General features: G+C 40.3%; 2 protein-coding genes across 2 annotated transcripts in view; both read left to right on the top strand.

Moving 5' to 3' along the window:
* The window catches only part of dph6 (diphthamine biosynthesis 6), a 56,167-nt gene extending 45,318 nt beyond the window's left edge, over positions 1 to 10,849 (top strand). Inside the window, exons 13-15 of the mRNA XM_085342993.1 lie at positions 1,670 to 1,918; positions 6,429 to 6,816; positions 10,613 to 10,849. Coding sequence (XP_085199119.1) covers positions 1,670 to 1,918; positions 6,429 to 6,816; positions 10,613 to 10,731 — 756 coding nt within the window. The 3' untranslated portion in view covers positions 10,732 to 10,849. The remainder of the gene's footprint in view (positions 1 to 1,669; positions 1,919 to 6,428; positions 6,817 to 10,612) is intronic.
* Positions 10,850 to 17,602: 6,753 nt separating this feature from the next.
* On the top strand, positions 17,603 to 66,687 carry aqr (aquarius intron-binding spliceosomal factor). Its single transcript, XM_085379243.1, has 36 exons — positions 17,603 to 17,681; positions 18,066 to 18,162; positions 18,801 to 18,857; positions 19,264 to 19,304; positions 19,411 to 19,446; positions 19,564 to 19,684; positions 19,814 to 19,954; positions 21,736 to 21,804; positions 21,963 to 22,063; positions 22,153 to 22,229; positions 24,430 to 24,494; positions 26,191 to 26,307; positions 26,397 to 26,510; positions 27,299 to 27,402; positions 30,435 to 30,537; positions 31,933 to 32,053; positions 32,305 to 32,446; positions 32,926 to 33,104; positions 33,917 to 34,084; positions 35,582 to 35,751; positions 38,839 to 39,080; positions 39,227 to 39,376; positions 40,044 to 40,113; positions 41,082 to 41,192; positions 43,246 to 43,355; positions 46,322 to 46,457; positions 48,465 to 48,674; positions 50,492 to 50,629; positions 50,740 to 50,811; positions 51,453 to 51,640; positions 52,739 to 52,910; positions 56,255 to 56,425; positions 61,015 to 61,100; positions 64,049 to 64,223; positions 65,450 to 65,560; positions 66,394 to 66,687. Exons 2-36 carry the CDS (start codon positions 18,079 to 18,081, stop codon positions 66,658 to 66,660), a joined length of 4,419 nt encoding a protein of 1,472 aa, XP_085235369.1. The 5' UTR covers positions 17,603 to 17,681; positions 18,066 to 18,078; the 3' UTR covers positions 66,661 to 66,687.
* Positions 66,688 to 72,089: the final 5,402 nt, after the last annotated feature.

The raw sequence follows: 72,089 nt of genomic DNA, 5'->3' as shown, positions 1-72,089 counted from the left end.
TGAGATCATGAATCATAGTTGTGTTGTGGGTAGCACTAGCACCTCACAGCAATCGTGGGTTCAAATCCATCCCAGGGACCTCTATAGTCGTTGGGGCTCCGCTAGTCATGAATTCTTGTTAGGATGAACCCATACTGCTTCGATAATGTTTAGATTCGGGGTCTGGGGAGGTCAATCCATGACTGATGTTGTTCCATTCTGTGTTTTCCTATCCACGTTCTTTGCGTGGATAGAAAAACAAATGCTTAAAAAAGAAGCTGTTGCCAATTAGATGCTTTCCAGATGTTGTACCTCTTTACTGACCTCCTCCATACATGTTGATGATAATTTCATCCGTCCACCCATCCATCCATGCAGGGTACACCATGTGCAGATTACCATTCTCTCACAGAGCTAATACAGAGAGACAGACAACCATTTATACTCTCATTCACACCTATGGACATGTAGTTAAACCCATTAACTGCCTTAGGTTTCATCGAGCAGTGACCTCTGGGTTTGCCAAGTGGTTTGAATGAGAACTAACAGGGACATGGTTCTCATCTGAAAAGGGTAAAGTGCCTTGTTGAGTTTTGGGAAGAACCTCAAGTTGTGGAGTTCAATTGTCTTGGACACAAAGTGAATGGGGAGATGGATGATTTATCTCAATTTCTGCAATTGCTGTATCGTTTTGGAAAAAGAGAAGTGAGTCTGTATGTTAAGGCAGGGAATTTACTGGTCACTTTACATTCATTCTCTCTGCTAATAGTTAAAAAAAGGCTTCCTTAAAAGGGTGTCTATCACTGTTCTTCCATATGAAGGGGGTTCTGGCATCTAGGATGCCACCTGGACAGCATTTAGGTGAGGTGTTTTGGGCATGTTCAATCAAGAGGAGACTCAGACGATGGATCAAGGACACGCTGGATATTCTGAGATTATGTTTCTTGGCTGACTTAAGAACGCCACATTATCTCAGCAGAGGAGCTGGAGGCAGGGACCAGAGAAAAGTGAATTTCTACTTGGTTTGCTCCTCCATTACCTGGACCCAGATTAACTGTGCAAGATAGATGGATCCAGTGGATTGCTAGGTTAGACTATGGCAGGCATCGGCAACCTTCAGCTTCAAAAGAGCAGTTTTAGCTCCTCCTACCAAGCAGCAGGAGAAATTTTTAAATTTGTTTGTCTTTTATTACAATTTTGCTAATAAAATAGATATTGTTATCAGTTAATTTGAAGCAAACTCTGACACCATATATCCCCACTGTTTCTGGTGCTCAGCAGTGACTCCTGTCAGGTGGCTGGTGCTAGAAATGCTCTGCTCCTTCTTAGTTTTTATATGTGAGATCAAGATACTAAATCCACAGAAAGATAATATGCTACAATTATTAAAACATCTAAAAATGCAACTGTATCTATTGAACCAATCCCTTACGTGAAACATAATGAAAACTAAGATTTATTTTCTTTTTAATCCATGGATATCACATTTTGTGGCTAATGTTCCATCAGATTCTAGCATGCACCCTGCTGATTTCTCAGTATGCTTAAATTTATCTGCATCACTCCACCTATTGATAATATCTGTCCACACACAGCCTTCAATATGCCCAGCTAACATAGTGGGTTGTTAATGCTTAGTCTGGGTTTTTACCATACCATTGTAACATTTTTCCTTATATTTCTTCTCCAGATCAATGACGTGGTGTTCTGTTCTGGCCAAATTGCTTTGGTACCCTGTAAAATGGAGTTGGTAAAAGCTGCCACCTACACCCAGGCTCACTTGTCCTTCAGCCATATGAAGAAGGTTCTGGAAGCTGTGATTGGCAGCTTGACTCTGGCTCATGTTGTCCAGGCCCATTGCTACACTACAAGGCACCAAGACATCCAGATCATCCGTGCCGTCTGGGAGAGCATGCTGAGAGCCACAGAAGGAGAGAAGGTCAGTCACTCTGGAGTGAGATTTTTATTTGTAAAATTTATGCCAGAGCAATGTCTGACTGTTTTATCATGGATGCAGAGGAAATATTGATCATACTTATAAAATGTTACACCCACATAAGATGAACACATGTTTAATGGATTACAAGACAGTGGGATCCATGCATCAATGAATAAGTAAAAGAAGAGAAACTTGATTTGGTATCCAAGTTTTTCAGAGAGGCCTTTCAGAATTGTGGTTTATAGTTGTGAAATAAGGCAAGATTTCTCGCCCCTCTTTGCCCCCTTGAGACCCAAGCCGCTGCTACTGATATTTACCAGTGCACTCATGAAAAGTTGATGATGTGGGAAACGCTGGTGTCTTTGATAATGTGGAGCTTGGCACAGAAGCAGATGTCTTCCTCAGAGCCTCCCTAATCCTTTGCCCCCACACACCATTTTGGAGCTCCGTTCAACTCTCAGAGCAGCTTATCTCCCTCCTTACCCCTCTTTCCTGCCACCTCCCTCCATCCTTCCCTTCATTCTACCGCCAAGGCTTACAACGCCGCTCCATACATCTAATAGGGGCTCCAGTCTCCCTTGGCAGCCCTTCTCCTCCCACAGTAATCTCTCTAGCCATGGGAATAGGGCCTTAGGGAGAAATGCAGGAGCCCACCTCCAACATGTGGCTTGGTGGAGTGGCGAACACTGTTAAAGAGTGGATAGAGAATGTCAACATCATGTCAGTTAACAGTATTTAGTAGTATACCAGAATATAAAATTCCAAATATTATTTAAATCCTGCAGTCGTGTATATATAAAACTAGAAATTTCTGAATTCTAAAATATAAACATGTCATATAGATAAGTCTAGTATAGTGATTAGGTTAGTGTTGTTCTGCTTGTCCTTGTAACTCACATTGGAATAGAATTTTAAAGCATTGACAGTGTAGTGGAAATTTGAAGTACTGAGTGAGTCATTCACATAATAACAGGGCTAACTGAGGACAATGCTTTGGGGGGCAACCGGACTAGGTTCATATCAGAGGTCACTGAAGATGTACAACTCCATCCATCTGGTCTCCTTCCAAGCAATGTGTCAGAACAATGAAAATATTCATTCAACTGACCTGGGATTGCTACCAGGAGACCACATTTTAATTTCAACTGACTCCAAATTAAACAACAGTACTTGACAGATCAGGGTGCCTCACCTATAAGCAGGGTGCTGGGTTACTAGCCTAACTCTGTGCTCTATCACCTTTTGTCTTTGGTCTAGCTTTTGACATGTCATCTTCCCTTGACCCCTACACTTTGCTCTCTGTGCTGTAGATTTATAACACACAGCAGAAGAAATACAGGGAACACACGAAAGAACAAAGACAAGTGCTTAAATTATGAGTAGCTATAAGTTAGTGACTTATTAAACCAAATTTATAAAGCCTTTTCAAAACAAAGCTCAAAATAGTTTTAGGGGAAAAGGATACAGATGATATGTAAATATATGCATCTCACTAGCAAAAAAAATAATAACAACATGCTGTGTGAGGTTAAAAACTGTTAAGATATTACACTTAAAAAATAGTTAGAAAAACGTGTTGGATTATGTGGTCTTATTCTTTTATATGCAAAGATATAAAGGCCCAGCAGACCTGTGAAGTGCAATTTTATAATATTAAGAAACACCAGTGCCTAGTGTGTTTGTGAAGCTAAAGGGCCATGTTGTTGTTGTGCGTTGATAATTTCTCTAATCAGGTGGATGAAGAAGCTTGCAGGGTTAATTGGGAGCATACTGGAGTCGCTACAAGTGTGAAATTGTATTTACGGTGCATTAAACCACAAAGAGCCTGTTTGTCTGTGTGCATGTGTGTGCAGAAGGGTTGATGAACAGGGAGATGTTGATGTGATAAGTCAATAAATGTTAAACAGACATCCCTTTGTTTAGCAGCAATAGCTTCTGAAAGCATGGCAGCTTTCAATTGTTGTTGTTTTTCTCTTTTTTTGTCTATTAAGGTTTAAATGGAACTTTATTTGCACATGCACAAACGTCGAGTTATTTTGCAAAAGACGAGACGTTCTTAAAGAAATGTTTGGTTTTGAAATTTGGAAATAAAACGCTGAATTTGCAGTGTACAAAGTTTCTTTTTTGTACACCACAGTAAACATGCTTACTACGGGAGATTTAAGGAACTGTGGCCTCTGCTGTGATTTTGAAATACCCTCATATTCTTCCACTTTTCGCCTCACTGACATGGCCCTGTGTGTTTCATTTACAAAAACAGTCTGATGAGCTTCAGAGTGGAATCTTGAGAAAAGAAGAGTGAATGAGGGAGTGAATGGGAAGGGATATTATAGCAGACTGACAGCACTACAGTAAGTGCTGAGGCATAGAACCACATGCTGAAGGCATCCTGCTGGGCAGGAAATGTAGGGGAACTGGCTAAGCAGAGCAAGTCCCATCAGCTCCCTGCTGTTCCCCGCCTTTACACCACTTCCTTATTACCGTGTTTACCGTTCGGCTTTCACGCCTCTTGGCCCTTCAACCCTGCACACGCTCCAGGCACATGGACGTGAGTTAGAGGGAGGAAAGTGGGGAGAAAGAAAACAAACATAAGGAGAAGCAGGTCACACCCCATCAGTGTGGAGAGCTGAGCGCAGCAGATTCAGACTATATGCTTTTACCTGCTGCCTACAGAGAGAGCACAGGGGGAGTGTTTGCCTGCCCTGGAAATGAATTGGCATGAAGTAATGAGCGTGCTAAGTGGCTTGCATATAGCAGAATTGAACCATCTACACGCAGCCACCTGTCAGCCTGCCCCACTTGCCTCTCCAGCACTCAGCTCCACCATATATCAAATTAGATTTTTTATTAGTTTAATGTCATTAATAACCTCTCCCCAGGTAGACGTGAGTTCTTCCCCTCTCAGTCCACTGCAAGAGAAGCATGATCCGCATCCACAGATCATACACACAAATGCAGAAACATACACAATTTTGCGATTTAAACACATTTACAGAACCGCTGAATAAACATCCCATGAATTCTAACATTGTGGTACATCGATTACAAAAAGGCAAAATGAAGTAGATGTAACATTAACAGACAGCTCTAACAGAAAGTCAGCAACTCTGCTGCGACAATAATGTCCTGCCAGAGGCTAGAGCACTGCGCTGAAGTCCCTTGTAGACAGTCGGTGGGGTATAGCATCTTAGCATTCAAGGCCCCGCAGGGTGGCCTTTAAGCCTGGCTGAGCAAGACCCCTCTGTCCTGTCATTCTTCTCTTCAGTTTCAGCTCTCAGTCCTCTGTTCAATCACTATTGACAAGTGGAGAACCAGTTCCCTCTAGGAAAATACCTAGCCTGAGCCAGAAGTGCTAATATAACATTTATCAAAGCATAGGACACGTATGTGTGGTGTCACTTTGTCTGACATGCTAAGAGGCTTGAGATCACATGGTAATTGTTCTGCTTCTCCTTCTGAGATTGTTATTGTTGATCACTGCAAGCTAGCGCTCTTCAAAATCAGTAAAGAGCGAAATCTTAACCTAACCTCTTTACACACACTCATTGTGGACACCTGCATTTTTCATGTTTTTTTTCTTCTTTTTCTAACTCTCCAAGTCAAGAGGTTAGCTGTTGATACACAATTAAGCATTTGCTGAAGTTTAATCTGAAGGTAAGTGCTACTTCAGTGAATGTGGCGGTTTGGGTCATGACAGGTTTGTCTGCTGAAGGGACAAAGAGGCCGCCATGTGGCTTGTCAATGATTTCTTCTTTTTGTGAGTGAATATCAAAATAAAATGTAAGTAACCTGTTATTATTCTGCACTTACGAAGTGGGGTGTAAGTGGATGAAAATTGATCCAGCAAATTGAAAGGGGGGGGGGGGGGGGGGGTTAAGTGTTTTTGCCCTATCGACTCTGACTGAAATGACGGTTATATAAAACACTCATTTCTCTCCCATTAGCAGATGAAGCCACAGCCAAGTATTATTAGAGGGCCACATTGTAGCACTGCTCCAAGACATTTTGTTACTGCTAATGGCCCTCAGTCCAGAGGAGGGGAAAAAAAGGAGAAATTTTGGCCCTGCAGTTAAATTGGAGGCCATTTCTCTCTAAATGTGTGCGGTGAAACTGCCGTCACATGTTGTGGATGATCTTCCTAGAAAGGTGAGAAGTCATTTTGATAGGACCTGCCATGTCAGTGCATGAAGCTCAAATGAATGCATTTATGTGTTTTATTCATGGTGGCTGCAAGCACGATGGATTCTTTCTGAATTGTTTGTACACTATCATTACCAAGGGTCACCTCCCAGTCTCACATTAATTGATAGTCTGTCAGTCTTTCAAGTAAAAAGCCTGTCCTACTGCCGTGTGGTAGCATTTGGGATAATGCTGATGGAGTAGTGTTTTTGTTCCAAAGACGCAGCGTGAAACTCAGCAGGAGGGCCATACATTTGATTGTAGTGCGTAACACAACATAGTATATAATTTGCCACCCAATTCATTTCAGTACCATCTGTCTACATTGCAGGACTTGTTGTGGGACTCTGCGATCAGACGTGTGCCGTTATTGGTCGTTGTGGTACCTGCCTTGCCCAAGGGTGCAGCCGTTGAGCTTCATGCAACTGCAGTTCGTGACGATCCCACCCAAAGGACTTCCTGTCACGTGACTACAAAGATAGCCTGTGGATCTATAGAGTGTTACACTCTACTGTCTGCTGACAGCCATAGTGCTTCGCTTTCACTTTCCCTGGCTGTCCATGGTGATAACTTGGAGGCCACTGATGTAAAGCATGTAACAGAAGAAGTTGGCACTGCATTCAGGAAAGCCACAAAGAAGATGGATGCTAAGCTGGTGCCACAGTGTGCTAGGGTGTTCTTCAAGTGCAGCCACTCACTGGCACAGCAGATTGTTAAAGGTATGTCACGGGCTTCACTTGTAACATTACACACACACACATACGTGCATTTAAAGTGATCCAATATGTGCGCCCATTAAGAGGATTTATCCTAAATAGGCTGCTTTGTTAGAAGGAACACGTGTGAGATATACTGCTCTTCTGAGTTAAGCTGCACATCACTGTATTAATGAAAACAAAGTGACTCGCTGTCTCTCTCTGCGCTCTTGTTTCAAAGAAAGTTTGAGCTGACACTGGTTAAGTCAACATAAAGTATTGAAGGAAACCATCTCTCCTGAGGATCTCAACTCCTTCCTGTGTTTAATTATTATAACTCATTTGTTGTGTCTGCACTGTGTACAGTAACCCAAGCAGCTGGCAGTCTTTTGTCATCATTACACTTTCATACGCCGCCATATTGTCGTCCCAGGATTCTAGGTTCTTGTCAAGACAAACGTGGAGCGGTATTTGTTTTATCCTGAGAGATGTTCTCTCGGAGGGAAAAAGGGCGATGAGCACATCGATCACATAGGCTCAGTTGTCAAGTCATCTCTGAAGCAGTTAATTAACATTTTTGAGTTTGTGCCAAACCAGCCATCTTACTGTCACTTTTAGCTTTGACATAACTCATCACTTTGAGGATGTGAAATTACAGTTACCAGAAATGAATGAGAAAAAGGTTGCTCTGTTGAGAATACGTCTTGATATATGTGTGCCAGCCAAGCAGAGCTGTTTGTTTTTTTACCTAATTATATAATTGCTACTGAACATTGTTTCATGATATACAACTCTTTCCATTTGTTTCTTGTGTCATCCACAACAAAAGGAAAAGCTTGTTTTTCCAGATTTTGTTGTTTTAATAGAAACTGTTAGCCGTGTTACCGGGTCATTTGTGAACTGGAGCAAGCTCAACCTAGATATTTACCCTTGACATGTTTGTTTCTTTGATTATGGACCGCACACACTGCTTTCCTCAAACCATTTACTGACTCATCATTGAGGTAGAATTTGCTCCCGTACAGCACATGCACAACTAAGCCCTGGAAGCTTACCCGTGGGCTTTTTTATGGGTCACAGCCTGTGCTCATTGGGTGATGAATCCAAAAAGTCAAAGGAGGAAAAGTAACACCTCTGGCGCAAGCAGTCACAGTGCTGCAACTGCCGCTGACAGCGGGCAGACAGACACCACTGGAGCAAAATGTGACTGCACACCCCCTCCTTTCTTTGGTTGCGTTAGGATTCACAGTTGATAGACATGACATATGGTTCGAATGAAACCTTTAAACATCTTGTCTCAACTTGTTACTTACGATAGAAAGGTTCCTTCAAAGACAGAACCTCACAACTCAAGAAAATAAATCTTTTTTTTTGATGGACCTAAATAGTCTTATTTTACAACAAAAGAAAAAAATATATAATTAGAAACAAATCCGTTATTTTGCATAATGAGTAACAGAAATTGAATAAAATAAAATGTAGGTAATTTAACAATGTAAGCCTCAGCAGAACTGACAAGAGCTACAGCTGGGCGCGGTAATTCTCTGTGGGTTCATTTTTACAAGAAAACTTTCACATTACAAGAAGTCATGTGGTTTGGCGTTAGCATAGAAAGATTGCTAAAGAGAGGTGTGCAAGCCTTGTGCTCCTCCGGTTCCTCGCCTTCTCTCTTTATTCTCTTCGGACTAAATAAACAATTTTCATGAGCCAACACTTGCTAATTACCACCTCGTTTACCGGTTAATTTGACCAGTTTGGAAGTCAGTGTAGCACAGCTAAAAACCACTGGCTCTGGGCCTTAGCCACGGCTTAAAAGCCCCACAACCCCAGCAGGCATTATCCATTCCACACAGGAAGACCCCTTTTCTTTCCTCCCCACCACAGCCTTCACTGACACCCCTCCTTCTATTCACTTAGGCTTACAATATTTATGTATTAATCGCTTCAAACAAAATGGCTGTTAATGTTTAGCATAAAAGGGTGTTGTGGGCATTAGTAATGTTTTGGTTTTGAAAACAGCCTTTTCAGCTCCCTGTGTGTTTGCCGTGAAGCAGAATAATGACTGGTCCTCTTGGGTAGATGGTTTAGTCTCATCTTATGCTAATTTGATGGCTTTTTGAATCTTACAGCTTCTGTCCACCGAGCCTCACAATGAGGCTCCCCATGTAGCCCCCAAAAGGGGGGCGGGGGGCTAAGAGACCAGGGGAAGGGGATTGGGTATATGATGGGAAGTACTCATCGGACTTTGCGTGAATTTTACAGAAGCTTTTATAGGGACAGGAGGAAAGAGGCACTCTCTCTTTGCTCACTTTTTATCTAAAAAGACCAAAAAAAAAAATCCCCACAAATTGCGTGGTCATTCATGTCACCTTCACCCCCCTCCTGCCTTCCATCCATGCATGTCTGTGCACACAGACACTGAAAGTGACTCTCAAAGAGAGAGCACAATTATTTCCTATCCATTGGTACAAAGATTAAAACATCCTGACATAAAACAGGCTTAGCGCACAAGGTGTGATGAAGGGTATGTTTCTTCTCTTAATAAAACCATCCCCTGTCTGTGATCGCCATAGCTCATTCAGTTGTCAGCTTGCCATCTCTAGAGGATCCCGCTTCCCAGGGTGTGCCACATGCTCTGATAACACATATTTAGGCTTTTAATGCCCCCCCACACAAAAGGCCTATGTTCAGTGGGGGCATTTTAAGCTGTAGTGCATATTAGCTAATTAGGGTGTGTGGGCTCTTTGTAAGGATGTCTGACATGCTGTGTGTGTTTCAAATGAAAGAGAATGGGGATTATTAAATAGTGCAGAACTATTGTAACCTCTGTGTCCTGATTTCTCTTTTTAGAAGTTCATACAGATGTCACAGAGTACTATATAGTACTAGTAGATGTTATTAAAAGAGCACTAGTTTGTTTTTGACCACTCTGATTGAAGGTAAATTTTAAAAAATTTTTTATTTTTGCCAAATATAATTGCTAATGTAACATAAGTAAGGTCTGTGATGCTACACTTACGACAGCGTGGTTCCCAGATGTTTAATTCTACGACCTTGCTGGATTGTAGTGACCACACCCAAGACTCATCCGACGTGCTGCTAAATTAGAAGAAATAAGGCAGGACAGTCAACCATGAGACAGGAACACTTGTGATCAATTAGTGCACAGAGCAGATGAGGGAAGGACCAAAATCCCAGCTGGCTACTGCTACATAGACAGGCTGTCATCAAGAACAGCCTCTGAGACACTCAAAGAATTCTCACATGTCCACTGTTCATCTGTAGCCACACACAAACGCACGCGCACACACACATACACATGCTCTAACAACATGTCTCAGCTCCAGCGAAGCTGAGTGACAGCCCCAACACAGTTTCCTAATATCCCCACTCAACAAGAGTAAAGGATGCAGTCCACTAGATACCCCCAACAAGCTGCTCAATTGTCCAAAAGGGCAAATTGAGACCCCATTAGCCCCCTGTAGGCCGCATGTGTCTGTGTATGTGTTTGGTCATATGTGTCTCAAAATTTGGGAGGGGTAGCCTAGAGATCAGTCCTTGCTTGACCATATGCTTGCACTGCAGGAAGGTGAATGAAGTGGGGGTGGGCAGCTGCAATCTGCCAAGTATTTAAGAATGCCAATAATTTGTAAATGGGCCGTGTTCCCTGGTCGAAGGGTAAATGTAGCCTCTGTCCTGGGACACCCCCAGTGGGGCATCTACATGAGAACATAATGTTCAACTCCTGCGAAAGTTTTAATGAAACTAATGCTTTTCTTGTCCTCACCCTTTTACCCACCTCCCCAAATCTACTTTTCAGGACTTGAGGAAACTTTAAGAAGCTCAGTAGCAGAGTCCAGTCCATCCATAGCACTGGTTCCAGTCCTGGACATGCCTGACTCCCAGATCTTCCACCTGTCCTGCTGGCTCAGTTTATAGAATCTCAGCCAGAGTCAACAGCCAGACTGAAGCCATACACAGCTCTGGAATTTAGTGGAGCTTTTCTGGAGGAAGACACTGACAGACTAACACCTAATGACTTACAACAGGACATCAGTGAATGTGGAAAAAGAAAAACGGCGTAACTGCTCATTAATGTTTGACTGTTTTTTTTGTTTTACAGCTCGTTGTTGAAAAGCAAAGCCGTATGCGCCTGCAAGTGGTTTTAACAGTGTGTGGTTTTGAGGATGTTTTTAGTTCACTTCAGACCCCAGAATGAAGGCCGGTAATCCCCTTTGTCCTCCACTGGAGACATAGACTGCAACAGCTGTTATTCTACCTCTGAGACAAAGCGTATGGAACTTCCACAACCTTAAGCTGCGTGCCAAACAACAAGAGACTGGAGTTTGCAAAAGGAGACACTGGTAGTGTCTCATTCCATGTAGCGATAAACTGTATCCTCTGATATGTCATTGCTTCTGGTAGAATTTCTTTAAGCACACTAGCTAACAGCCCTCATAAAGGCCACAGCTGAAACCATCTGCTCCACTGCAAACCTATAGATTTACTGTGCGACTGACTTGTGGCTGTTTTAAGTGCATTAGAATGAGGTGAGAGTTTTTCTCTGTCTCTCGTGCTCTGTGAGATTCAAGGTGTGTTATTATTGTGTAATAGGCAATCAGCACCAAGCACCTGAAAAGATTAGGCCTCTTTATGTTTTCTATTGATTCTAAGGCTGCCTGGTTAATAGGAGAAAGACGCTACCACACACAGCTGCAGGGCATGTGTGTGTCCTGTGAACGTAAAAGTGTGTGTATATGGGGTGCAGGGGGTTGTCAGTGGACACAGTGTGACAATGCGCAAAGAAAATAACACCATTAACCATTGCTCCTGGAGCTTTTCTTTTCTCAAAGATCATGAACTGTATTGATAATTTGAGTTGGAATACATCTTCACTCCAGCTATTCTCTTCATCGCACATGTGATGGCGGTGGAGTTGAGTGGGCTTATCGATCTTCACCCAACCCATCACGGCGCTGTTTTGATTGTTGTTATCAAAAATTGAACAACAGAGGGGGCCAATAGAGCCTGAAGAATTTTATTGAAGGTTGAAAAAACACAAACAAGCAATTATTCATGAGAGCGAGCCAATCCCCCATAAATACAGAGCGTTTAACTTTCACCTGGTTTTTAAAGGGCCCAACGTCAGGGAATTTTTTTACCTGTCAAATGTGTATCAGTGTTGTTGTTTTTTTTTTGTACGCTGATTTTTGTGAGTCAAGTAAATAGCTGTAAATGTCATCCACAAATCTTTCGCTGTATTTTAATGTTGTCCATAAATCTTTAAATATACAAATCTGAATAAAACAGAGCCAAAGAAGTCTTTCCTATGTCATTTTCCTTTTTTTTTTAAATATGTGAATTCCAAGCAACATGCTACCAAATCTGTGCTAAACAAACTTGCATGCTCAGCAGTTTTCTGTTTATTGCTTTACAAAGGATATTGAGAAATGTAATTTTATTGTGCTTTGAATCCTCTTTTTGATTGTGAAACAGCGACAGTACAAGGAATTCCCATGAAACAAACTGTTAAAATTCAAGAGTCAGCTTCTCAGTAAATACAGAGGAGCAGAGCCACAAATTCTTTGCACGACTACAACTTGTCAATCACGCGCCAAGCATTACATTTCGTCTTTCAGTGGGAATGTTCTCACAGAGACACAGATGAAGCGGCAAGTATATCATCACAAGCCAATGCGATGGCCTATGGCAGACGCACTTCTTTGTGTCCTTACCACTGTGGTGCCTCACAAAATGAATACAGACAGGGTGACATTTATTTTTCAAGAGTGTTTTGTCAAATGTACATTTTCTACCAAGCTGACCTGCAACCACTCTACCAACAAACTGGCTGTTGTGGCTAATATTGTCCTTTGTGCGCAGTGTACCAGCCTCGGGCCCTTGTCATTGTGGCCTTGCACATGGACTTTAACTGTGTGTTTCTTCCTCTAGGCAAACCCCGCTGATGTGTTTGACTCTCTTTCCCCATAGCAGTGGGCTACAGAGCCCAGCTCGGGAGCGGCCTCTCTGCATGAGACGCCTCCTCGTATTGTGGTCTGCTTGCCTCAGTGACTGTGGTTTTGTTTGTTTTCATGTTTGAATCCTTTTCCTTTTGTAATGCATTGTTTTCGTCCCCTGACGCATTGTGAAAGGATGTCTTTATGGTCACAGCTCTGACTTCATGAAACTTTCCTCATGCTCCTGAACTGGGAAGCTGAGACTTGTTATTAAGTGGTGTTTGCTGCCCTCATGTGGTCAGCGTACAAACTGCAATTTAAACGAGTAAGAGCAACCAGTTTCACTCTTTTCCTATTATATCCTCAGTGAAATCATGTGTGAATTTAGCCAAGCAGGAATACAGACAGAATTTGTTTACATTTACATCTTATTTGCAAGATCACTGAAATATTTCTTTCTTTCCCCCCACATTCACATCATATGAAGGTACTGAAATGCTGAATCCATATCTAAACAGTACGGAATGGAGTATCGCTCTTTCCATACTTTTGTGTTTTCATTGACTAATTTATTTACGCTCATGCCCAGTCGACAGGTATTTCAATATACAATAGCAGAAAAAGCACTTGTGAAAGTAATGTGCTTACAACTGGTTCACTCTGGTCATTGTAATAATGAGCCAGCCTGAAAATATCAAACAATATACCAAAGCTGTAACACTAGAACCCCTGAACAGGATGCAGTTAATAACAATCTAGTTACGCCTGTCAGTAAGGCTATGCCTGTTGATTATATTCATTCGTGTCTTAAATATGTCATATTTATCAGTTCTTTGTTAGATAAACAAAATACTAGAAGACTGAAGATGAATGTTAGATCCATAATTTGTTTGAGACACTGTTTTCATAGTTGTACACCACCACAGTAGATTTTAAATGGAAGAATATGTCACTGAAGCACAGGATTCCAGCTTTAATTCAATATTTGTTTGTTTGCAAAGATTATATTAACTATTTAGGAATTTAAGAAATTGATTTTAGTGGCTCAGAAATAATTGGACAATTAACTGACAAGCAGTTTCATGGCTAGGCAAGGCCTGTTCTCTTGTTATTCCATGGTAAATCAAGCAGTTATAATATAAATAAAGCAGAAATATTGACTTTGTATTTCATAATTACCACTGTAATTTTAAATATGAGACCCAGAGAGATTCCAGTTCAAGTAAGGGAGGCCATAATTAGGCTGAAAAATTATTATTAACTAAACAAACTTTAGCCATGGCCAAATAAAATAAAGCAGCTGAGACATACCGAACAACCAGAAAGAATAAATTATTATTATTATTATTATTATTATTATTATTATTATTATTATTATTATTATTGACAACACTCAAGCCACGAGTTGTCCTCGCAATCTTCGGACTGACTGATAGGAACGAAAAACCTTTGTTTCCTACGGTATGTTTTAAGGAGTGAACATGCGTCCTTGCGCTTTTCAGATCTTTAGCAGGAAGGCTAAGACGCTAAAAAATAAATAAGTAAATGCTTTTGTCTTTGGGGCTTCAGACGTCTATATGGAGTACTGTTGATTTACGCTTTTACACAGCTCAGTTGTTAGTTTGTGTACATGTCCCTGCTGTTGGCGTCTTTTGCGAAATTTGACGTTGTTGGTATATTTTCAATTTCATACACACAGGAAAGTGTCACGCATTAGTCATGTCACATGTAAAACAGTGTTCCAGTTATTTGTAATTTTGATTCTTTTTAGTTTGAGTTTGCCACATGTATTGATTGACTGATCTAGTTTGAGTTTATTCATCATTCTCTATTTTAATCTTTAGGTACAGTGAGACCAATGCATTGGTGTGTCCTGTATGTTCAAAAGCTTTTTCATTGCCATACACACTGAAGCAACATCATCTCATCCAATCAGACACCCCTTCATCTGTAAAGTCTGGAGAGGGCTTTTACACAGGCCTGACTGTGACAAGACTCTGGCATTAGCAGTCATATATGGGGCCTCCTCCGGCTGTCCGAAAAATATGCCTCATGCAAATGATTGCCCAGTGACTCAGGGAAACATTTCTAATGTTGTGGGTCGAGTACTGTGGGAGCAAGCTGATTGTCCAAATGTGGACATCTGCAAGCACTACCCATAATGACTGCTTATTATTTAATAACCTTTGGATTCACTTACACACTCATAACAGACCAAAACAGTTAGAAAGAGGCAGTGAGTCAACTCAGATCTTTCCTGCAATGGCAAATATGAGAATGCACTTGGGACTGCAAAATAACTTTGAAACACCAATGTCCCAATGTCATAAATGTCTCAAACCTTCTGCTCACTATCCAAATTACAGACATTTTCTTATTTATACTTGAAAGAAATCCTTCTTTATAAGCCTTTATAACTTATTATTAAAACTATAACCTAATAATAATTTATATCAACAAGAGCAGCAGTACATAAAACACGAAGGCTTGAAACGATTCTGCTGTGGGATCTGTAGAAGATCATTTCAGCTGGAAGTTAATTCGATACGCCATCACAAAATTCATAGGAGTCAAAAAGAATTAGAAAGTCTTCCCCCTGTGCGAAACAGCAATGCTGTGAAAATACCCAATTCAGAAACAATAAAACATTTAATTGAACCCAGTAATGCAGACTCAATTTCCCAGATTATGACTGTGAAACCAGAAGGGTGCAGTGAGTTTTGCAGCGATTACAATGGCTCTCTCCCTCAGGATGTTGCCTTAATCACATCAGGGGAAAGGAGCAGAGGGAAACCTGCCGTGCTACCAGCAAGCAGCGAATTAATGCTCTACATCAGTGCTGAATTTGTAGAAAATGTTTTCCTTCTACATTCAAGCTTCAGATAATTCATACAGGCCCTTTGGCTGTGAGATATGTGGAAAGAGATTTCATCAGAAAAGCCACTTGAGGTTCCACTGCCGCACTCATATGTGGTCTAAATACCACACATGGCAATCGCGTGATATCAACTGACCACACTGGCAAGTTAGCGAGTTTAAATACAAAGGTGGGGGCAGATTTCCCAGCTCACAGAACACTGCTGTGATACGTTTAAAGCCTAAAGACAGAGAATGACACAAATGTTAACACAGATGTGTAATATTAATAAGGTGAACCTGTGAGAAAGGTTTCCAGAGTGACTGTGAAAAATAAATAAAGTCCTAAATCAACACAAAACCCAGGTGGTGTACAGCACAACTGCTTCCACTGTTTTAAGTGTTTTCCGAGTGCCTCTAAATTACAAAGGCATGAGATAGTGCACGCAAGCAGGAAGCCATGTCATTGTCCTATATGTGGAAAAGCATGCAGACAAGCTTCTCATCTGAATACCCACAAAAGAACTCACTGAAAGGGAACTCAACCAAGCCCCTCAACCAGCAGGAGAACATCAGAAAACTGAAAGTGACACATGAAAAGCATTTTTTCTCAGGAATCACTGTTCATATGCCATCACAGAAAAAGTCTGCAAACACCCATGATACACTATCAGATTTTGAAGTTGTCCGTAATGGAATGAATGAAGTATCCTGCAGCACACGTGCAAAATCCATCATTAAAGTAAGTAGCCTTGTTAAGACTAACTCAGAAGGTGTTGTGTCATGTAAAAAAAAAGAGAAGCTTCAATTATGCAGAATATGCTCTACAAACTTGGTCACTCATTGTGGGATTAGGTCATACAGATGTGTTTTATTTAGCAAAATATTCCCACAGAAGGGTAACCTGATACCTCATGAGCAAACATGTAGGCACTGCAACGAAATTCCAAACGGTATCCAAAGTGAAATGAAAAATGCCAGCCTACGTCCAGATAAGTGTATTCAAACATGTATTCATTGTACAGATTTGGATGCCAAATCAAACCAAAGTCACTGTATGCTAGTACTTGTTACAAGTCATTTGCTAATAAAGAGGTAGTTCAGGGCTTGGAGGCCGTGGATGCTGATTGGCTGGCAGATCAAGAGGTAGCCTTGAACGAAGGGTAACGAATCGGGGAAAAAGCAAAGAGAGGCTACATACAATTTTAGCAATTTATTTCCCACTGAACTAGTTGTTGAAGTAGAGAATCAAAAATGCCAGCTCAAGTGTTAAGCATGAGAATAATGACTAAAGGAGTTAGAACTGTTTCAGGTTAGGGTTACTTGGACAGTACTCGTCCTGTGGTTTCAGGTTTTGTTTTTGTGGCAGACAAAAGTATCTGACAACACTTTATTTTGTGTTGTCAGATACAAGGGTTACACACAAGCTGCTTAGTGATGAATTGGTAAATTCAGTGGCTGAGAATCAGATCCAACAAGAAAATGATTGGTGTGCACCACTCAGTGTTTCTGAATGAGACAGGTGCACTGCGAGTTTTCTAAATGAAAAGGATCTTAAGCGGCACATTTGTTCAAATAATATTCAAATGACAGACCATCATTGTGGCATTTGCTTCAAAAAGTTTGTGTCTCTTTCTAAATTCGCAAAGCATTATGCTGTCCACACAGGACAGAGGCCACTTAGGTGTGGCATTTGTGGTCTTCCTTTCCCCCTCCTGCTTGGCAGCACTTTATTCAACATCCTTTGATAAAAAATATCTTCTTTGCGCATGCACATTCACTTGAAAATAGTCTATTTTGTTACGTGTTCCATCCCTTTTTTTAACCAATTATTTTTTCTTGCGTTGTCGCCAAAATAAAAAGCTGATTTAATTTTCCCAGCAGTTTCCACACGCAACAAATACGAAACCAGGGGGAACGGAACGGATTGCAAGCTTTCGTAATTAGGGGACGGTTTGAGGGACGTACCTTTTCAGGAAGTTAGTCGCACACAGCGCGTTTGATTGTGGAGGTACATAACCAGCAGTCCGACGGCAGTTACATTCATGCTGAAATAATAATAATAATAAAAAAAAGGTTAGTGAGCTAAATTCTGGTAACGTTATACCACTGAACTGGAGTTAATATTGAACGATTAACGAGTCAGTTGTGTCTAAATGCTACTAATTAGCTATATCACCTCATTGAGAATGCTAACAGTTACTAATGTCATGTTACTACTTTCTGAACTCGTAACTCTTAATTTGATGTTAATTAAAGTACAGGAAAGTCAGTTAGTTCGTGGTTATGAAACCTCTTAGTTTACTTTTTAACCGAGATTGTGAACTTTCTCAACAGTAAATTACCCTGTATTAGTCCAGCTATCGTATATTTACAAAGGCTCAAGTTGAAAACAGATACTTGTATCAGTCGATACTTTAAAACAAACGATTTCTGCGCTTTTTCTTCTTTTTCTCACAGTCGTCATTTTATTATGGCCACCATGGAGAAAGAAACCCCTGCTAAAAAGGCTGCTACTCCGTCTGTATCCCAGATAAATGCGGAATATGTCACGCAGGTAATCACAGCATTTATTTTCTGCATATGTGGTTCAGTACTGTGTTGTGAAGTTTTTCCATGATGCTGGTATGCTGAAGATAAAAAAAAAGTGTCCTGATTTTCTTTTGTTGCATTCTTTGTCATGCTAAAAACATAAAGACAGCTTTGCATGGAGATAAGATAAGATAAGATAAGATAAGATAGAACTTTATTAATCCCTCGGGTGGGTTCCTCTGGGAAATTCGACTTCCAAAAAAAGCACAGCAACGACCGAAGTTACAGTTACAGAACTGTTATATATATATATACATACACACACACACACACACACACACACACACACACACACACACACACACATATATAAATACAGAGACAAATATAAATAAAATATACAAAGGGGATAAATAGAATAAATAGGAATAAAAAATAAAAATACAAGTGAATTGCACATTTCAAGTATTGAGTCTATTGCACTGTTGACTATTTACAAAAAGTATTGCACAAGGTATTGTACAGTGAGGTGCAGAGGCACTACAGCTTAGATAGGATAGGCCAAATGGCTGTAACTATGGCATATGTTCAATTAACAATTTGTTGCATCTTCCATGTTTATATTTAATACTATGTGTGATTTTTCACATTTCCCCTTTTCAGTTGTCTAACAAATATTGGGCGCCTCATGCAAAGAATAAACTACCTTTTGACCCTAAGGTGAGTTATTTGCGCTTTTGCAATTTAGAGGTGTTGGTATAACTTTTATTAGTGATAACCAGTCACCAGGGCTTTTGGCAAACAGTGTAACATTCAGTGATGAAAATTGCCACAGTTTGTGCTCCATTATAATGCAGTGCTTATAATTTGGATCAAGTTCAAACAAAAATAAAGTAAAGGTTGATATTGGAACTGCTTATTGGCCTAATTGTTATTTTAATCCTTGGTATCAGCCCAGAGTGGGAGCACTGTAAAGATTTGGTCATGTATCTAATAGAGATTGATTTATCATTTATCATATAGTTTCAGATAGTAAGTCAAGTCAGCAAACTACCAAGCGCATGTTTGTTAACGCTAAATTTCTGTGCTTTTATAATGCTTTGAATGTTCTTTGTGGGGGGGTTAGGTGATGGAAGATGTTTACGAGAAGGAGATTCTCAACTCCAAGTAAGTGAATTTTGAACTTTCTTCCCCTATGAAACACTTTTAAAAAAAATATAAAGGACATATTTCACTGTTCATTGTTTTTGAGTTATGCCCATTATATTTTCAGATTTGCCATTAGGAAAATTATGCTGCTTGAATTCAGGTAAGTTATTTTTACTGGATTTTCTTTATGTTATCATTTAAACAATCACTGGAAAAACAGTGATTTGACAACACTACTTGCTACATGGATATTAATTTGTTATTTCTAATATTTCAGCCAATACCTTGAAAACTACCTTTGGGTGAACTACACTCCAGAGGTTTCCAGCAATGCCTACATCATGTCCATTTGTTGCATTGTCAATGAGAAGTTCAGAGAAAATGTTCCAGCCTGGGAGGTAAAAAAAGCAGTAATTTGTTGAAGTTTAGCATAATTATCATTAAATGTTGTCTATATTTGATTGTGTTTGCCACAGCTAATGCAGGAGCTCAGCTTTTTACTTTTTCTATTGTTTGCTGTGTTTCAGGTTTTCAAGAAGGAACCAAGTCATTTTCCATTTTTCTTCAAATGTGTGATGGAAGCCGTTCTGGCAGATGAGCAGGCTGGTCTTACTCTGAAGGAACAAACTGTGCTTCTAGTCTTTATGGACCACTGTTTCAACAGTCTGGTGTGTACCACTACACTGATATCTTATAACTAAATATTCAGAGAAGTTAGAGTTATTCTACTACCACAGTGATGTCTGTGTTATTGTGAGTCATCGGTTTATATTTTAAAGACAGTATTTATATATTATAAAATGACATGACTTGTCTATTTAAGCCAGGTTAGTGTCTTAAAATGTAAAGCCAATTACATGATGATTTAAATAATACAAATTAAGACACTTTCTTACACCATAATGGAAGCAATGTCAGCATACACTGAAGAGGTACAAGGTTAAAAAATGTTTGTATATCTCTTGGGAAATAGTTCTACACAACATTTTAATATGGACTTTCTTTACGTCCTAATAGTTTTTAAAAGGTTTTTAAAGAGCCCAGGTGACTATCTCTTGGACTTTCACCGTGATCATAGAATTATGATCACTGACAGGTCAGGTAAACATCACTGATTATCTCTTCATCATGGCACCTGTTAGTGAGAGTGATACGTTAGTGAGCAAGTGAACATTTTGTCCTTATAGTTGATGTGTTAGAAGCAGGAAAATTGGGCAAGCATAAGGATTTTAGCAAGTTTGACAAGGGCCAAATTGTGCTGGCTAGACAACGCTGGCAGAGCATCTCCAAAACTGCAGCTCTTGTGGGATGTTCTCAGTCTGCAGTCGTCAGTATCTATTAAAAGATACAGGGTCATGAGCAGCCAGGGTTCACTGATGCACGTGGGGAGTGAAGGCACCGTGTGGTCTGATCCAACAGTCGAGCTACTGTAGCTGGTTCTGATAGAAACGTGTGAGAATACACAGTCCATCGCAGTTTATTGTGTTTGGGCTCATCAACTGGACAACGGAGCAATGGCATAAGGTGGCCTGGTCTCATGAATCACATTTTCTTTTACATTACATGCATGGCTGGGTGCGTTGCTTACCTAAGGAACACTGGGTACCAGGATGGACTATGGGAAGAAGGCAAGCCAGCAAAGGAAGTGTGATGCTTTGGGCGATGCTCTGTTGGGAAACCTTGGGCTCTGCTATCTGTGTAGATGCTTCTTTGACATGGACCAACTACCCAAGCATTGTTCCAGACCATTTAGGTCCATTCATGAAAACTATGTTCTCTGATGCGTGTGGCCTCTTTCAGCAGGATAATGTGCTCTGTCACAAAGCAAAAATGGTTTAAGAATGGTTTGAGGTGTTGGCTTGGCCTCCATATTCCCTAGATCTCAGTCCAGTTGAGAATCATGTCCAATCCATGGCGGCCCCACCTCATACCCACAGGACCTAAAGAGTCTGTTACTAACATCTTGGTCCAAAATACCACAGCACACCTTCAGGGGTCTAGTGGAGTCCATGCCTCAACAGGTCAGGTCTGTTTTGGCAGCAAAAGGGGTACCAACACAATATTAGGCAGGTGGTCATGATGTTATGCCTGATGTACTGGTACTGGAAAGATAAGTAAGAATTAATGCAATTATCTTTACTGTCCACTAGATGGCAATAATAGACAGGACAAGTCAATTTGGGTGATCTCCATCTGTATCCTCTGCAGTTGCATTAAACCACAGGCAAGCACTGCGGATGTTTCACTTAAAATGTGCTGTGATAGCCTGCTGCCCTTTGATTGTATCCCATAAAGGCCTCTAAATAATTTAGTTGGAGACTCCTACTAGGGATTGAAGTATAATATATTTTTTTAAGTATAATGCACAAAGCATTTTGACAACCCCCACCTCTCACACTTAATCTTCCCTCATTTTTTTTCTTTCTCTCTCTCTGCACTTTCCTCCCAGGAGGTAGATTTGATCAGAGAGCAGGTGCAGCAGCTCATCTCTCTGCCAATGTGGATGTGCCTCTTACCAGTAAGATGTCAAACTATTATCGTAATTAAGAAGCTGTGGTGTTTATTGGCACACCAAGTAATGTTTGATAATTCTAAAGGAATGAATTGCTTCCTTGCTATGAGACTAATCCCTCTTTACACTCATTTGTTACTCATTTGTTTCTGTGATTTTTACAGTCCAGACTCCAGCACGAGCTGAAGAAAGTTCCAAAGCTGCAGAAGTTCTGGAATCTAATCAAAAAGAAATCTGATAAAATGGATGCTGACACAGCTGAGCAGTAATGATATTTGTGTTCAAAGAAATCTATACAGATTTAGAGAATCTGTTTCTAGGTTGTTCTGATTTACTTTCTTCGTGTTTCCTCAGGGCAAAGAAGGAGAGGACCTTCCTCTCGGCTCTTATTAAAAAGTTTCACGGAGTTCTTGCGTCAATTCCACCAACAGGTAAAAAAATGCTTGTATATCTCTTGGGAAATAGCTCTACACAACAATTTAATAAGGACTTTCTTTACGTCCTAATAGTTTTTAGAAGGTTTTTATAGGGTCTAGGTGACTATCTCTTGGACTTTCACCGTAAATAATTGGTCAGATCCATAAATCTCAAAAACATAAATGTGTTTAAGCATTCTCTTTGTAAAATTAACAGATACATCTGTGTGCATGGCCCTCTTTTATAAAGCTTAGTCATAGTAAGATTGTACTCACATGCACAAGCTTTATTTCCACTCTGGTATTTATCCATAAATATACACTCCTTTACTTAATCATTTGCATAATTAAATGCTGTTTGCACCTCGAGCTATTAGACACAGCAGTGAATTCCACAGCAAACAGAAGTGCTTTTTCACTGTAAGTGTAACTAAGAGACGGAGATGTTGGAGAAAAAGAAATGTGTTCTGTTTATTGAATCATGGTTTAAAGTAAAACTGCTGATCTGAGAAATGCAAGCCAGATGAAAAAGTGGACTTGATTTGCTATACAAATATGAAAAACGTGAAAAAATTACATTTCTTTATAAATACGAGAACCCCGTGGTACGATATTGTCACAATTCATTACTCGTGATATTTTTGTTATTTTTGTTGCAAAATGAAATTGCCAAGCATGCCGACACTGTCACTAAAACCTGCCATAAATGTTGCCAAAGTTGGAGTCGGTCTGCAGTTGAATGGGGGTCAAGTTGTCAGTTGCATGCAGTAACTGGAAAATCACAAATCGCATATCTGTTGCTTTTTGCATCGACATAAATTCCCATTTAACTGTTACTTTTGTGCTTACGAAACCTTTTGTTCTATTAGCAGCATAACCAGAATACAACCAGCTTGCAGCCAGTTGAGCTGAGTTCCCTTGAGTTGTGCTCACTGACAAAAACTCATTAAGACTGGCAGTGTCAAGCTGATTTGTCTACATTTATCAACTAAATAGCAATTATTTGCAAACCTTTGACAATCTAGGACGTGACCAGTGTTGGATGGTTTTTCAGTTGAGCTGATTTAATTAAGTTTGCTAAGCTAACTCAAGATGGTGGTGCATGAGATGAGCCCTTTTGTTTGCTAGTAGCAGTGTTTTAATTCATTTAATAAAATATTGAAAATTTGGTGTTTATACAATGTTGCCACAAAGAAAATGCGATTCTATGCTGTATCGGTACGTGTGAAAAGCAGAAATGGCTAATTTGACACAACATAATGCATTATGTTTTCCAGCTATCCTTTCTTCTCTCTCTTTCTTCTCTCTTGCCTTGATGCAGTTTTTAAGAAGAACAGATGAGATTTTAGTGCTTAAAGGTCAAGGTCATCATGGCCTCCAATGCATGAATATGCTGACTATAATGAAATTCCACACAAAAGTCTAATAAGATAAAATGGTCAACTAATGCTTTTTTTATACCCAAAAAGGTCAAAGGTCACTATGACACCGTAATGTTCTGCACAAACACCCTTCTAGTTTTTACAGAATGCCATATCTCAGGAGCAGGAGTGAAATTTGTGAGAATATTTAACATTTGATTAGATACTGGATTGTCTTCATATAATCTCTGTGTGTTATATGAGTCTGGATAGAAATGGATGTAAACTGTTGCCAGTTGCAGCACGCCTATTCTTTCTTTTCGAGTCGTGCAGCTGCCCAAGGAGGATGTGCTCCAGCTGCCACACAGCCAACGGCGCTCACCGCTATGTTGTAATGCAGGCCGACACACAGGCCCCCCACCTGAATGCTAAAAACAGAATGTGTGTATTTGTGTGTTTAGATAGAATCAAACCTGACAGATTAGATCAGAATCTAAAACCCAGTAGGATCCACATCACTCCAATACTTACTGCATGGCTCAACTTCTAAGTGTACACACACACTTACACACCAGCATGCCTAATGAGAGCTGGGGACCCAACATGCTGCTGTGCGAGCCGTGCAGCATCTCGTAGCGAGGCTCACACACTCAGCATGGCACTTTGGCGTTGTCCATATGCGTTTGCTGTCCTCGTGTCCTTGTTGAAAACTACACATCGCCCTCTACAAAGCAACATCTAATATTTCCTGTCTTTTTTGGGTTTGTCTATTCATCATATTTTATCTTTTGCTGTGAATGTGGATTTCCTGAGCCAAAGTTATAACCTGAATTATGCCCTCTTATTTTCCACAGGGCCTGTACCCATGGACCAAGTGCATTACTGCGAGAGATTCATAGAACTCATGATTGATTTGGAGGTAAAGCACAACCTTCTTAATCATACATTTCTCAGCCATGTTAATTTTTTATTTATGTTGAGAGATAATGCATTCATTCTTAGACTTGTTTCTATGGGACTTTCAGTACAAGGGTAGTTCTACAGTATTTTTGTAATCATGATATCCTGATGAAGGAAGCAGTCTAGACTTAATTTTCTGCAGATCTCATTTGTTTGTCTTTTGTCCTTCACATTTATAGCTAACTCATGTCATTAACAGTCACTGGATAAATGATCTGCATCAGCTTTGCTCTCTGTGCTTCTCTCTTTCCTGTCTGCAAAGCTATGCACTATTTGAAGCAGTAGTCTGATCATAGTATGAGAGGTTATTTTCAGCGTGATGGCTTTTGACATGTGCTACAAACTGTAAAGTATAACAAAGCCCAATGACATAATGTTTGGGGACATCCAATTCCCTTTTTAGAAAAATGATGTTTGAAGGAACAATTTATTTAAAATATCCTTGTTTTGTTTTGGGGGGATATTTTTGGTTTGTTGGTGTCTTTAAATTTATAACAGATTGCAGATTTGAATTTATTTTCCAATGTCTGTTTTCTGTTCTTAATTTAACTCCCGTGTGCTCGACTGTTGCCTGGAAACTTGAGGAAAAGGTCTTGTAGGTGAGAGATAGTTATTTAAAAGTGTCAGTTTCTTTCGGCTGTGAGCTGCAGCGTTATTAGATGTGAGATCTACAAAAAAAAATGTATTCCACCAAATCTCAATGAAAATCATGGTGTACTATTTGCAGCTGCTAAGACACAGTGTCACGTAAGATTTTTACGCCTCCTGCCTGGGCAGACCTGCTGTTACTAGTGAGTGAGCACAATGGATGTCATCTGGCCCTCTGCTGACAGGCTGGCCTTGCTGTTTCTGGCAGTGGCTACTAGCTGGCCAGTTGACTGTCCCTAGACTCATCTCCTGTCCTTCAGCACTATCATTGTACAAAGACTCAGTTGCCTGAAATCCATACTTCTACTCTCTGATGACAATATGAAAATGATTGCAGAGAAAAATACACCTATTATCAAGCCAGTTCTGTGTTGACTGTCAGAACCGTGTTGAGATCAGAGATTGCTGTTGCATATAAAGGGTATCTGTTCTTTCTCTCTTTAGGTCTTACTCTTACTCCAGCACATGCTGCCTTGAACATCACTTTTCCATGATTGATATAGATATTTTGTTTGTGTTTTGCCTCACAGTTTTGTATTTCATATTTGGTTTCACATTAGTGTTCATTTTTCCCCTTTGCAGCACTCTTTATAGTGTGAATCTGTATGCTCTAGTCACTCTCTCACTCAAAAGTGTTCTTTGTTATATTCTCACCAAAGCAGGTCTGTTATCTCATTTTGACAGGTCTCCTCTGTTCTTGCCTTTATGTCATGTTCCTGTGCTGCAAGCATCAACCACATAAATCATGAATATAGACGAGAGTTAGACAGTTTTTGCCATATTGTCTTCACATCTTTCTGTCAGAAAGCGAAAAATAAGACAAACTGTCTTATGTTGAAAAATAACCTCAAGACGAAAAAACGGCAATCAATAAGATGCCTTGATAATCACGATGCTGAAAAATATGGTTGTTCGCAAACCAGTAAAGTTTAGTTTAGTGTGGTTTACTTTGTTATCGTTTGGAGGTGAGGATTTATTTCCACAAACATGGTTTCATGTGTGTATAGGCACTGCTGCCCACCAGGCGTTGGTTCAATACAGTGCTGGATGACTCTCATTTGGTGGTCAGATGTCACCTCTCCAGCCTCACAAAAAGAGAGAAGGAGGGGCATCTCTTCTGTCAGGTACAAAAATAAGCAAATATGCATTAAAACTTGTCAATGACAATATTCATGTTCACAAAGAATTAATTGTTATTTCCTCATCTTTCTAGTTGCTGGACATGCTGAAGTTCTACACTGGTTTTGAAATCAATGATCAGACAGGAAATGCACTGACTCAGAAAGAGATGACCACTTTGCACTATGACAGAATCACCTCACTGCAGGTAAGAATTATATAAAATGATTTTCAGATATATGATTTCATTTGCATAAACTATATGGATAAAAGTACTGGGCCAGCTACACAGCAGGAGCTGTAGGTGTAATGCTTTGAAGCTTCCAGCACACAGTGCTGATGTTAATACCAGTGGTGGTTTAGAGCTGTTGAGTTATTGAGTCTATTGGCGTACTTTTATGCACCTCAGCACTCTGGAACCCCGCTCGGTAACTTCATGTGGACTGCTGCTTCATGGCTAAGTTACGGTGTTTCCTAAATGCAGTAATACTACTTACAGTTGAATATCGAATATCAAAGAGGGAAAAAACTTGTTGCAGGGGTAATATAATACTACATACAAATGGATGCACGGTTAGGTGCTTGAGTTATACACCTGTGGTAATGGGACTGAAAAAAACAGAATTCCATGTAATGTAATGGAATACTTTTGATTTTCCAGCATGCCTCATAAGCATCTTTAGTTTTATATATCAAAGTAACTGTTGCAGAGAGAAATGTATGTACCAGAGTATCAGATCATTTTTTTTCATAGTTGTAATAAGAAATGAACTCTTTCCTCATCTTATGCTGAATGTGAATATAATGACTGAATAAATAAGAATGAATGTAAAGTATTCAGGACTGTTGATTTTTCTATATATATCTTTATAAATCACATTTTCAGTAACTATCTCAAGAAACTATTTCATGGAAAAAACAGTTATGTATTATAATGGTGATGTGTATCTAGACATCAGTGTCTCATAGCACTGCTTATTGGGTTCTGTCTTGCAGAGGGCAGCCTTTGCTCATTTCCCAGAGTTGCACGACTTTGCTTTATCCAGTGTTGCATCAGTAGACACCCGAGAATCCTTGACCAAACACTTTGGGCATCTCAGGTAATTAAAATCATTTAAAACAAGTAGCATGTTGTAAATGATGTGATGGGAGGATATGCATCATAACTGCTAAATTAGCTAGCAATGGAACATTGCTTTAGCTGGCATGATTGCTAATGTGTAAATATTTTGCATGTTTATTAGAGGCTTTCTGTGTTCATCATTCTGCCTTATTTTCAAGTACCTTTTGACCTCGAAAGCTCAAATTCTCCGCGTATAGGTCCAAAAGAATCAGCTCCTAGCGTATTGCTACCATGTTCAGAGGTTCTCCTGAACACCATAAAGTACAAGTTACAATTGAAACAAAGAAGGAAAAAAATGTAATAATAATGAGCAATATAGTAGGATTTTTGCTTACACAACAATCCCACCAGCTGAGGCCCATGTCCATGATTATCTTGCTCCTGTGTTGTAATATAGCAGCTCCACCATTGCTGTCTGACTTCCTGCTAAATGGCAGCTAGTGAACCCTTGAACAGGCAGCTGGTACCAGCCGGAGAGAGAGGCACGCCTCATTAATCTAATCGATTTGCAGTGGCTTGAGAATAAACTCTTGGAACAGCTGTGTTTGTCAGATCATATTAGCTTGCCAAGGAGCCAAAAAGCACCCTCACTTTGATGAACTGGCCTGTGTGTGTGTTTTCACTTGTTCACATGTATATGAGAGTGAAAAGAAACCGATTCATTAGTAATTTGTAATTACTTTAAGATTTTATCTTTCTTGAAGTTGACATTTTCAAATTACTGACCAAAACTTTTTTTAAGGTCTTTGTGTTTGGCTCGGCTTTATTCTATTTCACCAAGTGATTACTATTTTGTTTTTACTGTATGGAAGTTCTTTATTTGTGATAGTTGTTTAAACAACTCAAAATTAGTCTTAGCTGGCAATGTCTCGATATACATATTTCTTTCCACATCAGTGGTGGATTATAAAAGCTTAAACCCCATATTAAATTTCTTTGAATCAGGCAAAGGGATATGAGCCGAGCTGAGCTGAATCAGGTAAAGACTTAGCTGAACCATTTTGTGCATTTCTAGGAGCAGGAGCTCTGCTCCATTTTTCCATAGAATTAAGGTTTTGAATATAGCAGGACGGCATTGTTCACTGCTCCACAACTGTCACCAAAGCAGCTCCTGGGTTACTCCAAATATACGATCAGATTTAACGAGGCACTTTTCATCCAAACAACTCCTGCTAATGCCAGTTTTTTCCAGCAGTACTACCCATGGGCTAAGCTCCCAGTCACCTGCCGCTCTGAATTTATCCACTAAGTCCCCAAAACACACAAAAGCTAGCTAGCCCACACTTATACACACCCATACTATTACATATATACGCAAACACAAATAAACACTTTTTTTCAGGTATGTGACAACAGGTGAAGTGCCATTTGTGGCCATAAATGAACTGAATGATATTGAATTCAAACAGAAAAGAATCCTAATTGTGACAAATGTTAACCTACACTGCACAGCATATTAAAATAAGGAGTGTGATTGGTGCTCTGGATTATAGTCACTGTGGAGATGTTTGTACAGATGTTTAGATCCTTTTTATCTGTTTTTTTGTTTTTTTTTGTTTTGTTTTGCCTCTGGGACAGCTATGACCAGTTACATTATGGTTTTAAGTAGTTCAACCATCAGTACCACCTATCCCTGTGAATGTAATATCTCCACAAAATGTGATGGAAATTCTTGAAATTAGTTGTTATTGGTCAAAAGTCAAGGTCACACAACACATTTTTGGCAGTAACATGAGAATTCTTAGGTTTTTTTCCCCCAAAATCTCGCTCAGAAAAGTGTGTAGACATGATATATAGTAAACTTTAGAAAAACTCCTGTTATGCCCCCCCCCATCTGCATTTCTTATAGTAAGTTGTTGTGCTGCGTTTATTTTGTTGCTAGGGGAAGGAATGTCCACATGATCCATGGCAGGACATCCAGTGGGCCACCAAACTGCATCATTGGCAGAATTGCCACCCCACTGCTCGAGCGTGGCATCACAAGTAGCAAAATGCATGCACATACACGGCTACAGTTGGTCAGTCCACGTGTGGCTGCCCAGGCCTGTCAAAGTGTGTCCAGACCTTGTCCCTTGTTGGGCACCAGACCCTGTCTGTGTCACAGTGTGTCAGCCTGATTAAAATAGGTTGTATGCAGAGAGCCACACCTCAGCCTTCCGAAGCGGAGATGGGCTTTGATTTTCATAATCCTGTCTCATCAGTGCAGCTCGACCCCTCAACATACATGCTGACAGAGCAGGAATGCAGTGTCAAAGCAAACAGAAGCATTTTGTGCCACAGTGCTAATAAGCACTAATAAGACTTTGATGAGGCTCCTATTCTAACACGTTTACAATGTTACCATTTAGTGGATTGAAAACCATCCATGAGTGCCAAAAAATAAATAAATACTAATTTGGAATTGTCAGACCACAGGACAGTTTTCCACTTCACCTCATTTTGAAAAAGTCTGTTCTACTGTAACAAAAGGTGGCAGCATTTCTTTGTCTTGTTTATATTAGATTTTTCTCTGCATCATAGACTTTGCAGTTTCTGCACATTTACTCATGCAGTTAATGACACTGACAATTGTTGTAGGAGCATACCCTAGCACATGGAGGGATTCCACTGCAGAATGGTGTCTTATTTTAAGTAATGCAAGATCATGGCATTTCAGTATTGTGCAAAGTAGATTATAAAATCACTAATGTCTTTGCAGCTGTATATTAATAAACACAATTAATTGTTGAGGATTTTCCCCAACACTGTTGCACCTCTCCCCATCTTCTGAAATATTATCTTTGTACTTCTTTGAATAAAACAGGGATTTGTGTAGATTGTATATAGATGTTGGACAAATAATAGTAAGAATGTATTCTTAATTGAGAAATCCTATGGTTGGTATTCTTATAATCTTTATCACTCGAGTCTTTACCAAACATTAGACAGGATTTAGTTAATATTTACTTATTGTCATACCTGCTCTAGACAGAAGTGTTGCTTCTTTTTCTGATTTTTCTGTCTCTGTAGTCCCAATATGCTCCACAAGGTGGCCTCTTATTTGTGCCTGCTGCCTGAACTGCCTGAAGGGCAAGACACCACTATTGAGAAAGCGGTTCTGCTTGAGTTGCTGGTAAGTGCACTGTTGGGTTTACTGGGTTATGTATGTGAGCATATCAGTGTTTTTTTGTTTCATTTTGTTTGTTTTAATGACATGTTTCTTGAAATTTAAAAAATAAAATATTAAAATATTTATTCCAGGATTTGTAGGCAATGGTTAACGCCTGAGACTTTAAATTAACCCTTTAAATAAACCTATACATCAGGCATTGGTTATATGGCAACTGAGAATATAAAAGATGTATCACTGGTGTTTATAAACAGTTATTTTACAAAACATTCACTGGTCATTTGGCAATACCGTATACTAGGATTGGATTTTACATTTTAAAATAATTAATCTCATTAACTTCAAATACATATTTTATTATTGCAGTTTGACTGCACTGTCCGTTGTGAATTTGCCTTCTAATCCAATAAATGCTTCATGTGGGCATTTCTGTAACATTGGGTAAATCGTAGGCAGGACTAATATGATGGAGAGTCATTTATTTATTTCCTTTCGTGGAATCTCTGAAGAAGCCTAAGCTTTGATTTTGCTCTGTAGTCACCCTTTGCTTGCTCTCCTAATGTTCTCTTTCAAAACCTCTCCTGGAATCTGGGGGACCCTAGTTTGTCTAGTCTCTCCAATACACACTTAACTGTTCGTGGCAGACCTCTTCATCAAAGTGGTTATTTCAAAGCACAATTACACATAAGACGTGACGGAGAAGAGCTGTGTCTTATTTATCTGAGTCAATTTTTGCAGGAGACTCTTTGAGGGCTTTCATTTGTGTGTGCATGAAGTTACGCCCTAAAACCAACATCCTTGCACAGATAGATTAAAAAACAAGTGTTTGCAGGACTGTAAGCTACAGCAAAACAGTTGACTGAACACAGTCATTACAGACAGCATATAGGATGAACCAGTTATAAGGATAGCAGATGACAGCATTTTTTTTACAGTTTATTTTATTGTTGATATTATTTATCCTCCCTTTATGTCAAGGAAACAAATAAATCCTTAGTATAAGTAACTGTTTTAAATTGTTTCAGCTCTGCATCACATCTTCAGACATCTACTCAGTGCAAAATGTTTCTGACACATCAGATAAACATCAGACATCTGTAAACATTGTGTTATTTGCATGGCCAAGCAGCTCCTGTAGGTGTAGGTGGCACAGTACTCTTTTTCCATATAGTGTAGATAAATGAGGCACAGAGAATCAAGAGTTCAACAGAAAAAAAAACCCATTTAATTTGAAAAATGAAACTATATTAAAGGCCTATAACTTTATGTCTAAAGGAGGAAGTAAGATTCCTAAACATTGGGCCGATAGGGCAGTGCAGCATTTGCTTATTGACATCTTCTCTCCAAACATGTTCTCAGTGTCATTTTTCTCTCTTGCTGTTTGCCATCCACGTACAGGTGTCTTGTCATGAGCGCAGAATCTCTCAGATTGAGCAACTTAACCAGATGCCCCTTTATCCAACGGAGAAGATAATCTGGGATGAGAACATTGTGCCAACAGAGTATTACTCAGGAGAAGGTGTGTATTATAAATGAATGTGTGAATTGTTACTGAGTTAGTATGTCTGTGCATGTATCTATGTGAGTTGACATGAAATAGAATACATGCTACTATATCTGTCTAATCTGTGCCTCATATTTGCATATACTAAATATATACCCACATTCTGTGATATTCTGTTATATATGCAGTGTTATAACACAAGGTCTCACAGACGTTTACATCTGAACATGCAGACATCAGTTATTAGTTTTGTTCTGTCTTTTCAGGTTGTTTGGCTCTACCAAAGCTAAATCTCCAGTTCCTGACACTCCACGACTACCTGCTGAGGAACTTTAACCTCTTTCGTCTGGAGTCCACCTATGAGATCAGACAGGACATAGAAGATGTGATTTGGCGCATGAAACCATGGTGAGATGTCATCAATTTTGTTGGCAGCACAGAACACTTAATCTATAGTGCCTTATTGTTTTCTTGATTAAAATATGCAAACATCATTGAAAAAGTAATAGAAAGACATAGTTTGAAAAAGGAATGATAAACATTGGTGTTTCTTTTAATGCAAAAATGAAGCATTAAATAATCTATAGCATACTTTGTGTTTTTAGGTTAATTAATGAAGAATTGTATCCTCTGTCTACCTGTCACGTGGTGGCGCAGCACATTGACAATAATTTATGGCATTTGGTTCACCACATTTTAAAACCCATTGCTTAACATAATAAGTGCTCCCATTATGTCAAGTGATGTAGCAACTTGCTTGTTGTTCCTGCAGAAGTAAATAAGTAAGCAGTAGTGCCATGTGTTGCCCTAAATCCAGCTGATTTCCATTCTTGACAACAGCCCACAGCACTTGTCTTAAGTTCTTGTTGTGTTTGTCTTTCTAACAGGCAGTCAGAGTATGGTGGAGTGGTGTTTGGAGGCTGGGCGAGGATGGCTCAGCCAATCACCTCTTTTTCCATAGTTGAGGTTGCCAAGCCCAACATCGGAGAGAGCTGGCCTGCTCGTGTTCGCGCAGATGTGACTATCAACCTCAATGTACAAGACCATATCAAGCATGAGTGGGAAGGTAAAAGTAGCGGACCATTATAAAGTCAAACAAACTGATTATGAAATTGACCCTATTTCAATAGATTAACTACACATTCCATATTACCTTGGTATACTTTTAGTTTTCCTGTTTTTCCCCTCTGTACAGTTCTACAGGGGTTTATAATCACCATAAAGTCTTCCTGTACTGCTGTTTTCTATCCTGTCAGGCTCATGACCCTTTTTTCTGACTTTACCACAGAGCGTTTGTTTTATTTCCTGGTCATTTTTCTTACTATCTCTCAGTGTGGTTGATGAGGCAGCTATAGATAATGTCAACAGGAGCTTGACAGTTGTGATTCACAGGGAACATAAAACACACACCGAGGCCTCTGACTGGCTCTTTGCTATAGCTTTCCGGAAAAAGATGCCAGCTCAATGTTCCTAAGCAAATGTATGCCAGTGCATTTGGATTGATTACTAGCGAAAATGAATGCTATAGGGGGAAAAAAGTAATCGCTATATTTCTAAAAAGGTGATTTTCTGCTGGATTTAAAAAAAGCAAAATATATATATATATATCACAAACTGAAAACTCTGTTCTCTCTAAAACTACTTTTATAGTTTTATTTATATTTTGTATTTCAGTAAGTGTTAGATATTACATCCATTCTTTACTTCCAGTAGCTCTTTCCCTAGAGCTTCAGGTTTTAATGATCAGGCAAATGTTGACATGGTGGTTCATCTTCTTCCCCCACCATACTACATTCTCCCATCTTTTATCTCTAAGTCATTTCCTTTCCTCTTTTTGCTATAAGTCTAACACCCATAAACCTTTTTCCCCCCCTGCAGGTCTGCGGAAACATGATGTTTGCTTTCTGATCACGGTGCGCCCCATGCTGCTCTACGGCACACGTTTTGACCGGCGTCAGTCATTTGTGGATCAGACTGGCCTTGTGTATGTGAGAGGCTGTGAGGTGCAGGGTATGCTGGATGACAAGGGGCGTGTCATCGAGGAAGGTATGCTCATATGCGTTTGCGCCTGTATACGTAGGCTCACACACACAGCAGTGACACCTGACATCCATCCACCTATCAGATCTGTACACCGTCAGCCCTAGCAGCTAATCCTCAGGAGAGGGTCAGACTGGTGTTGTCATGGTGACTGTCACTGTGAAACCTGGCCTTTTTCACCTTAAGACTTCATTAACCTGTGGTCAACAATGACACCTGAGAGCTGCTGGCTCTCCTCTTTGTTCTACTTATTGGATTTAACTGAAGGGCTTGCTCTGGTTTGCTTTATCTATAAGAGGGCACTTAATGTACTTGTCCTGCAGAATTAAGTAATGTGGTACATAAGCTACAATCACCTTAGATGAAAGTATTGCCAACAGCAGCAGATTGTGAAATTAAAAAAAAACATTTCTGCAACAGTCCTTAAAGTAATCTTGGCTGATTCAGTTTTTGGTTGCAAGTGTGGGAGTCAGAACATGTGTACATGTGTTGAAACATCCTTCCCTTATTCTTTCATGACGTTTTATATATGCAGAGGGGAATGGCTTTAGAAATAGACATGCTGGGGAACATGTCCTGCCAATGTTGGCTTGTTTAAACTTTCAGCTTCCCAACAGGGATAAGTGGTACTTTGGCTTGCTGTGTGGAGGGGAGATGTCACATAAATCACTGGGCATTTGGTGAATGTACGGGGGGACGACGACACAGGGCAACGTGTGCATTTTGGGACACTCGTAGCTAACTGACATACCATTTTATAAAACTGCTCAAGTGTAGAACATTTATATGAGCTACGATGGTTTAAATGTATTTTTAATGACTTGAACAATGTATGTCCCTTTATATTAAGTATTGAGTTAATCCCACCTTTTAACAACTGACAACTTAATACAAAGGCATAAATATATTTTATAACAGCTGAGACACCTTACTCCAGCTCGCTACATTGTTACTGAATAGTGTGGAGGGTGTAGCTTCCACTCTTAAGCTATCACCACACTCATTTTGGTAAGGTGGATTTTATTGATCCCCACATAACTGTGCACATTTGCACATGGGAACACATGTCAGAATTGGAGTGGATTGGTTTCTGCTATGTGCCCTGCAGCTCCACACAGATTCTATTTAGAAATCTGTGATAGCTGCACACTGCACCACACAGGCCCCCTAATGGGAATAGGCCTAAAGCCCATGGCCAGTCAATCAAGTGTAATGTAATTCCTCTTCCTGAGAAGGCATTGAAAGTCTTAGCTCTTTTTAAAGGGTTTTATTTTTTAATTTGAGAATATATGAGTTTAATTACTTTGACTTGCTCACAGTGACTCACTTAACATTGATCTTTATTCTTTTTCTCTGTCCTTAGTTTTACTTTCCTGTGTTTAGGATTAGGATAAAACTTTCTAACAATGTTTCTAAAATGCTACACTGTTTCTGATTTTTTTTAAGGTTATTTTTTTCATTATTTCATTGCTATAATAAATAATCCTTGGTACTTTGGTTTAGGTCCTGAACCAAAGCCCAAGCTGCGTGGAGATGTCAGAACATTTCGTGTATGGCTTGACCCAAACCAGTACCAGCAGGACATGACCAGCAGTATTCAGAGTAACACCGAAGACCCATATGAGACTTTCAACATCATCATGAGACGCAAACCTAAGGAAAACAATTTCAAGGTTTGGATTGCTTTAGCTTCAGACCTTGAGTTCTGCTTCTGTCAACATCGCCCTGAGTGATGTATCACTGTCTTTAGTGTTCTAGCTCTGAGATTGGGGCCAGGGTGACTCTGAGGTTGCCACACAATGAGTCCTTTTCAGTGGTCCCTCTAACTCTCGTCCAAGGCTTTTCTTGTAGTATTAGTATTAGTATTTATTTATTTATTGTCATTGTCAAGAACAATGAAATTGCGTTTGGGGCTTCCATACAACCCAAAAAAAAAGAAGAAAATAATAAATACCCCTTAAAACCCAAGTGTACATATTCATCCCAGTCTGTGCAGTGGAAACAGTCCTGAAGCATCGGAATAGCGTCCTGCGGCCATGTTCTCACGGTTTTGGTTGTAATCCCAGTGCTCTTGATCTTTTGTGTGTATATTGGGTGTAGCAGAAGGGAGAGATGGTCTGACAGACCCAGGTGGGGATAAGCCTGGGCTCTGTACGCATTCGCCATGTTGGTGTACACCTGGTCCAACGTTCTATCTCCTCTGGTAGCACACTTCACATTACGGTGGAAATTGTGAAGTACAGATTTCAGGTCCGCGTGGTTAAAATCCCCAGCCGCAATAAAGACACTGTCCGGGTGTGCTACCAGGCTGTTATTGATGCTGCTGCTCAATTGTGCTAACGCTAGCTTAGCATTAGCATCTGGTGGAATGTAAACAGCGCAGATGTAAACGGCAGAAAAAAACTCGCAGTGTTTCAAAATGTTGAGATGCTTTCTGTGAACTAGCTTGACTGGGGTACACATAGGGTTGCCAACTCCCTGAAAAATAAATAAGGGACACCTCGTGGCCAGGGCCGGGCGACCCAGTTGTCTTCACCCTTCCCAGTGTGGTGAATTTTCTAGCTCTTTTTTTGTGTGTGAAATTATTTTTTTAACCCTTTGACTTGAATTTGATTTAAGTAGATGTGTATTCTTTGTGATATGAACACATGTGAAACAAATGATCATTTAGCCATTTATTTTTAGCTCAAAATGACAACATTAACACAATAAAACAGGTCTCTTTCTTAAACAGAAGCCTGTCATGCTTAACTTTTGAGAATATAAGTAAATCTTTCTTTAAAAGAACTCTGTCCTGCTTAACTTAAAATAATAGAAAACAATAGAAAGAAAAATATTCTTGTAACAGTGCACATTTAGTGCATTTAGTACAATCGGCTTCAGTTGAAATATTATTTCAGCTTTTCTGATGCTAATCAGCTGCTCCTGTTTGTAAACCCTTTTATGTATTAGTCATCTATTTGTTGTAATCATCTATCCTTGCAGTTGTTTATTACACAAAATAAATTATATTATCACACTTCTGGCCACATAGCGCTGATATTCATTGCACATGCCCATATTAACTTTTTCCAGCCAGGTGTTTTCCTTTTCCCATTCTTCCCTTTCTCTGAGGGGAACAAACATTGCTGCTCTAACGCTGGGCTCACACTGTGCGGTTTTAGGCCCATTTTGAGACTATTTTTGAGTGATCGGACCGATTTTGGCCTTCATCGTGCATCGTGTAGTATACGTGGGGTAACGAGAAGTGATTAACACCTCACGACCAGCTCCCGATCATCAATCGCTCGTGAGGTTCTCACCACAGCCGCTCACACTGCTCGCGCGCAAACACGTAAACGTCGGTGAAAAAGACGTTGCAGCACGGCTGTGCAGCGTGTGATCTGGACACAAGCGATGGAGGCACAACTTGTAGAACTTTGGAAAGCTCATCCGAGCCTTTTCGATGTGGCATCACAAAATTATCACGACCACAACAACCGTGAAAACAGTTGGATTTACACTGCTGCTCAATCACAGCTGCCTGATGAGTGTTTTTCATTAGCAATTTAGCAAAGTTGATGGTGGTGGTGTGTCTGTGTGAGTGAAAGAGGGAGAGCGACAGATTTTCTGTTATAACCTTCATGTTATGGAAGCACAGTGTGAGCACTCAGGTCGCATCAGAGCATCGGGCCGTATAGTGTGAGACCTGCATCGTGACCTATGAACTTCTAACCCCTGCGAGTCAATCGTGCAGTTTGAGCAGGAGCTGAATAACGTGACTGAAAAAATCGCACAGTGTTTGCCCAGCTTTAGGTGTACTGTCGTCCGAGACTTGCACCGCCGTGTCGGCGTTTGTTTCCCTGTTGGCCATGCTTCTTGTTGTGGTCATCTGTTGTCTTCCGGTATTTTCTCCGTAAGCGACCTTTCCTCGACCAATGAGATGAGCGGTAATCTGAATTGTCATACTCGAATTGTCATAAGTGTGCTGTCAGCTCATTGGTCACAAAGCAGGAGAGGGGCTGGGAATTATGTTTTCAAACAAAGCGTTAATTCCATTAAAAGTTATAGACTACTTTTGATTCTCACTGTATTACGGGACAAAGTGCGTCCCTTATTAGCTCAATACGGGACGTGTACTTTTGTTTCGAAATACGGGACGATTCCGTATTTTAAGGGACGGTTGGCAACCCTAGGTACACAGTCAGTGTAACGTGTTCTTAGAAAGTTAACAAAATGCAAACCTCAAGTTTTGATTTCAAGACCTGTTACACAGATTTCACATCATGGAATTCAGGTCATGATAAAATCAAACATGTGAGTACTGAGACCTTTATTACTGGTTTTATGTAGCTTGGCGTCATTAGATTGTTAACTGGCATGAAGAAAACACCCCCCACCATCTCTTTCTTTAAAAGCTTTTCATTAGAGCATTTCAGATCTGCTAATTCTAATTCTGCACATCAGTTTCTGTCTTTCACAGCCACAGCAGTTACAGATGTTTTTGCTTTTTTTCTGAATTTGAAAAGCGCAGCAGCTAACAGATATTCAGGCAACATCTCCATCTTTGAAGCATGACAGACCTAAAAGTAAACACGCTTCCCCGTTTGATGCACAAAGTATTAGACAGTTTGCAGCTCATTAAAATATAATTGACAGACTTATAAATTATCTGCTGTCCCATCAGTCTGCCACAAAGCTATTCTTACCCAGCTAAACTGTTTTTGTGTCTGTTTTGTGCTCAGTGTCATCTGTAACATGTTTCTCTCTCTCTGTTTCAGGCTGTGCTAGAGACCATCAGACATCTGATGAACACAGAATGTGTCGTCCCAGACTGGCTTCATGACATCATCTTAGGTTATGGTGACCCGGGCAGCGCACATTATTCAAAAATGCCCAATCAGATCTCGACGTTGGACTTCAACGACACCTTTTTGGCATTGGACCACTTGCGTTCATGTTTCCCTGGTAACACCATAAAGGTCACTGAGGAGAACCCTGAACTTCAGGTTCCCCCATTCAGGTGAATTTTAAAAGAAAAATGTTTTGTTTGATCAATCTTAATCAGAATCTGTTTGCGTAACCATATTTATATAATTGTTTATATATTATTAAACATGTCATAATACATCATATTTATCCTTCTTATTCTCTCTTTTGCTGTATCAGAATCACATTTCCCACCTCAAACACAGCAGACAAAGGAAAGAAAAGAAAGGCTGATGAAGAAGTGGAAAACAAAGAGGAAGACAAGACCTTGATTGTCGAACCCTATGTTACCCCCAATCGTGGGCCATATCCCTACAATCAGCCCAAACGGTGAGAGATCAATACTCGAACCTTTCCATTTATCATTTAATAAGATTTACTGTCAAGTAATTGTACAGTGCACTGATTTGTTTCTGTAATGCAATTACACCTTCTACTCACATTGTATATACTAATATATTCTTGAGTTCCACACCTATTTATTTTTATAATCTTATGCATATTAAGTCCTTAACCTGTTATTCAAAGACTTCATGTCAATATAAGAAGTGTGGAGGTGCAAATCTCTAAGCTATGCGCATCGTAGGTACCCTACACTGAGCTACTAATCTATTCTGATTTCCGTTTCCATGGTATCTGATGTGTTTAGGATGTAATATTGTGGTGCTGTTTTGGTTGGTGTTATGCATGAAATGAATGGGGAATAGAAGGGGCTGTAATATTCCTGTACTAATTACAACAACCCAAAATAATTGTACTACATGAAAAGTTGAGATTCATCCTGTGCTTCCTGAGCATTTTCAGTTTGCACTTTGATATTCAAATCTTGATAGCAATCTTTCAGTGTGGTCTCCAAATGCATCTCAACACTTGCAGCACAAAGCATCTCTTAGAAAAACAAATGAAGTCATTTGAATACAAATAGGTTTATGCTTCCAAGGGTATTCAGTATCAGATTACTTGATTCATAAATTTCAAGCATGTACATGTCTTACAGGAACACAATTCCATTCACTTCTACTCAAATTGAAGCCATTCGAGCCGGGATGCAGCCAGGTCTAACAATGGTAAGAATCCAGTGTTTGATTTTAGTTTCAAGATTGTGTGGAAGCTATCTATTTAAAATGATATTTTCTTATTATGTATTTGACAAAAAAAACAACTAACTCATCCCTGTCTTGTATACTTATGGAAAACATCAAATTTCACTAAAATTCTCTGTGTACTTTTGAGGAGTACATATTGACTATACCAGCGAAATAGTCAAAATAGGATTAAAGCCACCAGTTGACATGCACAACCACAAAAATTTCACCCCAACCTGCTATTTTTATGTTAAAAGTTGTTTAACACACTGTTGTGACAAGAGTGCTGTTCTGTTGTGGTGACTGGAAACTGGCAGTGGGATCAGAGTTATTTATTGCACAGCTAGCTGAGGTAAATATGGCAAGAAGGCTATCACCAGAGCCATAAAACAACTCTGTATGCATGCCTTCATCTGCCACTCACTTCACCCCTTCTAACCTTCCTTCTTGGCATATGTCACAGTCATTAGCAGCCATAACAAGCACACACTACCTCCTGGTCTGCCTAGCTTTCATGTAGAGAAACGAAGGAGCTGATTACGCACTGATTTATGCATGAATGTGTAATTGTGCTTACTAATTTTAGCAGAGATTACTCACCTGAGAGACCCACACTAAGACCAACCTGTTTCATGAATATTAATTTAGTAAATTTAATGTGCTGTTCCCCCCCAGGTAAGTAAATTTGGAGCTTATTATCATGATAACCTGTAAACCAGGAGAGGCTTGAAAATATTGATTCCTTCTCTGTTCCTCCTACGACTTTCTTCTTTGTTTCGCTAGCTATGTTCCCTACCTTTATGTGGATACCACTGGCTTAGGTCTACCTTTGTAATCTACAGAAACGTTGCCTTTGCAACCTAACTTCCAATTTCTTATTTTTTTTATGTCCTACAGTTAAAATGCTTAATTTCTTCTGACATAATCCCATTCTTACTTCGTTCCTCCAGGTTGTGGGACCACCGGGTACTGGAAAGACCGATGTTGCCGTTCAGATCATCTCAAACCTGTATCACAACTTCCCTGAGCAGAGGACCCTCATAGTCACACATTCAAATCAGGTCAACACTCCCCTCCATATACGCACACAGCATAAGATAAGATAAGATAAGATAGAACTTTATTAATCCCTCGGGTGGGTTCCTCTGGGAAATTCAACTTCCAAAAAGCACAGCAACGACCGAAGTTACAGTTACAGAATTGTTATATATATATATATATATATATATATATATATATAGATACACACACACACATATATAAATACAGAGACAAATATAAATAAAATATACAAAGGGGATAAATAGGAATAAAAAATAAAAATACAAGTGAATTGCACATTTCAAGTATTGAGTCTATTGCACTGTTGACTATTTACAAAAAGTATTGCACAAGGTATTGTACAGTGAGGTGAAGAGGCACTACAGCTTAGTTGTTCCCCCCTCCTTTGTCCTCCTGTTTCCCCTCCCTCTCCCCTCCAGAGAGGAGTTAAACAGTTTGATGGCGTGTGGGACAAAGGAGTTTTTAAGTCTGTTAGTTCTTGTCTTGGGGAGAAGCAACCTGTAACTGAACAGACTCTTCTGATTGTTTATGGCCGTGTGCAGAGGATGCCCAGCATTGTTCATAATGTCCATCAGTTTCTTTAATGTCCTTTTCTCTGCCACTGTCACCAGAGTGTCCAGCTTCATGCCGACCACAGAGCTAGCCTTCCTGATCAGTTTCTCCAGCCTGGATGAGTCCCTCTTTGCTGTGCTGCTCCCCCAGCACACCACAGCATAGAAAAGTACTCCAGCAACCACCGACTGGTAAAACATCCTCAGGAGCTTCCTGCAGATGTTAAAAGACCTCAGCCTCCTGAGGAAGTACAGTCGGCTTTGGGCTTTTTTATACAGGTGCTCTGTGTTGCATGACCAGTCCAGTTTATTGTCCACCCACAGCCCGAGGTACTTGTACTTGTTGACCACCTCCACCTCCTCCCCCTCTATCTGAACCGGCAGTGGACCTTCTCTGGACCTCCCGAAGTCCACAACCAGTTCCTTAGTCTTTGAGGTGTTGAGTTGCAGGTGGTTTGTGTGACTCCATGCGACAAAGTTCCTCACCAGACTTCTGTACTCCTCTTCCTGATCATCCCAGATACACCCCATGATGGCCGTGTCATCTGCAAACTTCTGAATATGGCATAATTCAGAGTTGTAGCAGAAGTCAGAGGTGTACAGGGTGAAGAGAAGAGGGGACAGCACAGTTCCCTGTGGTGCTCCTGTGCTGCTGACCACAGTGTCAGACGTGATGTCCTTCAGCCTGACGTACTGTGGTCTGTCGGTGAGGTAGTCGGAGATCCAAGCCACCAGGCAGGGGTCCACCTCCATCCTGTTCAGTTTTTCCTGAAGCATACAGGGCCGGATGGTATTAAAGGCACTGGAAAAGTCAAGAAACAGTATCCTGACCGTGCCTTTTCCCCCATCCAGGTGTGAGTGGGCTCTGTGTAGGAGGTACAGGATGGCATCCTCCACTCCAACACCCGCCTTGTATGCAAACTGTAGTGGGTCTTGGGCATGTTGTACCTGTGGTCGGAGGAAGTTGAGGAAGAGCCGCTCTAGAGTCTTCATAAGATGTGACGTCAGTGCCACCGGTCGGAAGTCATTCAGCTCATTGGGCCGATTCTTTTTGGGGACCGGGACGATGCAGGATGTCTTCCATAGGGCGGGCACTCTCCCCAGTCGCAGGGAGAGTGCATCTCCACGTGCAAGTCTGATCTCTGAAAAGTTTCTAGAACACATCGATCAACTAAATGTAAAGTTGTCAAGAGAATTTAAAGCTTGTTCTCAGAACTGCCCATTAATCAGGCAAGAGTCATATTCTAACCATGGAGGAGAAATTAAAAGCTAAGCTCCCTTGTGCCTTGGTCTTTTCCCCTCAGTATTTAATCATAAAGTAATCTTTAGCTGCTTTAAACTAAGGGGAAGCATGACAGAAGGAACCTTAAACACCAGAAGTATAGTTTGATGATAATTATTTTCCTGTATAAGACTCTGCACACCCTCCCAAATTATTTTACTGACTTAACATAAGTATATTACATACAAATGAAAGAGATTTTTTTTCATTCCACATCAGGCTTTGAACCAACTCTTTGAAAAGATCATGGCCCTAGACATCGACGAGCGCCACCTTCTGCGTCTGGGCCATGGAGAGGAAGAGCTGGAGACTGAGAAGGATTTCAGCAGGTGAGCAAAGAAGATAACAGACAAATGGGTACAGCTAACCAAACAGTACTGCATATGTGAAAACTGAATATTTCTTGAATGCACCATCACTTGTGGGAAATCATGTCTCAGAGTTACAGTGTATCTAAATTGCAGAGGCAACTCACATCCATTAATGCCATCTCCCACATACACCGTAGGTCTGAGTCAATGCACTGACAAGGCTGCTACACTCTCATATGTCAGGCTTTGGACCTGGTTTATTTTCACTAGGCATTGTTGGACTCTCAGTCCTTTCCACCAGCCTAAGGGATCTGTCTCAGCAGCCATGCACTTAGAAGCAGTACATGCCCAAGTAACCCATTCATAGCTATTCTGGACCACAACAGTTGATTGGTTGGTTCTGCCCCAGTTTTTAAAATAAATTTTAATAAGATAGCAGCAGGCCATGTAGAGAGAATTATATGGATTTACCACTGTTTGGAGCATTTGCATGTTTCCCTTAATATTACAGGATATTTACCGTACGCTGTGATAAAAAGCACCTGGTGATGACATGTTGTGAGCTGGCACTATAGAAGTCAAGTAAATAACTTAATACATAGTAAGAAGTGTTTAAATAAATAATTAAGATCATTAGTGATAAGTCAGATGGAAAAGTAGCAGTAGTAATGTCCTTAATCTACTTCAAGAATAGAAAGATCTGTTTAATTAGGAATTATCAACAGTGTAATAAATTCATAAATGAATCAAAATACCCAAAACTTAGGAACGTTTATTTTTAAATCAGTGGTGATTTGACATTATCTGAGTATAATCAAATACATGCACCACCCAGGCTTAACACTAGCTGTAAATGCAAAAATGGAGGCAGGACACAGAACACACCATAGATAAGACTCACTGGTCGTCATAAGGAAGTCCCAGTGTTTCCCAACTCTCTTATATATGCTTGTTCCTAGTATGTCTAATGCCTTTAAGGATAGTGACTCAGTACTATTGAGACGTAGTAAGATAGCATGATAGCAAAAGTAGGTGGGGGTCATTGTACTCATGGCACACTTCAGAAAACCAGAGTATCACAAAATACTCAAAACATGTACAGTTTTATATAATCACTAATGTATTTAACACTTTAATAAATGTACCAGCCGGAAACTTTTTTTTCACCACAGGCAGCGCTCTCCTGCCACCTCCTGAATATAAATAGCTCAGTGTCACTGAATTTTAATACATTTTTTATGCTGTTACTATTTAAAGTGTTCTTATACCCTACAATGTTAATTACCATCTCATCCATCCATGGCATTGAGCAAATTGCACCCTATAGCTCTCAGCTTTCCTTAAGGAGCGAGGGAGGAGTTACACATGCCTCTCATTTGCTGTACCCTTTGTATGACTGCTGTCTACTGGGAGTGCATGGCTGTAGTATGAATGATGATTTATGGAAACTGGGCATCCGCACATGAAGGCAGTCTCATGCGTTCTTAAATTATGCAGCAACACAGACATAAAAGAAAGAGCTCTAGCTAGCTAGCAGCAGTCGACATGTTCCCGCTTGCCCAGTTGCCTCACAACAACATGCCGACTCCACACTTCTTCCACCCCACTGACACCAGAATGAGGAGAGAGCCAGAGAGTTTTAATTAACACTGTACATGAGATAAAAAATAGACGGCAGTGCTTTTCTGAGTGCTTAACGAAGAGGGAAGCTACAGCCTTAATTAACAATGCCTCCATGCATTTCATGAAAAATTTTGTGCCATTTTAATGAGTTTTAGAAGGGGGATCTTGGTGATGGCTTAAGGAAGCCCTTGTTTAGTTTTGGATGGTCTACATTTGCATCCCAGGTTGTCAAGATCATTTTATGATTCCAATTTAGGGCAGAAAATGAAACACACCATTCTCATTCAGATGTTTTACATTTATCAGAGTTTACGAAAACACTAAGACAGACTTGTAGATTAATGTACATTGCACATGCACTATACCTTTGTATCTATTTTAGGCTTTTGGTGAGTGTATTACAGGTGTGTCATCCTAAGAGGCAACGTCACTTCTCACTTTTATTTAATTTTACTAAGGCAGAGCAGTGTGATCGTCTTTGAGTCATCTGCTGACCGAGAATCTTTGGAGAGGGTCTAAAAATAGTGTTCACCTCTAGTGTTACCCGGTAACCCCTCCTTCTTCCTGTCTGTTGTCTCACTGCCATCTGATGACATTTTTCAGCAGTATTGTTTAGCTGCATAATGAGATGTATGTTAGAACGTAGAAAAGGAAGTATATCCCCAGGTGACCATAATCAGACAGCCAATATTCTGCACAGTCAAGTCAGTAATCACAAGACCCTGTCTCACATGTTTGCCATAAGTTGCAGTCTGAGGTTTTCTTATTGCTCAATTGTACGTTTAACTACGCGCTGCTATGAGTCATGCATGCAGGTCACGAGACATGCTGGTTTAGGTCATGACCATTGTTGGATTTATGTAGAAAGCAATTTGTTACAAATTACTTTTCTGTTTCTCCTGGAGATTGGAGGGTATGGCTTTTTAAATGCCTGTTAAAAATACACCCTCAAACCTTACACATACATAAAACCCAATCAGGATGATATAAATAAGATTTATTATTTAAGTTTTACTACAAAACCAGCAGTTAAATTGAAAGCCAGCGCTAACAGAAAAATATGGACGAGCAAACAGATGTTCCTCTGCTATGTACAACAGTTTTACTCATCTCTAATTCTGTTATGTGGTACAAATTAATTTTCGGCCATTGAACGTTAGTGTAACTAATCAAACATACCCTAGTTATTATGCCATGTTTTTTTTTCTGGGTGTATATAGGAAGTGTGATTTAGATTAAATATCACTCTTGTGTCATGTTGTGATAGCTTGTTATAGCTGGCTCATTGTTTCAACTGCCTTCTTATTTTTACAGGGGTTAACCATTTAGATTGTTGACTAACACTCCTGTGCTCTCCTCAGATATGGAAGGGTAAACTACGTCCTGGCCAGAAGACTGGAGCTTCTCCGAGAGGTGGGAAGGTTACAGGAGAGCTTGGATGTCCCAGGAGATGTTTCTTATACCTGTGAGACTGCTGGACATTTCTACCTCTACCAGGTAAGACTGTGAATAGCTGCAATCTAAATTAGCAAGTATAGGCAATTGTCCACTGCAGACATCTGTGTTTATCCTCCAGTGTCAGAAACACCTGTAGGAACTCAGGGTAGGGGGGAAAAAAGATCTGATACTTTTCACTGCCCCAAAAAATTGGTATCTGGCCTTGATGTTGATAAACTTGCAACAAATGGTAATTTTTAAAAGACAGTAATCAGTGAGAAACAGGATGGAAAACTCAAAACATCAGCATCAACATTCTAAAAAACTACTGTGCTGATAGAAAGCAATTCAGTTTTCTCAATTGCTTTATTGTTTTGATATCACACACACACACACAGTTATGGATATGACTTGTGTTGTTTTGGTGCACTCAGAAGTTGAAGTCAAGGGCAAAGCTGTCACAGGATTATTATATAACCTCATGACCACGCAGCATTTGAAACAGAAGGGCCTGGTTTTTGAGGCTGTAAATGCTGTAAATGTTGCCGTGCCATGTCTGTTCTTGCAGAGAAAAGGCAGTACATGTGTTTCTGTGATATAGAAAAAAAATTCACGTGTAATGTTGGATGTACTTCTAACTCTGATCTTTTATTCATTTTGTGTGTGACTTAAGTAAGGGGAAAAACCACTTTCAGATCCATCCTTCTATTAAGCATTAAGCACCATTTGTGTAGAGATTTTGAAATTGATTTTCAGATGGAGTTAAGGAGATATTTTGCAGAAATAATTAGAATGGATTTCTGTAACGACCATCCTCCTCCTCAGACAGTTGATGAATGAAATGCAGACATTATTGAAGTTTCCATTCTCCTGGCAATCTGCTCTTTCTGTCAAGAATATAAATATTTAGAAACGCTCTTAATGCTTTCTGTTTATTCCTGTCACCTCATCATTACTGTCCCCTCAGGCTGCAGGAGAATTTCCACTGCTAGCAATTACCTACTACAATTTCCCCAGTTTCAATAGAACAATTCCAAAAATAAACATTTTTGACACAGAAGTCCAAGGTTTCACCTTCAGTCAGGGCTAAATTAATGTTGTGTAAAAATATTCTTGTTTACCCCTCTAATTAAAGACTGTAATTGAATCTCAGTTGTTCAGGTAAAATCTATTGTGTAGGCATCCAGAACCAAAATGATCAAAATTACGGTGTTACTGTTCAGACATTTTCAGACCCAACTGTATAGTTCTTTGTCTTTTGAAGATGTTGTCAGGAGGTTGTTGGTGTAGTGATAACTTGACCGTGAGCATACTTCCTTGATTATTCATGTGAATGTGAGTGATTGTTGATAACAGTGACTTTGTACATATCATTAAGGTTTCCATGGTAGTCCTAATAATCTGTGCAGACAGATACTCAACATGCAATTAAGCTCAGTCCTCTAGCAGACTCATTAATGCTATCCCTAATGTTGTTTTTTTAAAGGGGTATTTATAGAAATAAGCTACCCTGCTGTTTGGGTTTGGTTATTAGATACTCAGCAGGAGCACCTCAGCAAGAGTGAGCCTATTGCTTCTCATTTGTTCATTTTTGCTTGTTTATCTATTTTTCTATAGTCTGAATTTAAGCTTAGCAGAGCCATTTAAGATTGGCAGTCCTCCTCCTTCTGCTGTCCAAAAACAAATGTTGTATGAGAACATACAAACATCGCTCATGTGAGAAAATACCCCTGGTCATTTTCTGAATGCCGTGGCTAAGTAAGGCTACTTTTTGAAACCCTTAATTAGTAATCTCCCAAATAAAATGCTGCAGACCCTTAAGAGTTTATTGGTGTGAACAGGTGTGATTTTCCTCTCAGCATAATCTCAGGACCACCTGTCATGCATAACAGCCCACTTTAAAGCAATTACAGCTTGCTAGAAAAGATTCACTCTATTGAAGGTGACAAACACTTGCAACTCAAACCCGAATAAGACATAGATGCCTGATTCTCGGGTGTATACTAAATATCACTACTGGGACTCTTTGAGAGGGTGTTCTGTGACTGTTGTCTCTCCCCATAACAGGTGATATCCCGCTGGGAAGAGTACATGAGCAAAGTAAAACCAAAACAGGGCAAGAACGTGGAGGTGGAGGCTGTTGCTGCACACTTTCCTTTCCACAAGTACTTTTCCAATGCACCCCAGCCTGTGTTCAAAGGTCGGTCATATGAGGAGGACATGGACATCGCAGAGGGCTGCTATCGCCACATCAAGAAAATATTTACCCAGCTGGAGGTAAGAAGATCACAGGGCCAGCAACTTTACAAGCTTTACCTGCTGTATTTGATTATTTTCATACCAGCTGTCTTTCCAGGTATTGCACATTCTCTCTTGCACAAGTAACTGCCTACCTGGCCCCCACATTAACAGACTGTTGTCAGCTAATAGTGACAATCCACAATCCTGGATGTGTTTATTCTGAGTTTAAAATTCCGCCTTGCATGTTATGCCTATAGATATGCTCATGGCTCTGTGTTTTTCTCTGTCACTCTTTTTCACACCCCTTCACGCTCTCAAACACAGCTGAAAGTCTGTTATTATTCCTTCTGAGCCCATCAAAGTGTTTCTGTAGGGATAACAAAAACATTTCAGATTTATGGGAACACCAAGGTGGTCTCCGAAAAGCAATAAAAAAGTTATTGGCTAGAGGTAATATCCCAACATGTGTTGTGACCTTGATTTATCTGGCTGGCCTCTGTATCACTGCATCACAGCACCTCCTCCCTCCTCCCTCCTCCCTGAGCCTCACCCATGCTGCAGTGTAATCTGTACACCCATTAAGAAGTATTGCTCTGTGTGGTGCAGGGTAGCAGAAGCAACATTGTGCTGAATATGCTTATCTGTCTACCTTTTCAAATGTAAAAGCAGTTTTGAATAAGCTGTCAAAGGAATATCCTAAGAATGTATTGCTAGGCAAACAGAGAGAGAGAGGGAGACAGTGTGCCTCCTGCGTTCATGTATAGACATCTGCTGTTTACTCCTCTGCAATTCCACCGTTTCATTCCACTTTTTAACTTATTTTTGGTTCCCTTTTCCTAGTTTTTTTCAACTTCTATGAATTCTAAAAAATCTTAATATCACTCCTCAACTCATTTGGTACCATGGGGTTTAAAAATAGACTTCATCAATATTCCATGTTTTGATTAGTTTAATATTAATGCTAAAATAGTAACACATTAAATATTTATACCATGGTGCTGTCCGAGTCTCCTCTCCTCCATCCCTACCCTCCAGAGCTAGTGTACCAACCTGAAAATAGCTTGCCTGTTTACCATTACTCCTCTTCTGTGCATCCCCCCACAGCTTTCTGTAGTGTCATCATATCACCACCCTGAAATGAACTGATTTGTTTTTTGGGTTACAAAATCCCCCAAATTTTCCTTTATAGTGTAACCCATGTAAGAAAATCTCTGCTAAAGTGCTCCTCAAGCCACAGCTACTGAAAAACAAAATACACCCCACATACTTCACAGGAGAGCCCTGCGGCTGGCTAGTCTCTATCACTGCATCATGGAAAAAGAGGACACTCACTTCTAATGAGAGAAGAAAGCAGAGGGATTATGTTAATTATACATTTCATTAAAAAGTGGAGTACTGTAAGTTTCCAGTCATTTAGATGTCCATCATGACTTTGTTGAAGTTTAGAATTGTGGTTCATCTTCCGGGTGTCACTTTGAATTAGGCAATTCAGCAAAGAAAAGTAGAGTCAGTTGGAGAAATTCAAACATTTGGATGAAAGATAAGCCACTCAGTGTATCGTGATGTGTGCTGACTGGATTTCTGAATATTGAAATGTGCTTTTTTTAAATTTAAGATTCTATTATGTTACAAGAGATTTTTATATTAGCCATCATCTGTCATACTAATTGTTCATTAAAGTCATCCCCCACACTAGTATGAAAAAAACCTTTAAAAATGACTCAATACAGAATAAATGTCAGCAATTTTAATTCTTTGTGATAATATTTTACTTTTTTGTTCCCTATCAATCTGGTTTATAACATAGCTCTGTGACGTCATTCCTGAGTATCACTTTTCTTCTATCCGAAAAGGAATTCAGGGCCTTCGAGCTGCTAAGAAGTGGACTAGATCGCTCCAAATATCTGCTAGTGAAAGAAGCCAAAATCATTGCCATGACCTGCACACACGCTGCACTCAAACGTCACGACCTAGTGGAGCTGGGATTTAAGGTAGACTTTTGTCAGTTTAAAAATACATTCCCAATAATCTGGTTGTATTTTGTCTGGATGCAGTTAGTTTATTTATTGAAGTTACATCAAGCTGTTCCTTTCTTTATTAGTATGACAACATCCTGATGGAAGAAGCTGCACAGATTCTGGAAATTGAGACTTTCATCCCTCTATTACTACAGGTAACCGAAATGCTAACTTGTTTTGACTGTTAATCTTGACTGAAAAATTATTCTCACAAAACCTGCCAGGATTTGTCATTGTGACTGGTTTGTGTAGTTTAATCTTTACATCAGTAGCCTTTTCAAATTGACTTTCCCCATTAAGGTTTTCCTAATGGGCTCCATAAAAATGGTGTTGGTCTCTGGTAGCTATGACTAACATTCTGTGTTGTAATTTCTGTTTACGGAAAAGATCATTAGGCACACCAGCCTATCCAGCAACCTTGCCAGAACTCCTCATTATCTCTCCTCACCACTGTGCCAGTCAGAGGCTTTGGCCAGGATCATTGTCCTCCACTTCCCTTTTACTACCAGCTTTTCAAACACAACCAGTGATCACACTTTAAAACAATCTTAGACAATGGGTGGGATATTAGATCTTTGTGAGGTCCAGCTCCAAATAACATCACTGCATTTTACAGTATGACACATTATATGTTTGTTAGAGTAAGCATGCCAGATGATGATTTGGAAATTAAAATGTAAACCTAAATTAACTGTTGCACCTTCACTGATCACTGTATATTGTCACAGTATCTCTATTTTATTATTATTATTATTTTTTTTTACTGCTTGATCATCTTATGTTCCTCTATCTGCAGAACCCAGAGGATGGCTACAGCAGGCTAAAGCGCTGGATCATGATTGGCGACCACCACCAGTTGCCCCCAGTCATCAAGAACATGGCTTTCCAGAAGTACTCCAACATGGAGCAGTCTCTCTTCACCCGATTTGTGCGCCTAGGTGTGCCCACAATAGACTTGGATGCACAGGGCCGTGCACGTGCAAGGTGGGTCACCAAGCAAAATACAATCTCACTACCCACAGGGGCTCACAAGGATTAAAAAAAACGTAATGTTTAAATGTAATTCGGAAACAGTTCTTTAAACATAATTGAATAGTAATTTAATAGTAATTATTCTTTCTATATACCTTTATGCTTTACAGTGCTTTATTTTATGGATGCAAGTCAGTGGTCTTAACCTTGATTCAAAAAAACTCAAACTTATTAACTTATTGCTTCAGAATGTTCAAGTTTGCATTAAACCTGAGCAGCTAAATCTAGGTAAGGCAGTCTAAGCAATGACCATGAGACCTCTTACTGTTGTTGCTAAAAAAAAAACTTTCAGACTGGCCACAGCGATGGCGAAATGTCCAAATCATTAGCAAACAGTTAAAGATAAATCAGTTCATTTTAGTATATTTAGTTATTGAGCCTTTGTCAAAAGAAATGTTTTTGCTTGGTAATGGAGAAAACATTTGTGTAGTAATGCCGGGCAAGCAGGATGGTCAGGCAGACTCTGTTTAAACAGCCAGAGTTGGGAAATGATACCTTTACTGGATTTACTGAGAAGAGCCCATCTGTTCTCTGACTGCAGACTGCAGAGCATAGCAACATAATCAGAATAACACCTGTTATCATGGTAACATGCACAAAAATGACAACACCAATGAAGAAAGATCAAATGCCTGAAATCTGGCGTTTTGTGCATCAGTTGTCTTGTATGAAGCAAGAAGGGAAAAAAATCTGCTTGTTCTCTTTTGACGTGAGAAAAAAAGTCCAGTCCAGATATTTGGGATGTTAGTTCACAGGACATAGCTCAGCCCAAGATGTGCTGCATTGTTTAAATAACTGAGCGAGGTTATTTCTAACCCCCAGAAATTGAATTAGAATGGAGAAATTGCAATATTTTTCTTTATTTACTGTAAAATTGATCTTGCATTTCAGTTTTAGTTGCATTAAACACAATAAATATATCTGCCTTGCCTTAAGCTGTGGGAACCCTGATTGTGCTGATTGATTAAAATTTCCAGTGGTCCTGTCAGGGAAACTGTATTACAGTAACACAGATGTGACCTAATGCGTGTTTGTGTTGCTATCTCACAGCCTGTGCAATTTGTACAACTGGCGCTACAAACACCTGGGAAACCTGCCTCACGTTCAGCAACTTCCCGAGTTTCAGGTGCCCAACCCTGGCCTGACGTTTGATTTCCAGCTAATTAACGTGGAAGACTTCAATGGGGTGGGAGAATCTGAGCCCAACCCTTACTTTTATCAGGTTAGTAGATCACACGAATGAACACACTTGATGTAATCCTTGCACATCCTTGTATGCCATTTGTCCAACATATTGCCAATATCTTAATACTAATTTTAAAAATGTAAAGACAACAAAGTATGAGCTACTTCAATTGAAATAACTGAATACTCCAAACAGAACACCATTATTATTTTGTGTATATATGTAGCACAGGTACAGAAATTGTTTGAATAGCTGAAATGGTTCATGTTACACAAGCTGTGGAACTACACTCCTTTACAAATAAACACATTCACACTTCCAGCAGGAAACAGAAGCATATTCTCTCTAGCCCCCATTTCCTCTAAATTGGTTGTTGTACAGCAGTTCATTCATTTTTAATTTCACTGGTTCAGCTACCAGTCCATATAATATATTCATCACTCTGCTTAGTGTGCAGCTAACATTGGCTGCCCAGCACAGACCAGGCGGTTTGTCCTTCACACCGGAAGACAGACTGTGTTTCATCCTGACATTGCTGAGGCACAAAGACTGTGTCTGGGCACAGGGCAGGGTTGATAGGGGTGTTTACTTTTGCAGTGCACCAGCCCAAGAAGTAAAAAAACAAAAAATAAATTACATTTCTCCAAGAAGAGAAATAAAAATAGTATCGCTTATAGAAATGTAAGATACTGTAAATAAAACATATACTTAAAAGAGTTTGTAGTAATCAGAGCCGACAGCACTGGATTTCAGATAAGGAATCGTGTGTAATGATTGAAATATCAAATTGAAGCTTTCAATTTAGAACCTGCATACCCATTAAGTGGATCATATTGCTTCATGAATCTTGCAACTACATTCACGCTGTGCACACTCAAGTCCCTAAAGCTTCTTATTGTTCTTAATTCAGCACCATGTGTGCTTCTCGCGGTACCAGGTCACATGAACCTCAACTCTATTTGCCAGTTGCCATTTTGAGCCTCCTCAAGGGAATCTCCTCGTTATGCTTGACAAGCACACACACAGATGCACTTTCCTGGAAACCAAAGGGGATAAATTTGACACTAGAGGAGCAATTGTATCCAGTGTACACTGAATACATGTCGCAGCTGAACAAACACTGCCACAACCACTGCTTTGTGGTTGCGCGTGAACTGTGCAGAACCCATACACAAATACTGTGTGCACAAAATATAGTACAAAGGGTCTTTTTCCCGTGCTTTGCCTCATTTGCTAAAGCTCTTTCCCTGTTGAGTCTCAGCCAACTGAGACTCAACCTCACTGTTGTCAAATGGCTCATGAAGAGTAAGATGCCTATCTAAATCCACATCTTCTGTTTGGAAATTGCCTCCCTCAGCCACTAGGCTTGTTAGTTATAGAAATTTCTGCTCTACAAGCTACATTTTAAATTGCATAAGAGCAACCTGCATGGTGGAGTTTACTTACAGGTAGCCTGAATTTATGCCTCTCGATATCAATAATGTTCTTGTATCTACTCTAAAGTGTATCTGTATGTAACCCTCTCTCCTTGGTGCATGTTTGATCATTCTATCCTATCTAGTCCTTTTGCAGTCACGAACCACTGGCTCAAATTTCAATGGCTTAGGTCTGACCTTGTAATAGTTGCCAGCTTCTTTTGGGGTTTAGGCTTTAGATCTGATGTATGTTAGACATGCAAATGAAAGACACAAATCTGGAAGCGTCACAGATTTTTACTTGAATGTCTATTTAATTGTGTGTGTGTGTGTGTGTGTGTGTGTGTGTGTGTGTGTGTGTGTGTGTGTGTGTGAGATATGCATTTTTGCCTTTTGCTACATGATTGTGGTTTTGTAGATGATCTGTAAATGCAGAGGGTTAGAAGTAACTTTGCTGGAGAAGTAAGTTGCGATTTTTAATTATCTGTGCCATTTGTAGACAGGTAATAAGGGACTAAGAATAAAGGATGTCATTGTTTTTGATGTGCTGACTCTAGTGCAGCTAGCTCAGGAACTGTTGATGAAGCTGCATACATTATTATCAAAGATGCGAGGCAGCAGTCCACATTTAATTGAAACTGAATGAATAATACATGGCGCTGCCTTTATTTCTTTTCTTTTTTGGGTTTTATTTGAAGGACAGAATGTAGCCTTGGAACCAGGGTGCACAGGCTTGGGAATTTGTTGATTGTTAATTTGGTGAATAACGTTTTACATGTATTCACATTGGGAGAAAAACTTTGATGTAGTTCTAGGTCCTTTGTAATTGGAAATGAAAGAGAAATCATTATAATCATTATATCAGATAGGTGTAGGTAGTAACATTGTAGCCATTGTCAGTGTGGTTATTTGAATGTGTGTTTCTATCTATGAAGCACAGAGAGCTCCTGTGTTGTGCATAGTGACAAAAAGGAGAAAAAACACATGTTTGTGAGCATTTTAAATGTACGTTAGGTAACCTTTTTCAGCAGTTAAATGCTTTTCATTGCCAGTTTCTGAGTGATTGCAACATAAAGAGACTGTCCCTGACTCTCTTAGTTGCCTCAGATTGACTGGGGACTAATGTCTGTGTAAACGATGGGGTTGTGATTTTCCGTGAAAATTCCTGAAATCTGATGTTTACACTTGCTTCTGATCACTTCAGTGCCTCTCGTCTGCTCACAGCGTAAACAGAGAGCTTCAATAGCAAGTGGTAGCTTGGACTCCAATATCAACAAACAAGTTGGCTAATTATTCTAAATTACTTAAGCTGCCAATTTTGTTTTAGCTAAACTTCACCACATTTGTGCAACATAGCAAATTTGCAGCCAAACACTAGCTTGTTAAATGTATCTTGCCTGCTTCACTATGTTATATATACTTCAATATGTATGAATAACATTCCCTTCTATGATGAACAAGCAGTAGGCCATTTCACTGTAACTTAGTTACACAACATGTTTCTGGTGCTGACAGCTGTTTCCTGTCAAAGTAAAATTTGTTGTCATTATACTAATACTCAGCTTATATACTGGTCTCATAATGATGTGCAAAACACATGATGCACAGTAGTATACAACAGTGCAGGACAGGCTTATTTATGTATCATCACTTTTTCGGCTGATGCAAGCAAATGGTGTGCAGGCATGTGTTGTGTGTGTGTGACCAAGAGGCTGCAATTTACTCAATAGTCCCTGGTGTCATTATAAAATATGGTGGTCTGAGGTTATCAAAACCTCCTTTAACATGGAATTCATTAGGGACTGAGTTTCTTCTGGAGCCAGCTATAAGTGGCAGTTTGAGGGACTGCAATATGTACCACTTTAGCACAAGTTTCATTTTTCAGCCCCAGAGGTTGGGCAGCAATGGTTGTTTATTTCAGTAATATAATGTTATTCTGACCAAGCTTTCTCTCTCTCTGTTAAGAACCTGGCAGAGGCAGAGTATTCTGTGGCTCTATACATGTACATGCGTCTGTTGGGCTACCCAGCTGAGCGCATCAGCATCCTCACCACCTACAATGGACAAAAACACCTGATCAGAGATGTCATCAACCAACGCTGTGCTGGAAATCCAGTGTTTGGTCAGCCCCACAAGGTAAGCACCATTTGAAACAAACCAATTAAGAAGCAGCAGTCTTTTATGTGTCATGTTATCAAAGCACAAGCAAGAGGTGATTAAATAAACACACTGGATTATTGGACAGGTTTTGTAGCAAGTACTGGGTTTTGCGAGTATTCAGTCAAACTTATATATAACCTATATATGTGTAGGGCTACGACTAGCGTGTTGGAAACACGTATCACACATGACATGGATAGTTTTTTCACACCTCCGGATGCCAGCTGCAGTTATTGCACCAACCTCTTATCCTCCATTGCACTGGGAAAGATATTCACAGCTCTCCAAGCATCTTGGAGGGATTTCCTTAAGTGTTTGTCACTCATTAACATTAATGTGAAAACTGTATTGTTTGTCTGTTCATTTTAAGAAGAGTTTTATATTTGAACTGGAGTTTATCCGTGTAGAACTTAAAATACTATTTGAATTTTAGTGAATCTCAGTTTTTCACGGTGGGTAAAAGACAGAGTGGTAACAGGTAAAGCAAATTAGAGGTGTGCAAGTATTTGCAACATTTGTTTGACTGACTGTGAATACAGGGAGAGTCTGTTCATCCCTGAGGGATACAGTTAGGTTGTTTTTTTTCTAGCCTATATTATTCCCCCGAACTTCTCGTCTCTCCTCTTTTCCTTTCTTTACAATGTGTTAAGTCAGCAACCCGCCGGCACAGTTTCCCATCCACTTTCTGTTTGTACTGCTAAATGCTTTTACTCACTAGCCTCAGGTTATGCTTTCCTCGCGCTTCATTTTTTCCCGCTACACACATTGTCTCACCTTTCTTTGGTCTCTGTTCTTTTAGGGTTTTCACACACTTAACAATGTCACAGACTCTTTCGGCATTCCAGTAAGAGTGGAGTGAAAATGGCATATCAACAGTTATATAGAGCATTGTTATGTCAGGTAGCATAGGGTCAGCAGCAGCACGCCTTCAGTAATATTGCGATCGGTTTAGTTTAGTTGTGCATATTCTTTGGTATTTCTTTAACAGCAGGAGTGTTAAAGTGAGGTGGCTCTCAGAGCAATAATCCAGGTCCATCCAATCTCTATTTTAGAAGACATGTATTTTTATTTCCCACAAATGCCCAGAAAATTTAAATAGTATGTAACTTGAATCTTTTTGTTTATCACACAGTATTTTGTAAAGTTTACTGTCTACTCATTACTCATCTGTTCCTGCTGAGTACATAAAAAGTGAATCAAAAATATACATAGGCCGTTTTTGTCCAAAAGCAGGCAGACAGGAAGCAGGTTCTTCCAAGTATGATAGCAATTTGGAGGTTAGAATAGTGGTTTGTTATAGCGTCCACTGTGATTCAGTCTTTACTCATTCCATACTGTTGTGTCTGTATTTTTTGCTGTACAACCCTACCTTGTTGTTTTGTTTTGAAGTACATTCCCTGCACTGACAGCTAGCCAGAGATTTTGCTTAGCCATGTGAAATGTCCTGCAATGTCAAGACATAAAGCATCATTCATTGTGCTCATGGCCTTAGTCAGTATGCATGCCTAGTAATAAAGTGACAGGAGTGACAGGTTGTTAGATTTGCTGAGATGAAAGATGGCCAGAGACAGAGAGGGATGAAATAGAAAGATGGGCTCTTGTGGGAAAAAATGCTGAGCAGCTGAAAGGTCATGGCGCTGAGCACTGTGTCCACAGTGTGTCTGACAGTGTGTCACAAAGGGTAAAATGGCGCAAATGTCAACATCCAGCTTACTTTACTGTTATAACTTTAATTAGAAAGAAAAGCAGAGGAAGGCCAGTTAGCATAAGTCACAGTGCCAGCGTCAAACATGCTTGCTCAAGGTTTTTACCAAATCCCAAACAACAGTGTGCGTAAATACAGCATGTGCGCAAACACTTTTTATTTATTTTCCTGAGTTTTACAGAAAATATCCATTTGGTTCTCTTTTCTTTGATGAAGAAGTGCTGGAAGTCTGACTGTTAGAGTTTGACTATTTCGTTAGTAAGAAGATACATCAACTGGATCAAGAAGAGAATGCAGAGTGACAAAGTACCTATTTAAGGTTTCAGTCCTTATTCTGAATGACCCTCTGCAGTTGTCTAACTCTTCGCCTTGACCAAAAACACACAGCTTTCATATACTGAGAGCAACAGTACTAGCCTCTTTGACAACATGAAATGTGTAGAAAAGGTGTCTTAACATTTCCTAGCGTCATATTTTTTGTTGGGGTTTTTTCTTAGACAGGTCTGAAATCCTGAGACACATGTAGACTCGAACACACAAGCAATACAAAGCTGTTAACTCTGGCGTCCCTGCCATTCCTCTTGTGAAAAATTGAATAATCCAGAGGTCTGACTTGTGCACATTCCCAGCAGTAATTACCATAAGTAAGACAGAGTAACAGAAAATAAGATGGGAGAGATCAGTGGTTGATCATCATCTAATAGTGTGCTATTGTCTCCATAAGAAGAAGGCATGTTGGAAGAAAACATTTGGCAGTGCAATAGCTGTTTGTGTATCTCACAGTGTATTCGCTGTGTGTATTTCCTTATGTCCTCGGACATGCATGTGCTACAATGACACGACCTCTGTAATTCTCTCCCTGGAAGATTTCTCATAAATAACTAAACACCATGCAGAATGCTATACCTCGGGGAGAATTTCGACCCGGGCTTTGTTATCACTTTCTGTAGGCTAAGAAGAACTCCCTCTCTAAAGAACCACATTTGCTGCAAACCAAGATTCACCGTTTCTCATGTGTCAGTACGTGCATGCATACCATGGATGTGTAATTTGAGCATACGGCCAACGATATCTCCTGCTATTGTAAAAGCAACATATTGTTGCCTCTGGCCTTGCACCTGTTCTACATAGCAACAGGGAGACGTAAATAAATACCTCATTAGTCCCATCGCTTTCGATTTTACACATTAACACACACACACACAGTCTCCCCACATTCCCTTCCTCTTATCCAAAAGGAGTTTTGGAGAGGTTCACTGAGGGTTGCATTTAATAATAGGTGGTAACCACAACCACAGGATGATTTATTTAGCATGGCTAGTTACTGAATGCTGTAGTTCTGGGCCTGTATGGCTCCTCAATGGAAGCTGATGTCCTATTGATCCATTTTAAAAAGCGAAACTATAAACGACAGGCCAACTTCTTTCTGCCTGGCTATGAGTTTTTTTTAGCATGTGTCGTATGTAACTATACAGAAGCATTTTTGTGCAGTACTTTAAAAAAAGGACTTAGTAACTTGGCTTTTAAACTCAATTTTTATTTGGTTCTGTTACCATTTGCAAGATAGGGGACACTCCAGCTCTGATGTGTTTTTCCTTGATCATTCTAATACTGTGCTATCAGATTTAAATCGGTTATTGATTTAACAATTATTTATATAGATGGATGGATGGATGGATGGATGGATGGATATATACACAATGGGGATGGAAGGAATTATTTCTACCCAAGGCATAATCACTCAATTATTAGTAGTTGATTAAAATAATTTAGCTCTGTTATTATAATTCTACTTAATATTTTTCCGGAATAATCTTTAAACATTGCAGCTTTTTTCCAGAGCAGCATACTTTAACCAAGCATTAACCAGTAACATCTCCATGTAACTTCTAACCAAAAACAACAGGAGCACCCAGCTATCACACTATTTGCATTGACATCAACTTTTCAGTCTATAGTTACACACATGCTGTTTACACAGTGTAGACACTGTGTAATGTGATTTTGGACTCAGATTTACATCCCTAAGATATTTCTAGTCCAACTCGGAAACACCACTAAAAATAGACACCGAGTGAAGGCTATATGATCATGAAAGAGCTTATGAAGTTGGAGCATATTCCATGTATACACTCTCCAACACTGTCAAGGCTGTGCACACTCAGTGTAGGTAGTACAGTATGAAAGTTTTCACATTCTTGCATCTCATCAAGACCAGTCCTTGTATCGAGTTTGAAGTGCACATGCTTTATGATAGCTTTATTACATAAAGTAACATGACTGACAAAGTCAAAACACAGCACAGTTCTTTATGTAGTTGAATAAGTACACTTCTCAGCAAGACAGGATTACTGGGGTATAAAAGCAAATTGGCTGACACGGGTTCCCTTTTGCTTAGAAAAAAAAAATTCCACAGAGAAAGCCACTTCTACATTTTCTGTCTCCTTGAAATAATCTCTGATGCAGTCAAGTAGTCCCCCCTCCCCCTCCCAAGTGGCCCTGATTCCCAGGAGACCAGGTAAGAGGCTGCTGGTGGCAAATGCCCTTTAAGCCGTATTAACCCTGCTGGCTGCCCGTGTGGCCCACAGCGATAACGGCAGCAACAAGAAAGTACCTTGCCATCTCTTAACGTTCACCCTCAAAAAAGAAAGAAAAGGCAAAGAAAAAGAATTTAAGACGGAAAGCAGTCTCGCTCATGTTTTTAAACATTTCAGCTAAATCCCTCCACCTACCTAAAATGCAAACACTCATTTACTTTGCAAAGCGTATCCGCTGCCGGAGCTTAGTTAGCATATCTTTGATATTTATGTGCATTTGTGTGTCGTGTTGTTGAATAATAAATATGTTTGTGTCTGTACAGATTACGACAGTGGACAGGTTCCAGGGTCAGCAGAACAACTACATCATCCTCTCCCTGGTCCGCACCAAAGCTGTGGGACACCTGAGGTAATTACTTCTTTGCATGCCAAGCAGGAAAAAAAGTATCTGATCCAAAATAGCCTTCAGCTCTCAGCAGCTATTCTGCTTTAAAATACTTGTGTAATATGAAATACACCTAAGATAAACATCCTCCAGGGAAATAACACTGCAGAAAAGCTGGCACTTAATTCTCGTGAGACAGCTGCTCTCAGGAGGCTTTCTCTTTTTGTCATGTGTAACTACTGAATAAAGTTTGCTGAGGGAAATGTTGCAGTTTTGAGGTAAGTATGAGCTTAATTATGATGCAGGGAGGATAAAGGTGCTTAAGGACACATCTATGGAGCTGACTGTAGTTTTTGTTCCAATTAAGAGAAATAATTGTGCTCTGATGATTAGGTTGACAATAACTAACAAAGAGCTCAGTTCTGAAGGCAAACTGTAAAGCAGTCAGTATGATGGATAATCACTGCTCTGCGACACGCCTCTTCATGGCGTCTTCTTTCATTGGCAGCTTTGTTTTGTTTTCTCTCTGCTTTCTGTTCATTTGGCTATGGCCTCTTTGCCCCATGTCACTGAATTAATTTGTAGTCAAATGATCTTTCACTTCTCTGCTGCTGTGAGATTCCAACAACCAAGGGTTTTATACCAGGCATATGATCCACAGCACTTCTACTTGACATGCCGGCCGCTGGCTGTGATGAACAGTAGCTGCTGTTGCAGTTGCACTGCTCACAGCTTTATCAGAGAATTGGACAGTCTGCAAATTGGAACCCGAGTGCAAATTATAAGCCATTCCCTTTGTAGCTCTGTGCACCCCACCCATCACCGTGGCCATTTAGCTAGCACAGAAAACACTTAAAAACTCTATTTTGTTCTTTCTTCATCTCACAGATGGAGCGATTAATTGATGTAGCTGAAAATGAGAAACTGCAGCTGACTACAGAGAAGGGTGCTTTATCTTGCTGGCAGTGCCTGCTCTCCTCTCTGTATCATTCATTTGATCTTGTCTTTGACTCGATATTACATCCCACCTTTTACACATTCTCAGTGTAGCAGTTTTTCAGTGCAGGGAGCGTACAATAGTTCTAGAGCTTCTATTCTCCTTGAATAAGACTTTTGGTAACACTGAGCTTCAAGGCCCTGAAAACCAAGCTGTCAGTCACTGATAATGTTTGTGGTTATTTCATATAAGAATGTTTGAATCAACCTTTTTGTGATTATTCTGTCGGGCTGCATCAAATTTCAGATTTGCTTTTTTAATTGTTAATATGTATTGTTAACTGTGAGGGATGTGAATAAGAAATCAACCACCATGAGTCAGTCAGAATAAACCATTAATGTAAAATATAACAGAAAATGTCTAGTTATGTCTGTTGCTATAGTTTTTCATAATGGTCATTCATATGTTGGCTTCCCTGACAGCTTGTGAATGGTCAGCTAAGTGGTTGAGAGAGCAGTGCTTCATAGGAGCTCCTAGTGCTGTTCATTGTGTTTTTCTTATAATGGGATCACTACGGTGTACCACTGGCTTTTACCTCACAATCCTCCTCCCCCTCTCTCCCCTGCCCCTCTCCTCATGGCAATCCGCAGCCGTGACAACCACAGGGGATGCAGCTGACCATATGATGAGCTGACCCTCGCTTTGACAGGGGAAGCATTCCCGTGATACACACGGGCACGCTCACATGCAGGAGCACACACTTTGACAGGGCAGCACAAATTCAGAGATGCTCTGACATGCACGAACACACATGTGGGAACACACACCGTCCACTTTGCCCTGTCATGTCACAGCACAGTCCAGGTGGGCGTCTCTCCGTAGTGCCATGTCCACAGGCTATCGTGCTTCATGATTGGTTCATCTGCTCCACATGTCTGTGCTCATTGGTCTAGGCAGCGGTAGTTTGTCTCTGTGGAAATGTTTCATTTTGTACTGTGCCCCCATTTTTGCCTGAAATGTGCAGTAATTTTCACATTAATCTATAGGCTGCTCACGTTTACTCACTCGTACCCTGCACAATGGCTCCCATAAGCCTTTTTGTCATATTCACAGAACTCATCATGCATATTGCAAAGATTAATCCTCTTAATCTCATGAAGTGCTCAGGTGGACTCCACATTTCATATTTTTGGCTATACTTAAGAGTAGGCTATATAGAAAAACATGGCTGTGTGTCTTATTCATCAGCATCAAAATAAAGACTTTTGCCAGAGCTGTTTGAGTAAAAACAGCTTCTTCCTCAAATGCTTTCACCAATGTTTAATCTCACACCACAGACTTACAGGTCAGTTAAATAGTTACATGTTTTTTTTTTATAAGCAAATTTAACTGTGCAGATAACTGAGACAATATAAGGATTCAATAGGTTCAAAGGGAAACCCCTTGTAAATGACTCATTCTGTGGTGTTTACAGTTGTCCAAATCTTCTCCCTCTCCTCATGTATGTGTGTTTTGTATAGAATGCTAATGTACAGTATAGTGGGATGTGTACTACGAGCAGTGTTTTTGCAGGGGAGCAAAGAGACAAGTATTTTGGCTAGTACAGTAAGCCAGAGAAAGCTCAGAGAAACGACTGCCTTTGTCCTTAATCTCTTAATACTACTTGATGGCATAAAAAAGTAACCTATTCCACCTACCCTTTCCCGTGCTCTCCTACCTCTCTGACTCCTTGCCTGCAGTGCTTATCCATGCCCTTTGTCTTCCATTTCTGTATTTCTCTCTTATCCTCAGTATTTTTCCCACTTAAGTAGTGCCGCTTATCCTTCACTAAACCTCTTTCCTCGTACACTACGGTGCCTTTTCTTCTCTTCCCCTTCAACCATTACTCGGTTCTTTCACTGTGATCTCTTCACTTCAGTTTTTGTTTTTTGCCCCTACGCAGGATCTCTTCTCCTCTTTACAGTTTCACACATTTTACCACCACCCCTTCACGTCTTTTCCCCTCAAGTCAATCCTTTTTTCTGTCTCTCCACAGGGATGTGAGGCGTCTGGTGGTAGCCATGTCAAGAGCCAGACTGGGCCTGTACATCTTTGCCCGAGTGTCACTGTTTCAGAACTGCTTCGAATTGACTCCTGCCTTCAACCAGCTCACTGCCAGACCACTGCAGCTACACATTAGACCACACGAGTACTACAACCAGGAACAGCCTGTAAGCAGTCATACCCATGCTCATGCTGATCTCATAAAACCTACCATATTAGATCTGCCCCATTATGAGATATTCAAGTGGGAGATATGCTGATAAGAACTGAGCTTCTTTCCCACGGTTCAGGCCAGTGCCTATTTCCATAAAATTCGTGCCGTCTTCACCATCCCACCACGTCATTGCCGCTACAGCCCACTGGCTCGGTCTAATTCCCCCCTTTTTATATTCAGAGTGGAATCTTCATTCCACTCAGAATATTGGTCCTCACTGGTCCCACTTCTTACTGCAGCTTTACCCAGTCTGGTAAGAGCATTCTGCAGACCAGCTGCAAAGATGAGAAACACAGTTATGGCTATAATTAACCTCAAAGGTCAGAAGACAAAACCACCGACTGACCAGCATGAAACGACCATTGTCTGGTCACAGTGTCTCACTGACAGGCGTGTTTGGCAACAGTGATGTCTAAAATACCCAATAGCCTCTCTGACACTAGAGTGTTCATCCCCATGGGGGACAGTTCTTTCGGGCACACACATGTGGCCCCTGCTTAGCCCATCTATCTAGAGTCAGTAAACCCCCGCTGCTTACACGCACATGTAGATTAAAAGTCAGACTTTGTCAAGCAACACTCAACTGGAAGTGTCACGGGCTATTTAACGGGGCTAACTCAGAAGCTGCTATAAAAAAACAAAGCTGCCTAAAGCTTCATATGGAAACATACATATTCGATCTATAATCATATGCAGTTATCATATTCTCTCCCCCAGTGTTTTTAATGAAGGTTTTACTGCAGTGAAAGCACACAAAGTTAAACTGTGGAGTAGTATACTTTGACATGATGCCCCCAGGGCCTCTGTGGGCATCTCCCCTGTATTTAAGAGGCATCCGCCAAGCAGATTGAATATTCTGCTTGCCTCAGTCTTCAGTTTAGCCTGCAAGACTCTGTCTGCATACTAATATTATCAAATTAAAAACTCTGCATCCCCGACTTCTTTGGTAATACATGAGCAGTGATCACTGGAGAGGGAAATTTGTTTGAAATAACCAGCGGGTAGCAGTGGGCTGCTGAATTGTAATTTCCCTGCACATTTTACCTCGGATCAATACTTAACCAAGTCCGTGTGCCTGAAAGAGTGATCCCTAGCAAGACCGATAAAAGTTCTTCATTATAATTCCTCTCTGATCGCATCCTGGGCTGAAATCAAACTTCTTTTGTTTCTACCTTTCAGCGAGATACTTCTGGACAGCCTGACCAAATTGTGAAGAACATGCCGGAAATGGCCAACCTGGTGTATAATATGTACATGCACATGATCCAGACCTCCCAGCAGTACAGACAGGTAAAGACCACAAAGTGGACTGTGTGAAAGGAGCCATATAAATCAACCAGCAGCACACCTACTATGTTTATGATACTGCGATATCATAAAAGTTTCTTCTGTGATACACCTGAGGCAGTTTAAAAACTGGCAACCATCCTGCGTTGACACGCTTACAGATGTCATCAACTTTCCTGGCAGCTGTCAGCGCCTGTCCCCAGCTGCCATTTTTGTATTTTTAATCTTTAACTTTTAATGGAGTACAGTAAATAGGTCAGATGTAAGAAATGTAGAGAAGGAACGGGCTACACAGAACAATGTAGTTTTTCAACATACATTTATCATCATTTATAGAGAAATAATAGTAGATACTAAAAACATGTGTACTTAAAAGGAAGAGACATTTTATTATAAAGCTATCTCTATTAAAATACCCTCAACAAAGAATATGTTCCTGTAGATACACCTATATGTCAAACACTTATTTGCCACGCTGTTACGAACACCTAAATCCAACTAATGCATTTTGAGTGCTGCAGTAAATCCATGAAGATAGTGATGTTTATTTTTTCCTTCATATGCGTAGGCGTGTGTAATGTAATAGACGTTTTAGAGGCTGCTGTTCATAGTGGTGTTCAGTGGCATTGTGGTAGACTGACAGGCTCTGCAAAAAGGACTTAAAGAAAATTGCAAAGGATGGACTCCTTGCAGGGTTTTTGTATAAGATTACATCAGTTTTGGCCGTGTGCTCTTTATAATCAGTTAGCTGAGTATATTTGACAATATAATGCCAAAAAAAGTGGAAATATTTTCCTTTGTGTTTTGAACATTTCCCTTTTCTTTTGGCTTCTCAGCAGCAACAGCAAGAACTGGCTCTGCCTCCAAAACAGACCCAAAAAGATGCTGGCGCTTTGTCGACCACTGCTACATCTAAGGAGCCACAGGAGGAAACCCCCATGGAGCAGGAAAACCCAGAAGGAACGGCGAGCACAGAGCCAAACTCGGAGGACGCCGGCGAGAAGGAAGGAAACAAGGATACTGACGGCCATGCTAAGATGCCAGAGCATCCTGGTAGAGACAGCGACAGCGATGGAGAGAGCGCAGATGAGCAAGAACAGTAGAACATCCTGACATGGGACTACCATAGAGGGAACAAGTGGATCCCCTGAAGAGAAATGTAGTGCTTAGTCACCTATTTTAAATCTGTTTTCTACTGAGAGAAGATCATTGTGATGTTTTGTTATTTTTTTCTAAAACATTTGATTTTTGTTACTATCAGTACTTTATTAAAAAAAATCTATTCAGACTGTGGCATCATCATTATACTAATACCATTCTATGGGTGTCCCACACACAACCAACACATACAGCTCTGTGCTAAAGTATTAATCCCCTCCTCATTTCCCCTCAAACATTTATATAAATACAGTATATAAGGCAAAAAAAGAGTTTGTACAATTCTAATAAGATTGAAAGTCAATATTTGGTATGACCACCTCTATTCTTTAAACAGCTTGAACTCACTTGCAATTTTTTTAAGTAGTCTCCAGGCTTCTTGAAGGACATTCAAAGCTCTTTGGATGTTGGCTGCCTTTTGTTCCATATCTGTCAAGATGATCCCACACTGATTTAATAATGTTTAAAGTCCTGGCTCTCGGGGAGGGGTCAGTCCAAGACTGATAGAAAAACACACAGAGAAACACTATCTTAGTGCACTGGCAGTGTATTTGGGATCATTATCATGCTGAAAAAATATGATATTTCCAATCACATACTTTCCAGATGGCATTTCATTGTGGATTAGAATCTGATGGTACTTTCCTTTGTTCAGAATTTCATCAATTTTGACAAAATGTCCAACACCACTGGCTGAAATGCAACTCCAAACCTTGAGAAGTCTCCACTGTGTTCTACAAAGGATGATCTGATATCCTCGTGTTGGTGTTGTTCCCAGACCATCATGAAAATGTTGTTCCAGGTTCAACATTGCAAGTGACCAAGCCATTCGTGCATTTATGAAATTCCAATGTTGCAAGGACAATATCAATTCTGCTTACTGTTTATGAAAGGGTTACGATTAGGGTCAGGGTCCGTTGATCGGTGGACAGAGGCGGTTTCACGCAGCTTAAGTACAGTTTTTTGTTTTACGCCGGTTTTTCCCGAAGTCGCAAAAGTATGACGTCACAACATTCTGATTGGTCACTTGCAACGTTGATCCTGGAACAACACCAACACGACGATATCAGATCAACCTTCTACAAATGTCTGCAAACACTCACTGTTGTTCCCTTCCCTGATCTCCTCTACGTACTTAAAAGGATTTAAACCAAACATTTCACATGTTTGGAGTCATTGCTCCAAAAGACCTGTCGTCACTGAGTTTCAGTCCATTTCTGGTGTAATTTGACATACCTTAGGTTTTCCCCATTATTTCTCTTCTTTTAAAAGATGGTTTCTTTGACTGATAGAATCTCTGTCATGATACTTTTATATATTCATCTACTTCATTCTGCATAAAGTACAGCTCAGATTTCATTGGCTGAGCCTGTATCAGCAACAGAAGCTTCAAAAAAGCTCCATTTGTAGGTCAGTCACTATTTCAAGTTATCTGCCATTCATGATTTGTGCACTAACAGCAAAGTGTTTTCACAGCTGAATAAATGTTAGGGTTAACATATGATGACCAGATTGAAGAAAACAATCAAGCAGGCAAACTATATATGTTGACTTAAAACAGCCGGAACTTGGTGATTTAAACATCAATAAATTAATTAAAATGAAGAGGTTAGCACAGTCCACAACCCTGCAGGCAAAAACACAGACCGGAAATTAATTCACTGTCATGCACCAGAGCATTTTATTTTTATTGTTACATCATACCTCAGGCAGGTTGATGGAACAGGTCAGCTGCACAGCTGCTTGTGCCTGGGTTAGTTAAAAGACCTGATGGAGAACCATGTGTTGCTGGATGTGGAGTAACATCAGTGGAACTCAGTCAAGTGTGGAGCCATGAAACGTCTTTCTTATTTCCTGTCTCCTGAGTGCAGGGCACTCTGGGTTAAGGTATAAAGTAGGTATTCTGGAGTCATAAGACACGTGTTTCTGTTAAGATATTCATTGTGTGTACTCATGTTGTACAGTGTTTAACTGCATTATGGTTACTGTGGTTTAACAGAGACAGTATTTTAGTTGCCACCACAAGGAGGCACTGTTTCATTGTAAGAGCACGGATGCTGCGTCATCACGCCCCTAAGAAAAAAAAAAAGTATACCACAACGAAAATGGCACCCATGAGAAAAGTTTTGCCGCGTGTTAATGAGGAATAAAGTTCCCAAAATATTAAGGACATTTTTGCCTCCGTCGTCATTTTCCTTCGAGTTGATCGCTGTCGATGCTGCAATACTCAACAGGTTATGGGCCCAGGGCCGACTCGAAGAAGAGTTTTTTCTCATGAAGATCCGGAGCCACAACGGATAGCGGGCTAACGGCTAAATAGCAACATGGATCAACGAGGAGCAAGCAGGCTGCCTCGACTCATGTTTGACGGAGATGAGACCAGATATGAACTTTGGGAAACTAAGGTGCTAGGATATTTGCACTTGTTGGGATTAAAAGCCACTGTTCTGAAGGAACCGAACAGTGAGGCTGAAGTAGCAGCAGACGGTAAGAAGAACGCTGACGCTTACGCCGAGTTAATCCAATTTTTGGACGATAAAAGCCTCTCACTGATTATGAGAGATGCCCCTGATAATGGGAGAAGAGCATTAGAAATATTGAGGGACTACTACGCTGGAAAGGGGAAGCCCCGAATCATCAACCTGTACACCACGCTATCATCGCTTCAGAAAAAGAGGGAAGAGACTGTCACAGACTATGTCATCAGAGCAGAGGCCGCCATTACAGCACTGCGCAATGCGGGTGAGACTTTAGGTGATGGATTATTGATTGCTATGGTTTTAAAGGGTCTACCTGAAAGTTTTAAGCCATTTGCAATACACGTTACTCACGATAAAGACGATATGACATTTGCTGAGTTCAAAACAAAGCTACGGAGTTTCGAAGACACTGAAAAGTCAAGCGCATCCGAGTGTAGCGACAACGTAATGAAAACAGGAGGAAGAACCGGGCGTGAGCACACGAGATCCAGCGCACAATGCAGATACAAGAGCGATGTGGACATTGTGTGTTTCAAGTGTGGACTAAAAGGCCACCGAGCAAAAGTGTGCAGACGGAGGACGTGGTGCAGTCATTGCAAAAGCAGCACACACAGTGATACCACATGTAGACATAAAGACAAACAAGATGGCGCGCGGAAGGTCGCAGATGAGAGCGGCAACGGATCCAAAGCAGAAACGCCAGATTATGCCTTCAGGATTAAGGGCGTAGACATCAAAGTCCAGCAGTCAGCGTACAGCATTGAGGAGAAAGGCCTGTTGGTGGACACTGGGGCTACCTCACACATCATTAACAGCATCGCCAAGTTCAAGAGCTTCGACGACGCGTTCAGACCGGAGTCACACAGCGTAGAACTGGCAGACGGTACCCAGTGCAGAGGCGTCGCCCAACAGAGGGGGGACGCAGAGGTGTTCCTGATTGACAATACAGGCCAGCGACGCAAAGCAACGCTGAAAGATGCGCTGTTTATTCCATCATACCCCCAGAACATATTCTCTGTAAAGTCAGCCACTGCATTAGGAGCAACAGTCACCTTTAAACAAGGGCAGGACACGTTGACCCACAAAGACGGTACTAACTTTAACATTCATGTGTATGGCAAGTTGTACTATTTGCAGACTGAAGTTGAGGGTAATGATAAGTGTAACACCTGTCATGACATACAGGCATGGCATGAGATATTAGGTCATTGCAACTATGAAGATGTAGTAAGATTGCAAGGTGTGGTTAACGGTATGCAGATTAAGGGGAGAACCGATAGACCTGAAAAGGAATGTGAAGTGTGTATCCAGGGAAAGTTTGCACAAACCCGAAACAGAGATCCGGATACAAGAGCAAAGGCTCCTTTACAAATGGTACACACAGATTTAGCAGGTCCGATAGCCACTGAATCTATTGATGGGTACAAATATGTGCAGTCATTCACTGATGATTATTCAAACTCAGTGTTTGTATATTTCCTGAAGACGAAAACTGATACAGTGCAGGCAACAGAGAAATTTCTAGCGGATGTTGCACCATATGGCAACGTAAAATGCATTAGATCAGACAATGGGACAGAGTTCACATGCAGAGATTTCCAAACCCTGTTAAGGAAAAATGGCATTAAGCATGAGACATCAGCCCCGTACTCACCCCATCAGAACGGTACCGCCGAGAGGGGGTGGCGTACTCTTTTCGAGATGGGCAAGTGCATGCTAATTGAGAGTCAGCTACCGAAATGCCTATGGAACTATGCCATTCAAACTGCTGCTGTAACACGGAACAGATGCTTTAGTAAGCGAACAGGGAAAACACCCTACCAAATGCTGACAGGTAAAAAGCCAGACTTGTCAAAAATGCAGAAATTTGGGTCTGTGTGCTATGCATACAAACAGGACAAGGGGAAACTTGATTCAAAATGTGACCAAGGTTTCTTTGTAGGTTATGATAAGAACAGTCCCGCCTACTTAGTTTACCACCCTGAAACTGAGAAAGTTCAGAAACATAGACTTGTTAAGTTTGTGAGCAAAGTAAATGTAGAAAGACAAACACAGACAGATGAGGGAGAACTAAATGATGACTGTAGCAGAGTAAGACAGCCTATGGCTAACAGACCTTCAGAGAAAGGTGACAAGGACAATGAGGTTCCAGAACCTATTGTGACAGACACAAGTCCACAAAGTGGTATACCTGATGAGCGTGAACGAAAAGAGACAAGTGTGACAAGTGATGGATTTGTCAACAAAAGGTATCCTCTTAGGGAGAGAAGAAAACCGGGACATTTAAATGACTTTGTAGCTGCCAACAGTGGCAGCGATGAGATCCACACTACCATAGACTACTGCTACAGGGCAGTGTGTGGTGTCCCAAACACATTTAAGGAAGCCATAGAATCAGCTAACTCAAAGAACTGGATCAAAGCCATGGATGAAGAAATTCACTCGTTACGGGAAAATGACACTTTTACCCTAACCACTTTGCCAAAGGGAAAGAAAACTGTAGGGGGGAAGTGGGTTTATTCCGTTAAGAGTGACATTGAGGGAAACGACAGATACAAGGCAAGGTTCGTAGCCAAAGGTTACAGCCAACAGTTGGGGATAGATTATGGAGAGACATTCTCACCAACAGCCAACTTACCCAGCATAAGAGTTTTGTTACAGAAAGCAGCGCAGGAGAGCCTGTTACTCCATCAAATGGATGTGAAGACAGCATATTTACACGCTCCCATTGATTATGAAATCTACATTGATCAGCCAGAAGGTTATGAAGAGGGAGAAGGGCTAGTCTGTAGATTACAAAAATCCTTGTATGGGTTAAAAGAATGTGGTGGTATCTGGAATAGGATCTTGCATGAATACCTAACAGCGAACAGTTTCAGGCAAAACCCAGCAGA

This window comes from Diplotaxodon limnothrissa, linkage group LG19 (assembly GCF_057381915.1).
Source record: "Diplotaxodon limnothrissa isolate DT_005_m linkage group LG19, D_limnothrissa_male_GT1.1, whole genome shotgun sequence".
Taxonomy (NCBI): Eukaryota; Metazoa; Chordata; class Actinopteri; order Cichliformes; family Cichlidae; genus Diplotaxodon; species Diplotaxodon limnothrissa.
The sequence above is the reverse complement of the archived record's forward strand: the minus strand, read 5'-3'. Positions and strand labels throughout refer to the sequence as shown.

What these genes read in the sequence shown, in the direction of transcription:
- aqr (XM_085379243.1), top strand. Translation starts at nt 18,079, where the DNA reads ATGGCCACCATGGAGAAAGAAACCCCTGCTAAAAAGGCTGCTACTCCG. An exon ending in AAACACTTTGGGCATCTCAG is followed by an intron (nt 27,403 to 30,434) that starts GTAATTAAAATC and finishes CTGTCTCTGTAG; the next exon opens with TCCCAATATGCTCCACAAGG. An exon ending in TGCAGCCAGGTCTAACAATG is followed by an intron (nt 40,114 to 41,081) that starts GTAAGAATCCAG and finishes TCGTTCCTCCAG; the next exon opens with GTTGTGGGACCACCGGGTAC.